The following is a 72,089-nucleotide window of genomic DNA, read 5'->3' as shown; positions in this document are numbered from 1 at the left end:
TAATTTTGCATCAAGTTTGCATCTAGTTCCAAAAATGGATGTTTTGTTTTCTAGTTGTAGATGCTAGAGATGGACTTTTTGGTGAGCCTACCGACAAACTAGACTAACCCACTCCGGGTTAGGTGTTGGGTTTTGACCACCATTTTAAAGGGGTTGGGTTGAAATTCTAGATACCGACCTCCTTTTTTTTTTTTCTTTAAAGAGACAATTAGTGGCAAAATCAAGGTTATTCATTTATTCTGGATTCGGAGAGGCTATAAGAAATTCTAAACATACATGTCTATTAGGTTGATGTAAATATACAAATATATATAGGGACAGTTTCATAGCATCATAAAAAAATATAAGTTTTGACACAAATCTTAGACCATTAGATCTTACACTTTTAATAGTCGAAATGTAAGTGAAAGATCTTAGGTACGAATCTCGTAGATGAAGAATTTGATATCAAATTAGGTTGTCCATTAAGTGACTTAGCCGAAATCCCCTCTCCTCTTAATGTAAAATATATCGTTGTACTAAAAAAAAAAGTTGAAATGTAATTTTTTTTTTTTGAACAAACGGTAGTATCTACACTAATAGGTTGGGGAAGTGGGCTAAGTCTTACAATAGGCTTGCCATAATAATATTATTCAAATACTCATTTGGTGAGAATTGAACTTAAGACATTTCACTTCCAAGTGAAGAAAAATACAACTATACTGTAATAATAAGTGGCAGGTGAAATGTAATCATAGAGCATCTCCAAAGAAAGTCAAAAAGTCTGCATCAACATAAAAATAAAAGAAGATAGCATTAATTGAAATGTCAATTCCTATATGGCATGATGTGGATTGAAAGTAAAGGTTGTTGCTGTCAAATTCAGCAACAACTTCAAATATATTTTAAGTAACTAATAAACGTTTTTAATCATTTTTCTTATTATTTTTTGTTCTAAAATACATGTTACAATTATGAAAAGTACGTATAATTTATATTTTGTTGCAGTCCTATTAGATTAGGAACGTGATTGTCTAAATTCTAACATATCTAGGATATCCTTATGGGATTCTACCATATCTCTTAGACTATATATTATCCTATTAGATTGTAATCCTAAAAGGGTAAAGAATTAACCTTCCTTACTACTATAAATAAAGGTACAATGGTATGAAATAGAACACACCTCAGAATTACATATCTAACTTCTCTTTCTGTTGCCACTAGCCCCTCTCCCTCTCTGTCCTTTATACAGTTCAATCAAATAGGCCTACAATACGTTATCAGCAAGCTTTTGACACTGCGCTAAAGAGAATTTATTCTTCAATCAGGGAAGTATTACGTTTTAATCATTGTTTTTATGATTAATTTATTATTTTGTTGAATTGATCTACATGCTATTTATTCAATTTAATTTTTCTTTATTGAACATGATACAACACATTAGAGATGTAATTCCAGCTTTCAGAGAAGGATCTTCTACAAATTCAAGGACTAAGTTGTTTTCTGCTAATTAGGTTCTTTTAAAATAAATTAAGATATTTGAAACGACTATGAAGCATGAAAACATTCCCCATGATACATGAACTCCCTATATTTATATTTTCCTTTCAATTATATATATTGTATATATGTTCATATATTTTGTCAATATACGCAATATGCAGTTATGCTATGTGAAATTTGTGAGTCAAAGAATTGAAATAAATTAGAAGCAATTAGGGTTTTCCAAACCCTAGAATTCGAAAAAAAAAAAAAAAAAAAAATATGGGATTTTAAGCCAAAACTGTGAGCCATGCTGCGCCTAGCTGACCTAAAGCCAAGCCAAGCTGTGCACCAAACTAAACCACAAACAGCAGCCTTCTTTTGGACTTTGCTATGTACGAACCCAAAGCCCACATGTTCGGTTTCTGCCATCTGACAAGCCAACTGTTGAATGGACTCGGCCCTCGCTCAAACTGCAAGGCATCGGCTTGCTGTTCTCATATTGGACTAGGTTGCCTGAGTCCTTGGTGTTGGGCTTCATGCTCGCGGCCTTTGACCCAAAAGCCAGCGTATGCTAGGCTTTTGCTCACCCCACTTCCAGCAGCTTTTATGTTGCTGGGCTCTTCCTAACACAATGCCCGCGTCCCAAACTGCAAGCCTGCAGCTTGTTTTGCACGCTGGGCTGCACATCTACTTCTCCCATGCCCACTACCAGCCAATATGTGCTGGGCCTTGTTCTCTCTCGACCTGCTGCCACATGCAGCCATGACCCGAGCCCAAAGGCCTGCAATTTTTGCTGCAGGGCCGTGACTTTGCAGCGAGCCGAAACGTGCTGGGCTGCGTACTTTTTTTGTCCCGATGCCATACTTTGGCATCCCCCACTTCTTAACCATACCCAAATATTTTTGCGACGTTTTTGGTTAATGTTAATTAAGCTATAATTTACTTGTCACTTGGTCCGTTGCCAATTAAAGCTAATAAGACCCGCATGTCATTATTTTTGCTTCTCCGATCAACCCCTAGTGGTCCCAATCTATTGAATTAATTAAAAGGGACCAGCTGTCCATTAATTTGACAAGACTTTTCGACATTAACGATTCAATAAATTATCTTCTTCTTTTTTTAACCATTGACTCACTTAAGTAGTCCTGAAGCACTCATACTTGAGTTCTTGAAGCAACCCAAATCCACTACACTTAGTTGTATATTGTATTCTGTGTTTTTACAGGTACCTCATTTTATGAACCGGAAGTTCATAACTAAACTCAAACCAGTAGTTTCGAATTTAGTGCCTTTGAAACCCGAAGTTTTCATAAAACAACACACCCATGAAAAATCGATTTTTTCATGTAAACCATGTCTTAGAACCCGAATATTCTAACTTTGATGCTTATGGATATTTTATTTTCATAGCGCCAATCACAATCTTGTTCCCTCTATTCAGTGGATTGTCGAACCGTAACAAATTCGATTTCACTGATTTGGACGTTTCTTGACTGAAACCACTTTATATGGGGTACAAGACGTGAATCTCCACTTGACTATCAAGAAGTTGAGAAATCATTGTAGCCAACAATGGCATGGAATAGCTGAATAAGCCTCTGTCATGATCTTTACTCAAAGACTTATGCCTGAAGAATTACAAAGGGAAATACCTCCCGAACAAGGATTCCATGGCTCTTTGGCTCCCTTCTATGGACCGTTTAATCATGAAAGACATTGCTTCACCATGATTGCGTCCATAAATGAGTACGATTATGAAGTTTATAAATTCGATCGAATTTTGACTAGAACATATTTTTCTCGTCCTTCCATGTTTCTAACTTGCTTCTGAAGCAGCAATGTAGAAAGCGGAAGTTTACCAAATTCTCGGATCTGATTACTACCGCAAATGTGAGAGAAAGGTATAGACTCAGCTTTGGCTAGAGTTTACCGATTGGTATAAACCCAGTTCAGCTGGAGTTTACTGAATGGTTCGACTCAGTTTGATCAAAGCCTACCGAATGATGATGCCCTGCTTCGGTAGGGATGCACCGAAGAGCATACTCTGCTTCAATAGAGATGCACCGAACGGTATTTCTCTGCTTCGGCAAAGGCCTACCAAACAGACCCCTCCGGCTTCAACTTGAGCCTATCGAACCTAATTTTGGGTTTGTCTCTCTCAGTGATTTAAATATCGATATTATCTGTGATATTTTGCCGATAATATTGTGTTTTTGAGAGGGTGATATTTTCACACTTATCCACTTAATTATCGTCAATATATTGATATTTTGCCGATATTATCGTGGAGACGATATTTTCAGCATTTTAATGCATATATTTGGGCAATTTATCGCGATATTATCGATAATATCGTGAGATAAAACCCAAAAATACTTGAAAAATGCTGAAAAGCCTCAATCTTGAGCATAAAGGGATTCGAACCTCTCCCTTTGTCAACCACGCACCTGAGCCTTATCCAACTCGCTACAGATGTGTTTGTGATTACATATTCAGCCTGTAATATTTATATGGTCGTTAAGGTGTTTGCAAGGCTTGCAAGCTAATATTTATTATCTAGGATAAATTTCTATATTTAAAAAAACACCAAGGGGTTTCGAACCCCTCCCATTTTACTCCTTCAACACCTTGACCATTATATCACTTACGTTTTTGTGAAAATATGTTAATATATATATATGGTTTTGTTTTGAATTCTTTTTGCAAAAAACAAATTTGCATATGACAATGAATCTTTGACAATTTCTTTTCAAGTATCTACTTTTGAATTACTCACCACGTTCACTCACCTAACTAATTAGTTGTAGTCATATTTCTATATATATGGTTAGGTAGTTCTATTTCTATATATACAAATAAAATCAAATGGTCCCATGTTGTCCCTTATTCTCAACATCTCTCAAACAAAACATAATGCTCATGTTATTCTCAACATCTATCAACCTCAATTTCCCCCCAAGTTAAAAAAAACTGAACTATAGTAAGTTATTCTCATTCATTATTGTTATTTAATTTGCATGTTTGTTATTATCTATTCCAAACTTTTGGTGGTATTATATTTTAAATTGTGTCAATTAATTACTTAGTCAATGGCATGTGGTTTTTAATTTTTCTATTTTTTATTTTGGTCACTTACATTTTATTACATTTGTGTAATTATTATTTTATTGTTGGTCCATGCAGATTCTATTTGGCCTTTACACAAAGGGTTCCATATTTAAGTTAAGTTTACAAACTTATATTTATATTATTATAATTTATACAACAACAAAAAAATTTGTGTGGACCCATGCATGTGATCTAAGAACCAAATAATACTTGCATGTTAATTTTTTGAAGTAATTAAGTAATGTTGTATAATTATTCCCTAGGATAACTTTAATATGTTTAATGTTATTTATTATTTTATTATCAAATTGGATTATTATTCATTAATATTAGGTTTTATTATTCCATATTATTTTTATAATTATTTAAATTCTTACAATCATTTTCTTTACTTCCTATTAAATTCTTTGGTAGAATAACTTTATTATTTAGGTTCTCTTATATAACCATCACTACTATATTTTTTGGCCAAAAAATAATTGCCTAATTTCCATGAAAAATAAATATAGGTACATTTAAGATGTCTAGTGGAGTTACTAAACGTGATCCAGCTTGGGAACATGGAGACCCAATAGACGAAAACAAACATGGCACAATTTGCAAATATTGTGGTTGGATAATGAAGAGTGGCGGAGTGACATGACTTAAGTACCATCTTAGTGGATTAGATCCAGGAAATAATGTCCAACGATGCAATAATGTCCCCCCCCCCCCCCCCCCCCCAGAAGTGAAGGCATTCATCACCACATTATTAAAAAATAAAAAACACCAGAAGGAAAAGAAAACACATGGAATGGAAAATATTCGAGCTGGGCTACGAGGAGAAGTCATTGGCCAAGTGGTTAACAGTGATGATGATGACGATGAGGACGAATGTGATGATGACATGGGACCTGAAGAACGACGCAATTTCAAACAGGCATTACGTGCCTCCAAACAGTCAGCATGGGCAAGAGAACACCTTCATAAAATTCCTAATAGAGCACAAGGTTCCGGGACAAGTGGTGGTGCACAAATGAGACGGGGAGCAAGTGTTAGAGAATCACAACCAACACCACTAATAGCCCCAAGTTTATATAAGTCATCCAAAGCACGTCAAAAGAGTGTTTGGAGTTATTTCACTGGAGGTAATGTGAAAGAGGGAATGGGGCGTCTAATTAGCATGTTCTTTATCTATGAAAATGTCCCTGCTGAGAAGGCATCATCACATCATTTCAAAAATATGGTATTGGGATGTCAACAGGTCGGTGTTGGAGTACAACCTCCCACTCCCTATGAGGTAAGAAACAAATATTTGGAAATGGAGTATAAAGACATTGGCGAGTATGCTAACAAGTTGAGGTCAAAGTGGGAAACTAATGGTTGCGAATCATGTGTGACGGATGGACTGGCCCGACTAGATTGTCTATCATAAACTTCATGGTATACTCTAAGGGAAAGACAATTTTTTGAATTCCGTTGATGCTTCATAGCATATAAAGAACTACAGGTATATTTACAAATTATTGAGGGATGTAATCATAGAGGTGGGAGAGCATAATGTTGTCCAAGTCATGACCAACAACGGTTCTGCATTTCTCAAAGCTAGAAAAAAGTTAATGAAGCATCATAATGTGTTTTGGACATCATGTGCAACACATTGTATTGATCTCATGTTGAGGCAATGGGGAAGAGAGAATATTGCTACTGTCGTAAAAAGAGCTAGAACGATCACAAATTATATTTACAATCACGGTTGGTTGTTGGCAAAGATGCGTGAATTTTGCAAAGGAGAAATTATTCGTCCAGCTACCACTCGATTCGCCATCAACTATATTTCATTAGACAGCCTACTTAAGAAGAAAGCAGGGTTGAAGCAACTATTCATTAGTGACGATTGGGCCAACCACAATTTCAGCCGCTCAAAAGCAGGTCGTATGGTGGAAAGTATAGTTCTTAATCATGCTTTTTGGACTCAATCAGAACGTGTGTGCCAAGTGTTTGAACCTCTTTACAAAGTTTTACGGATTGTTGACACAAAAGTGTATCCTACTATAGGGACAATATATGAGTTGATGCATGTAGGGAATGAGGACTTGGAAAGAAAACATGGTGCAAGGTGGGTCATAAAGATAATTGATGACCGGTGGTATAAAACATTATACCACGATTTGCATGCAGTAGGTATAAATTATGTCATAATTTGCAATTCATTTCTTTAGTTGCATAAGTATTATTTCTCTTATTAGAGTATGTGTTTCTTTGAATAGCATATTATTTGAATCCTCAATACCAATACAGACCCGGTGTTGGAGATGATGGTACCCTTATACGTGTTGTACATAATGTATGCTCTAAATTAGACCTTCCATCACCAACAGTTGGCCAATTTGGAAATGAGGTACACAATTACTTAAATTATAATAATTACATTGTTGGATTAAACTAACACGATTTATTGAATTCAGCTAACATGGTTTAAAGATGCAAGAACTTTTGGAGAACCAACATCAGTTGTTGCTCGAACAAAAATGTCTCCTAGTGAGTGTAAACATATTTCACTGTCAGTTTATAATATAATTTGTTGGAGTTATTAGGCTTATCAACATTGTTTTTCATTATAGCTGAATGGTGGATCATGTATGGGACTGACGCACCAACTGTGAGAAAGTTAGCAATTAAAGTATTATCACAAACAGCTTCCTCATCTGCTTGTGAAAGAAGTTGGAGTACATTTGCACTCATACACACAAAGCAAAGAAATAGGTTGGCTCATAGTAGGTTGGAAAAATTAGTTTATTGCTACAACAACATGAAGCTTCAAATTCGAGATAAGGAAGCAGAAATAGATCATGTCGACCATGGTGACCCACTAGATGTATTTGATATTGTTGCTGAAGATGATGATACAGAGGGTAACCAACTTTATCAATGGATTAGACATCTTCATTTAGATGATGATGAAGGCAACCCAGCTCTAAGAGTTGCTGAAAAAGCATGTAATGAAGAGATAAATGTAGAAAGAGTATTAAAGGAGGAGGTGGGATCTAGCAGCACTGACTCTTTGGAAGAACTTTTGCGCCCAAGACCAAGAAACACTGGAATTCCACCTTCTTCCAATCCTACACAACCACAAGACCCTGCTGATACTAATGATAGCTCTAGTACAAGATCAAAAGACTCACCTACCACCAGAGGTGGGAATGATGAATGATATAGTGGAACTGGAGGTAGTGGTGGATATGGAAACTATGTTGGACCACCTCCCAGATTTATGAGCCCCTTCACTGGTGAGGCAAACTTCACGCATGCAACACAAGATGAGGACCATGGCAGTAGGTGGGCAGGACCAGGAATTGGTGTCATAGGGAAGGACTATACTCATAGAGAAAAAGGCAAGGGGACTTTGTCAAGTCAAGAAGATGACTCGTTATCTATAACTTCGGACTCTGTTGGAATGGGAAGTAGTAACTATGGTTATACTCATAACCAACCATTTCCTTACCCTTCATATCCCATTCCTGTTGGGATGGAATCAAGCGACTTATGGAAAGAATCCAAGACTCAATCTTCAAATGATTTTGCTTATGGACAACATCAACCAATCTTGGATCCATATGGGTGGTATGTTAACAATTACATGCAAAACTATTTTGGGGATTTATCATTTGATGACTACTCTTCACAATACACTTACTCTACACATAGAGATGATAAAGATATTGAAAATTTTAAACCTCATAGGAACTCTATGTGGTACTAAGTCACTCATGTATCTTACCATGCAATGTATAAAGTGTAAAATATTGTACTAATTCATTATATATAAATGATTATGGTGTGTTTAAACTTCTTTCATTTACTACATATTTTCTACACTGACAATGTTTGCCAGCTCGCTATATAATCAACTTAAATCAGTTAAATCTATCATGCGATGCATTTACTTCCAATTTTTTGTGATAAACTAATTGATAATTGACTAAATAAACATCCTGCAAAGTTTCAATAAAAATTTCCAAGTTTTTCTTACAATTTCCATGGGTTTTATTCAATTTTTATCGATATCGATAATATCCCGATGTTTCCATCGAAATTTCTATGTTTTTGGACTACTGATATTTCTGATATCATCGATATTTTAGACCTTGGTCTCTCTCACAATCCAATTTCAAGTTTGTTTTTACAACGCATGATAGAATCAGGGCCTGCCAAGGTATGGCATCATGCCCGAAGCGTGATCCTTGGCACCTAAGACCTAAAACTTCAAGAATAAATGATAGTATTCCTAAACCTTAACCCTGCAGAATCTACTTTCGTCTTGATGGAATAGATCATTGGTTATGCACCTGTTCGTGCCCTTATCGATGTTGTTAAGGAGTACCATTCTAGTAGTCAATATGTGAGACTAATTTTGCTTCATTGAACACCGTTGGAAGAGCATAATTTTGACATGAATGGCCTTGTTGGCCGAATCCACCCTAGTAAATTTGGTTTACTTTGTGAACATTTTTCCATGTTCTTGGATTTAAGTTTGGTGTATGTTTTAGTTATGGATAATCTTATTGATATTGTCTTTGAATACAAGTTAATTGAATCATGTTTCTTGTATACATATGACCAAATTCAATTAAACACGTGATTATGTAGGAATGTGGGAAAGTTAGTTGTCTGGATGAATGTGATACTACGCACACTAACTTTATACCTAAATCACATCTCTAGCAACGACTTCAGGTCTATCCAACCTGATTAAGAGCATTGACACGCTCCTCATTGTATGAATGGTATGAAATTACCATATTATATACCTTATATTCTCCCCGTTTCGGAAGATCGTCATTGAGTTTTAAAGGATGTTCCAGATGACAATGATCACGAATGAAACCACTGAAGAAAATAGAGTGAAATATCTTTGCACCACTTCCAAAAATGAGCCTGAAGCTTTGATTTAGGGCCAATGGGCTGTCTCCCAACTGGAAACACGCCACATGTGGCCAGCCTGGAGCCTGGCGATTGAGCAGTTTACTTGCTTTAGCATGGTCATATGGGACATTTAGGTCGAACAATGATGCTATGATGCATCTCCTTACTTGAAGTAAGGATTTTGTGCCTACAAGCACAATTTGCCAAGCCTGCTCGTTGGAGAAATTGATTTTCTACATCATCCCTCGCAAAGATACAAAGTGACCCTCTTTTCACAGTGGATTCAAGGGAATATATGTGGACTAATCTAACCAAAATGCGGACCATATAAATACTTATGGTTTTGGTTGATGAATCGATAAACTGGCCACATGTTTATCCACACACACATTGCTGCTAAACCTTCTGGCCAATTTTAAGGGTTCACCACCCTATTTATTCCCTAAAGTCTGGGCGACTGGATAATGCCGAAGAGTTTATATCGACGGTTTTCGATAAAGTATTACATGTTTTTTGGGTTTATAATTGAACATCAAATTCCCATGTTCACCCCCAAATAGCTTTGCTTAGTGATCATAAAGCGCAATTTAAATGATCACCCGGACCTTGGTGAATGTACCAAGCTTTTTTCGGTTTCTGCCTAAGGCTATGCAATCTTGTACGCAGTTATGTTGGTCTGCCTTGATGCCCATTGCCACCCAACCTATTCAACATTACAATTGGTTACTGGGTATGAACCTGACGCTTCATATTTACTCGATTTAGGTGTGCATTCCATGTGCCGAGTTGGGCCGCCACAACGTACCAACATGGGTCCTCAAAGAAAGATGTGAATCTTTGTTGATTACGATTCTTCTTCACATTAACTCTCTTAGAGCCCTTGCATAAGATCTCTTTACCTCTCATTTACGGGTTGCCATTTCAATGAGGCAGTCTTTCAGCCGTTAAAGGGAGATAAGAACATCATTATGTCTCATCTTGATCCCCGTACCGCACAAGTGTGATAAGCAAGTGCGATGAATTCTAGCTTTCAGAATGTTGCTCCAGACGCATTCCTTTGATCTAGCTAAAGTGACGAGATCATATACCAAGTGCAAACATGTTTGCAAGGATAGACGTACTTAACAGACGTCGAGTCAACATCCCTGGAGGGTGTGCCGCCGCTATTGGATGATCTAATACACCAACGGATAACCAATCAATCTATCTTGGCCTGAAACATAACAGATCACTCGGTTCATAGGATTCACTTCCCTATAAGAAGAAAACATGGCACAACAATGAATCCATATTAATTGTTGTCTCAAATCATTTCCATCTCATGATGTTAATCCAGATTACTCATAAGACTTGAAGTTCTTGGTCCAACATACTAGTTTGGATAAGTTAATGGAATTGAAATGAGATTATTATCGATGATGTCTTCACTTATATGGTAGTTACTGACATAAATGAAAAGCGATGATATCGAACTGTGTTTCGTTGATTAGTGACAACGTAGAACAAATCATCCGTAATTTCTACACTGCCCAAGGTAACCCTATGGGAAAAGAAGTATAATGAGATTAATGAAATAGTGCGATATGATACACGCCTTACGGCGTAAAGTTTCTCTTAAACGCCCTATGATTGATAGCAACATTATGAAATGTGGTTAGTGTTTCTCCATGGGGATATTGATACAGATATTTACATGTAAGTTCCTGAAGAATTACATAGACTGGTTCAAATAGTTCTAAACCATGGAACACCCTCTCAACTAGTTTGAGGCGTTCACTTATGGATTGAAACAATCTGACGAATGTGGTATACTCATCTAAGTGATCATTTGATCAGTCAAGGATATGAATGAATGCCTTTGCGTGTTAAACTATGAAGTCTTATTCCGAATTGCTAGATTTACAGTTTATGTCGTTGACATGAATCTCACTAAAACTCTAGAAGAGCTTGAGAAAACTGCCTCGTACCTGAAGATGGAATTTGAGATGAATGATCTTGGGAAAACTCATCTTGACCTGAAGTTGAAGCATTATTCTAATGGTACTTTGGTCTACCAATCGAACTACACCCCAAAGATGTTACCTTTGAGTATACCTGTGATCGTCCATATGTTATATGCAAATGAGACCCTTGAAGAGGTTATGGAATCCGAAATTCCATATCTAAGTTCAACTTTGCGCTTCGTTGTACTAAGCTTATTGTATTAGATAGGTATCTCCTTCACTGTTGATCTATTGGTAAAGATGCAGCACCGTGCCTATACGCAACCACTACATTGGTATTAAAGACGTACCCTGAAGGTACTACGGATTTGGGCAAATCCCAACGCATCTCGAGCAGATCCCACCCCCCTGATCCTCGAAATGATGCTTGGGTTGTTTGTCATGCTGACGCAAGTTACTTATCAAACATGCACAAGGCAAAATTCCCAAATGGTTATATCTTAAGGGATTGTTGGAAATGTGCCCTAAAACTAATCATATGATGATAGTTTACGGACATTTCACATGTTAAACTAATCTAGTTTAATATAAAGGGCAAAGATTATTGTTTTAAGCTGTCTCATATAAATGTTATATGCTTAAACGATAAGTCCAAGGAATATGTAATTGGGAGAATGTGATCTAAAGAAGTTAGATTCATGAAACCATTCTCTTTTGTATACATATCCTAAACGTTCTTGATCATAGGATTGCCAATTGGGTATTGACAGTCTGTTAAGATCAGTACGTGCTATGTTAGAGTAATTATATTTTTATTTAAATGTTTAAATATATATATATATATATATATATATATATATATATATTTGTGTTTTGCTTGATCACCAATATTCAAACCGTTTTGTCTTTTTCATTTTGAATTTGCTTTACGTTTTGACTAATATTTATGTTAATAAATATTCAAATGTTTTGACTAATAATTGTGCTGAAATATTCAAACGTTTTGATTAATATTTATGTTAATAATCTGTAAAACAACCTCTATGCATAGAAAAATACAATCATCAGATGTACTATATATATATTCAAACAGTTTTGTCCTTATATATGTTATTACTTTATGTTTTTGGTTTTCCATTTTGTCCTGCCTTCGAGCCCTCATTAATCTCTCAAATTCTCAACGTTTTTTTTTTATTCTATAGTATATATAGCAGTCCTTGGAATCAAAGAAGGAGGGAGGGAAAAAAAAAATTATATATATATATATATGTTATGATATATAGTTTTGGTAAGCAACATATTGAGAGGGTGTGAGTTCGAAGGTTCTTCCATTGCGCAAGGAAGAACCTTATCAGAAGAAGGTTCTGGGCTGTTTTATCCTGGGGAAGACGTGGTGTTTGTGAACTGCTTGCACACTTTGGGCAGAGCCGCGAAACGTCTTAAAGAGAGCGACTTAGTCCGCGACTCATCCCAAGAATCATTCACCACTCAAGTCTTCTACATTTTTCGGGTAACTTCGTTCCTTTCTATTTCAGTTTACAACAATTTTAAGACGGTATCAATCTACCATGGAATCTGAAAACAACATCACACTGGACCTTAACAAGCCTTCCAAGTTTGAGGGTTTCCACTTTAAGCGTTGGAGGCAGAAGATGTTTTTTCTCACCACAAAAAAATTGGCTTCATTTTGCACCACTATCAAACCAACTCTCCCTGAAGAGCCCACTATTACACAAACCAAAGGTTCACAAACTTGGATTGAAAATGATTTTCTTGCTAAGAATTATATTCTTAATGGATTGTCTGATGACCTTTATGATTACTACTCTGATTATGGCATTGCTAAAGATTTATGGGAGGCACTGCAGAAAAAATATGACATTGAGGAAGCTGGGGCTAAGAAGTTTGCTGTTAGTCGTTATTTGAAATATCAGATGGTTGATGATAAATCTGTTGAAGCACAATCTCATGAATTACAGAAAATTGCTCATGAAATTATTTCTGAAGGCATGGTTTTAGATGATCAATTTCAGGTTGCTGTCATCATTGATAAATTGCCACCAACCTGGAAAAATTTCAAGAACTCACTCCGCCACAAGACGAAAGAGTTCTCCCTGGAAAGCTTGATCACTCGACTTCGCATTGAGGAAAAGGCCATGAAACAAGAATTGAAGGAGGAAATTCTAGTCGTGTCAAGCAACCAGAAGGCTACTAACTTCAACCGGAACCAGACTGTAGCTGTGCTGGAGCCAAATGGGAAGAACATGAAGATTCAGAATAAAAATCACAACAAGCGCCTCAACAACAACACAAACAAGGTTCATAATCAAAATCCCTCTCATCCTCATAATAGGTACCAACATACTCATGTGCTGCTTCTTATTCGAGACAGTTTGAATGCTATAACTATCACAAGTTGGGCCATCTTGCTCGGAATTGCAGAAATAAGAAAAGCCCTGCTCCACAGGCAAATCTTGTTGAAGAGCAACTGATTGCAATGATATCAGAAATCAACTTTGTTGATGGATTAGAGGGGTGGTGGGTGGACACTGGCGTTTCTCACCATGTTTGCTATGATTGTTGCCTTTTCAAGACCTATTCTGTGGTTGAGGGAAGGAAGGTGTTGTTGGGTGATTCATACTCAACTGATGTTGCTGGTACTGGAGAGGTGGAGCTGAGGTTCACCTCTGGAAAAACCATGATACTGAAAGATGTGATGCATGCTTCAACGATAAGGAAAAATTTGGTCTCTAGCTTTCTTCTCAACAAGGCTGGATTTACTCAAACCATTGGAGCAGATATGTATACTCTTACTAAAAATGGGGTTTTTGTGGGAAAGGGATATGCTACTGATGGAATGTTTAAATTGAATGTTGATGCTATTAAAAAGTAATAATTGAGTCACTTGATGCTGATTTTTATGAGAATAAATTTCCTTTAATATTCGAAATAGTGGGGGTTCTAATTCTTCTAAAATTTATGAACCTATTGCTAGATACCCCTTTATGGGAAGAAATTGATTCCAGCAGTTTTGATCCATTGTGATAGTACAACGTAATCTCTTATGGAGCTGTAAGAGTGGATCATATATGGTCTGAAGAAAACTTGGCTGATCCTTTGACGAAAGGACTAGCATGAGAAAAGGTTTGGAAAACCTTGAAAGGGATAGGACTAAAGCCCGTAGAAATTGATTCATTTGTGATAGCAACCCAACCTATAGACTGGAGATCCCAAGAAATAGGTTCTAAGGGTAATAACAAGTCACAAGTGATATGAGTGAAGTCTTGCTAATTTTAATTTGGAATATTATTCCATGTCCATCCCTAAGAAGCATGACATCCTGAAGCAGTTTAAGGTTGAGATTTTTTCTCTCTTAGTAAGGTCTATACTCTATGTTGAGTGGGATATCTAGCTACAGGAATATCCTTGATAGTCTTACCTATGTGAATGTGGAAGTGAGGCCACTTCCTATGAAATCTTGGGTAACTTTCTAGAGCGTTCACTATACTGGGATACAAGCACATGGTCGTAATGTGGCTTTTTGAACTTCATAATAAAGTTATGTGTGTGGTGTTGTCAGAGATAAAGTTCAAAACTATAAGTTACTCTAGTATAATCTGGATCACTAACACTATGTATAGGTTCAAGTTGAGAAACACCTTTACTTATGCATAGCCTTATGATATGTTGCTTGATTTACAGTTTTTAAACAAAAACAAGTGGGGGATTGTTGGAGTAATTATGTTTTTATTTAAATGTTTAAATATATATATATATATATATATATATATATATATATATATATTTGTGTTTTGCTTAATCACCAATATTATATACACAACAGCCAATTTATTTTGGCCTTATCAATTAGATAAGGAGTTATCTCCTCTTAAATATGAAACATGGGATTCCTTTTCTATATCGAGAAGAAGATCAGGTTATTAAGCATATTCAAACCGTTTTGTTTTTTTCATTTTGAATTTGCTTTACGTTTTGACTAATATTTATGTTAATAAATATTCAAACGTTTTGACTAATTTTATGTTAATAATCTGTAAAACAGCCCCTATGCATAGAAAAGTACAATCATCAGATGTACTATATATATATATTCAAATCATTTCGTCCTTATATATGCTATTACTTTATGTTTTTGGTTTTCCGTTTTGTCCTGCCTTCAAGCCCTCATTAATCTCTCAAATTCTCAACGTTTTTTTATTCTATAGTATATATAGCAGTCCTTGGAATCAATGAAGGAGGGAGCAAAAACAATGTGTGTGTGTATATATATATATATATATATATATATATATATATATATATATATATGTTCTGATATATAGTTTTGGTAAGCAACATATTGAGAGGGTGTGAGTTCGAAGGTTCTTCCATTGTGCAAGGAAGAACCTTATCAGAAGAAGGTTCTGGGCTGTTTTATCCTGGGGACGACGTGGTATTTGTGAACTGCTTGCACACTTTGGGCAAAGCCGCAAAACGTCTTAAAGAGAGCAACTTAGCGCCTTAAAAAGAGCGACTTAGTCCGCGACTTATTTCCTTTCTATTTCAGTTTACAACATGTTATATCTTCTCTTAGGGAGAGTGACTGGTCTCGAGTCATTTGTGTGATTGACACCAAGACAAGCATGTAGGTGCTCAATAGAGAATGAGTGCACTGAACACGATCAACAAGAAGTTCTCATATTCATGTCACATGAGAACTCATGGTTGGGATAATGCAAAGTAGTCATTTGACCTGAGGCATCATAATTGTCTTGTGGTTAGGTCCTTGATCTTTGACTATGTCAAAGTCACACCGTCAAAGGGTGTCCACGACATAGTTGGGGTTAAGCCATTTAGCCATGGAGGCAAGTGAATGTGCAACAAGGGATCTCTAACCTTCAAATCGTTTGAGGGAGAATACTCTATTATATGATTAAGAATCTATGGCCAGAGTATGAATGAGATTTAGGAAGTCATTCCAAATCACATTCAAGGTAATCATATAAGTAAGAGAATCACATTAGATAGTAGACATGAATAAACTATCAAACCAAACAATGTGGTCAAGAGTATTGTATTAAATAAAGATCGTATTGCATTGTAATCCTAAACTGAATAGGTTCTCCACCTCTTCTGATTAGCTTGGGTAGCCATGACATACTACTAGGTGTCACTCATTGTTTGTGAAAGCCCTAAAGGTGTATAATCATTAAAGGGAGAATTGAAAGTAAGTTTCAATTCACAATCGATTTGAAGAGTTCTAATCGCCCACTGCCTTGCTAAAAGGAACCTAATGCATCATACACCGAGTAAGGTAGAGATTGAAGAAACAACGAAGATGAGTACGGATAATTAAATGGTTTAATTATTTATGGCTAGGATTAATTAATCAAACGAATATGTTCGTTATAGACCTCGGGTTAGTTTTGGGCCAAAAGGCCCAATGGGATTTGAATGTCAAGCCCATTATCTCAAGTTGTATGACAACTTGAAACACAAAGGGCCTCAAAGCCCAAAGAACCCAATATGGCCGGCCATAAGAGTGAAGGGTAGTAAACTTGGCTTAATTGCAAGTTTGCCACTTCATTGTGAGGTGGTATAAAGGCAACTTTATAGCCATTTCATCCTTAGGGTTTCTTTTGGAGAAAAAGGTGAGAACACAAGCTCTCATTTTCTCTCTAGGAGGCCGGCCACCTTGGAGAAATTACTAGCATCTATTTCACCCAAGGTCGCTCATCTCTTCATCAATGCTTTCCTTGGTGTGGAGACTTAGAGGTTCTCTATTTTGGGAACTTGGAGAATCCATTCTACCATCCTCCTTTAAGAAATCCATGGAGCCAAGAAGAAAGGAATGAAGGCCCTCTCTCTTAGGTGATTAGCCTTTACTTATGCAAAGATGAATTAACAAAGGTATAAGATTTCTCAACTCACTTTGTTTTGAGTTGAGTCTTGGTTCACCATAACTACTAGGCTTTGAATTTCATGGGTTAAGTTTTGTTTTTGAGTGCATACAAGCATGATTCCGCCTTTTAATTGTTAATATCATGCATAGATGTTGCTCAAATGAACTTGTTTTCACAAATATTTCCTTAAGGGATATCGCAATATCTTGGAGGTCCACGATTTGACCTTAGTTGCGAAATCTTCAAAACATTCCAACATTCACCTCACTTCACTATGCCACAAGTGAGACATGGTTAGGAGTTCTTGTTGAGCATATTCGAAGTACTTGTTGTTTTCATCCATCGTTAAGTCCTAACAACGATCCATGAAGACTATGCCACATGTATCCACCTGACCAAGACATGATACATCAATGGAGTCAACGCCAAGACATATTGCATCTACATCTACATCAACAAAGCATTAGGAGATTGAAGTCACGCAAGCCGATCCCAGATAACCTAGCCAACCTCTACACGACGTCACTGCCTAAGTCAACCTTCCAAAAGCTTGTCCGAGGAATTCGTATGCCTAAATATTCATATGCAATGCTTGTAGTTCCCATTTTGAAGTTTTGTCAAACTTAAGGGGAGTATCCAGAAGTATACTCACTTAATCTTAATGTACTCTTTTTTCCTATGATTAGGAGCATTTTTCCTACTGGATTTTTGCTACCTAACTAGGTTTTAACGAGGCACCCATCCTAGGCTGATCATACCTTTGTGAGCTCTTCTACTTGCATCCAGAAGATGTATAGTTTTGACTTAATGTCACTTCTCACTTTTCTCCTTAGCCTATGGGTTTTCTCCTACCTTGGGGTTTTACCATAGCGAGGTTTTGTGAGTTTTACCTTTTATGCTTTCTTCCGTTGATTTGAGACTTGCATTCGCTCATTGTGCCGACGACTTCATCAACTGATCTACTTCATCGCTAAAGACCTGATACGCCATTTGTTTGAGTATTTACACACTCAAGGAGGAGTGTTGCAGTTCTATTAGATTAGGAATGTAATTTTGTATATACTAACATATCTATGATATCCTTTTGGGATTCTACCATATCTCTTAGATTAGATATTATCCTAGTGGAGTAGAACACACCTCAGAATTACATATCTCTCTTCTCTCTCTGTTGCCGCCGGCCCCTCTCCCTCTATGTCCTTTATATAATTTAGTCAAATAGGCCTTCAAAAAATTTAACATATTGGGTAGAGAACAAAATTAAAAAAAAAAAAAAAAAATCAAAGTGCCACATAAGCTTTAAATATAAATTTTTATGTTTAAAATTTGACATCTCATCTAAAGATGTTCTTATGAGTGCAATTTATTGTATAATCCAAATAATTATGTATTGAAAAGAAAATCATCCACATCTGAAACCATAAACAGTTGGAATAAAGGTTTAGGTTTTTTTTGTAGAACGGTATTCGTTCATTTTCTTCCTTACAAGTCAATGTGTTAATGGTTTTGGATTTATATATATATATATATATATATATATATATATATATATATATATATATATATATATATATTTTTTTTTTTTTTTTTTTTTTTATATTTTTTTTTTTTTGCAAGAATAATTTATGAATGATATTCTGAAAAATTAGACTATCCAGAAGTTAAAATACATTACAGAGGAAGCCTCACAAAAACTTATGTAAAAAAATGTTGTCACGAATCTACTCTTATATATATTATATATATAATCTACCCTCATATATATTTGTCACTCATACTTCCCTTAAAAATAAGAAAGAAACCAACTAAGCCTAGTAAATTACAAAAAATCCACTTAAAAAATTGAATCTGACGGCTTCCATGTTTTCTCCTCTCACTGAATTGACGTCTCTCTCTCCTTCGCTCTACTGCAATTTTCACCCATACTGGCTGGATTTCTCAAAAATAGAAGTCCAATAAATTACAAATTTTAATCCAAAACGAAATTCACCATCTTCCACTAATGTGAGATTTTTTTTTTTCTTCTTCTCTCCACTTCTCTCCACCTCTATTGTTCTCTGTTGATCTCTCTTGGTGGTTCGACTGTGGTGGTCTCCGCCGATCTCTCTAGGAATCAAATTAAAGTGAAGAAAAAGTGTTCATCTCTCTAGGTTGCAAGGGATGATGTTAAGCCCAATTCCAATTGGATAGTCATCTTCACTTGCTTCTTGTTAAGTGACTTGAAGGCCGAGCAATTTTGGAGCATTGACGTTGAGGCCCGAGACTTGTCCTGTCCGAAATCACTCCTACTACAAAGGTGGTTGGTCTAGATAAGATGGGTTCACATTTCGGATTAAAACTTCATTTTTGTTTGGTTATTTTTGACTGTTGATCCCAACTCATGTTCGAAAATGCTTTTGGAATGGTGATGGGTTAAAAGAAAACCCTTGTTACTAATTTATGGAAATGAACTTACCAATGCTTAACGTTTTTTAGACAAGTACTTACAAGTGCCTAGCGATTCTAACATATATACTTTTGAGATATTTCTTAATTTTACTTCAATTTTTCCGAATTACAATAAATTATTTGATATATATACCTGTTTGGGCCCGAAATATTATTGCTGGGCCGAGCAGCAGGATGTGCTCGGCCCAAGGAGATGATAAATACTATGGGCCGAATAATAAGGCCCGGGCCAGCTGGCAGGGTCGGCCAGATCCCATCAGAGGTAATCCGGATAAATAGAAAGGTCGAGGAAACCTGATGCAATTAGGATTCTCGACCAGCAAGGAATGAAGTCCCGAAAAGAAGGAAAATTCAGAATCCCAGTAGGAGTAGGATTGTTCGAGGAAGAGGCGAATTGGGAAAAGGACTCCCGATCCAAATCGGAGTCAGATTCAAGGAATGGGGGACTATAAATACAAGAAATCATGCAACAGAAAAGGACCTTCAACTCAGCATACAATTGCCCTGCGCAAAACCTCTCAATCACCTTGAGATTTTTCCTTTTCTTTTTCCTGCCGACACACCTTCAGTTTGGATAAACAGCACTGTGGAAGCAACCGGCGAGCACCTTCAGTTTGGATAAACAGCACTGCTGCCGCAGGATCAGCCGACCAAGAGGCATCTTCAGTTTGGATAAACAGCACTGCGTCGAGGCCGACCGATTATCTATCCAAGTCTCGGTCGAGGAAGGTTTTCGAACCTTTGTTGGCAGAGGTCACCTTACTAAGCTTTCTCGGCATAGTTAGGTGTTACGAATTACATTGCTCGGCGTACGGGTTGCCGAGTGGTTTTATGATTGGATACTCACAGGTGAGTTTCAGGGTTCGGCATTCCGACGGCCGAACTACGTTTACCATCAAGACATATATCACGTTCGAGTACCTGTGCCCATACACCTTGGTCTCGATTCGACGTGCTTATACTCTCACGAATATAATCACAGTGACCGAATCGGGCTCCGACGATTATTGAACTCCGCAGAATTGGCAGCCTTGTCTTCAGGCTGTAGAACTCAGAGACCGAGAGCGTTCCTTCCTCGGTCGCAATCGCAAGATACAGAAGTCAACGACGCGCTCCAAGCGATATCAACAAATTGTACTCCTCGGCCGAGCTCGGCCGACGAGTTGGCACGCCCCGCATTCAACCGAAGGACGTAGTTAGCTTACTAGTTGCTCGGCCTGCGCGCCACGTAGGTCTTGTAATTATTAGGGTCAACATTTTGGCACGCCCAGTGGGACCATTTGTGCTAAACCTTCGGAGTTCATGACCATTGAGACACGGTCTACGAAGCAGAAAACAACCATGGGAAAGTCAACGACTGACTTGCCAGTGCAAGGCCTTGGGCAGGATTTGCACTCTACAAAAAATCCGATCATAATTGCGCCGCCCGAGGCCACAAGTGTAACACGCCGAGAGAATGAGGTCTGTCTCGGCGGGCAACCTTACAACCCCGCAGTCCCGAATCAAACAGCTGGGATGTTCATGGAAGGGATTGTGGAAGATTGTGATGACGATGGTGGGGAAGGTTCCGATCCACCAACTAGGACATTCCTTCGGAGACGACTAGATGAACAATATCGTCAGGTCGAGCAGTCGATTGGTCAGAAGATGAATGATTTGCTAGACGCAATACGTAGTAACAGCGATACACAGACCAGAATGCTTGAACTACTGGTTAGTAAAGCCTTCGAAGATGGCCAGGTCGGCCAGCCTCGGCAGCTCCCGACGAATTTGCCCATCCCAGCCGAGAGAGGGTCCGCTCGGCCACAACCAGTCCTCTTGGAAAGAAGAGGACCAGGAAATAGAGCCGAGGGACCAAGCCAGGGAGAAGAAGCCGCTTCCGTAAACATCACCGAAGTCCAGAGAATGATTGACTCGGCCCTGAAGAAAGGGCCGAAGTTTCCAAAGTTTATCCATCCATACCCAGCTTATGTAGAAAGGTTTGAATACCCACGAGGATTTAAGATCCCCGATTTCAGCCTCTTCGCCGGAGAATCATCTTTATCCTCACTAGAACATGTGGCTCGGTTCACAGCGCAGTGTGGGGACGTCAATAGCGATTTCTACAAACTACGGTTGTTTAACTTTTCACTGACAGGCTCAGCTTTCGCCTGGTACATTAATCTTCCACCCAACTCCGTGCAAAGTTGGGAAGAGTTGGTCGAAAAGTTCCATGAACAATTTTATCGGCCAGGGATGGAGATGTCCGTATCGTCGTTGGCCAGGATGGCTCAAGCATCTGACGAATCTCCAATGGAATACCTAACAAGGTTTAAGTCGGCCAGGAATTGGTGCCGAGTACCACTCCCGGAGGTGGAGTTCGTCAGGATCGCCCTTAACGGATTAGACGTGGAGTACAAAAAGAAGTTTCTGGGGGCAAATATTCGAGATATGTACGAACTTGCTCAACACGTCGAACAATATGAGTATCTGCTCCGAGAAGAAAAGATATCCAAGTCACCATCCCGGGGGACGTTGTATAAGAACCCCACGGTGAGCTATGCATCGGCCGAAAGTGAAGACCCTCAGTATGTTAGTGTGGATGCGGCCGAGATAATAATAGACAAACCCTATGTTTGCAAGGCCTTGGCGCAAGTAAATACCAAAGACGCCAAAACCCGTTTGGCCACCGAGGAAACGAGTAAGTCATCAAAAGTATACACTTTTGATATCACCAAGGCTGATGCAATTTTCGATCAATTATTGGCAGCAAAAATCATCAAGCTTCGGCCGGGACATACTATCCCTAAGGCCGATGAATTAAAAGGAAAGATATACTGCAAATATCATAATTCTAATAAGCATGCAACCAATAATTGTGTTGTGTTCCGGGACACAATTCAAAGTTGGATCGAAAAAGGAAAGTTGAAATTTCCGGAAAAGATGGCGGTCGATGTTAATCCTTTCCCTTCCACAACGATTGGTATGGTGGATGCTCACCTTCCCAGAAACAAAGGGAAGGCCGAATATGTCCCGGTGCAGCATATCCGTAAAGGGAATGGTCAAACAAGACTAAAGCTTGATATATTTTCAAATGCACCACCAACGGAACAATCGGTGCGACCCGCCGATGAGCCGATGACGAGGTCAAATTCCGACGAAACTTGTGGATCGAAGGTTTTATGTGACCATTGTAAAACAACAGTTGAACCTGGGAAGAAATCTTCAACCCCACCAACGGCCCCTACGGCGTCATCAAAGGGATTAGGTCCACGACGTCAAGTGTTCGACCGACTCGGCCCACAAGTAAAGCCGAAAGAACAGACCTCGGTCAGGCGGCGTCTTGACTTCGCCGCACCCTTCTATAATGAGGATTATTATTCGCGCAATGCCAACCGTTCGGGCTCGCCAGTTGATCGCAAAACTTTCAAACCACCAAGGACATCGGATCAACGCTGGTACAGTTACAATTCTCCGACAGGTTTGTATACGGCGCTGTCCAAATCCCAAAAACGTCGTCGTCAACGGATAGATTGCATGGCTCGGCGACGAGAAGCGCAGGCCAGCCCGGCCAACAAATGGCAACCAAAAAAGGTCGTGGAAGATAGTAGCGAACGGCCAACCCCGACTATCATGACCGAGTTAGCCGAAGGCAAGAAAGTAGCGGATGCTGATTTCGAAACCACCATTGAGGAGGCTGAGAAACGTATTAAGATCCTTCTCCGGCCAGGGGAAACGAGAGCTCGTCTAGAGTACTTTACACAAGAGGCCGAAAGGAAACTTTCTCCGTTACCACCGCGCGAGCCGTTTATCAAAATACGGCGCAACTTACACCCTCCATTCCTCGGTGCATCCATGGAATACATGCGAGAATTTCATAAGAAATACTCCGCAAATGATTTGTACGGACTCCCCAAGGCATGTCAGGAAGCCCTCGACTTAGCGCTGACTTGTCCTGATGCCGAGCAAATTATCCAGAAAACTTCTGATCCAGCCATTAAAGCTCGGTTTCAACATATACGGGAGGCTCGGGTCCTGGGTTTTGAGGTCGATCCTTATACAGATATCGACACCGCCGAATTACCCTTCTCGCTTGAAGACCTCCAGCATTTACGTTATCATTTCGAAGTTTTCTCGGCTGTATCGCTTTTCGGCCTCACGGCCGACGAGGAACAACGGATAGCACGGTTGGATACGTATCTAGACACGAGGAACGCCCGTATTGCCTATGAAGAACGAGCCCGTGTAACCAAGGATCAACATGAATCTTCGGCAGTCAACATTGTCGAAGGAAATCGCCCACCCACATTCGATTTGGTTCCTACTTCTCAGATACCGGCTCTTACCGAGGAACTCAAAAGTTTAATTCAGGATGTTCCGCCAACTACTACTGAGGCTAGTTCTGCAGACGACGATGACCACGAGCCAATGGGTCCCTCGGTCCTCGAACATATGGAGATCAGTATGGTCCACGTCCTACCAGCCGAATTCCAGCCAGGTACCCACCAGTCGAATTTCTTGGACGGGGACGTAGTTACCGAGGAAGCAACGCAAGTAGACTTCGTCGCAAACGACGACGATAGAGAAAACCGAAGCGGGGACAACCTTACGGCAGCTTTGGCCGAGCTATTTCCCCGCTCCCCTTCGGTTAATCTCCAACACCTGAAGCCGTTGTATGTCACGGCTCATATCGAAGGATTCCCCATTTCTAAGGTGTTCGTCGACTGCGGTGCCACAGTCAACATTATGCCAATCTCCGTCATGAAGGCTTTACGCCGTTCTGATAGTGAACTCATTCCGTCAGGGATTACTATGAGCAGCTTCGTCGGTGACAAGTCTCAGACCAAAGGCGTACTTCCGTTGGAAGTTAGCATTGCCGGTCGTCAACATATGACAGCTTTCTTTGTCATTGATTCCAAGACCGATTATAACGCATTACTTGGTCGCGACTGGATCCACCAAACCAGTTGCATTCCGTCATCACTCTACCAGGTCCTCATCTTTTGGGATGGCAAATCGGTCGTGGTCCACCCAGCCGATAACCAGCCATTTGAAACCAACATGATTCAGGCTCGCTATTACGATGATCACGTCGGCTACATCACCCTCCAAGGCCTTAACGAGGATGGGCGGCCGACGAGAATTTCGGTACAGAAAGTAATTGAGGTCGGCGCCGAGACTGTCCAACAGGATTCGGCGAGACTTGGCTTGGCAGATCTAGTCACCAACGCCGATGATTGAGCACACCACGCAAGAAAGGCGTCAGGCCGCGGTTTCATCTACAATGGAACGTCTGCTGGCCCATTGGTACGCCATTACCAAGCAACCGCATTCGGGCGTCAATTTAATCGAATTTCTGGCCGAAGCAGATAACGGCCCCGTTCTTTCTTTCGATAAAGTTCAGGCTGCGCCGGCCGAACTCGAAGACCATCGGCCTCAAGTCAAGGACCCGTTGGAGGAAGTTAACGTAGGCACGGCCGAGGATCCCCGAACATTGTTTATTAGCGCGTTACTCCCACCGTCCATGAAGGTCGAACTACGGAAGTTACTCCACGAATTTAAAGATTGCTTTGCGTGGAGCTATCATGAAATGCCCGGCCTCGACCGAAACCTTGTAGAGCATGAGCTACGCATCAAGGAGGGGTGTAAACCTTTTCGACAGCCTCCTCGACGATTTTCGAACGAAGTACAGCTCGGCATTAAGGAAGAATTAGTTCGGCTTTTGAAAGCCGGATTTATTAGGACCGCACGGTATGTCGAATGGTTGGCCAATATCGTCCCCGTGTTAAAGAAAAGCGGTGCCCTTCGCATTTGCATCGATTTCCGTAATCTAAATCTGGCTACTCCCAAGGACGAGTATACAATGCCGATTTCAGATTTATTAATTGATGCCGCAGCTAATCATGAACTGCTCTCTTTTATGGACGGTCATGCGGGTTATAACCAGATTTTCATCGCCGAAGCTGACGTCCACAAGACGGCTTTCCGATGCCCGGGGGCACTTGGTACTTATGAATGGGTCGTCATGCCTTTCGGCCTCAAGAATGCCGGCGCCACATACCAACGAGCCATGAATATGATCTTCCACGACTTAATCGGTACAATCGTCGAAGTTTATATCGATGATGTGGTCGTGAAATCCAAACGTCGTCAAACACATCTGGACGACCTGAGGCAAGCGTTCCTTCGCATGCGCAAGAACAAGCTCAAGATGAACCCGGCCAAGTGTGCTTTCGGTGTTTCGGCCGGTAATTTCCTAGGATTTTTAGTGCACCACCGCGGTATCGAAGTCGACGAAAATAAAGCTCGCGCCATCATTAGCGCCCCACCACCAACGACAAAGAAGCAGCTCCAGTCGTTACTCGGGCAGATAAATTTCCTCCGTCGCTTCATCGCCAATTCGGCGGGTAAGATGAAGGCATTCTCTACGCTCTTGAAACTTAAGGATACCGACAAATTTGAATGGCGCGAAGAACATCAAATGGCATTTACACAAATCAAGGTGGCTCTTTCAACCCCACCCGTGCTCGTTCCACCATGTCGCAACAAACCCTTGAAATTATACATTTCGGCAGCTACTGAATCCATTGGTTGTCTCCTCGCTCAAGACAACAATGGAGGGCGTGAACAAGCGATCTTTTATCTTAGCCGAAATCTGAATTCACCAGAGCTCAATTACTCCCCTGTCGAAAAACTGTGCTTAGCTTTGTTTTTTGCTGCGTCCAAGCTTCGGCATTACATGCTCCCATCAGTAACGCAGGTCATCGCCCAAACAGACGTAATTCGGTACATGCTCACTCGGCCTATTGTCAAAGGCCGCATCGGGAAATGGACGCTCGCGTTATCCGAGTTCAGTCTTCAGTATGTACCCCAAAAGGCCGTCAAGGGGCAAGCTCTCGCCGATTTCTTGGCCCAACACCCTTCTCCTTATGGTTCTGAGGGAGACAACGTCGATATCGGTTTCATCACCACGCGTGATAGTCATTGGACTATGCATTTTGATGGTTCCAGCACTTCGACCTCGGCGGGTGTGGGAATTGCAATTCAATCGCCTGACCACTGCCGATGGTATTTTTCCCTCAAGTTGGATTTCAGCTGCACCAATAATCAGGCCGAATATGAAGCCCTCATTATCGGCCTCCACGTTTTACACGATCTACGGGCCTCCCGCGTTCTCGTCCTCGGTGATTCCGAACTGGTGATTAACCAGATAAACGGCCTGTTTCGTTGCATGAGTTGTACTTTAGCGCCCTATCACATGGTCGCCACCTACCTGGCCGAGTCGTTCGAACGGATCACATTTGAACACATTTCACGCATCCACAACACAGACGCCGACGAACTCGCCCAGATCGCCTCCGGAGCACAACTCAAGGGGGGCAAGCTAGGCCGAATTGCAGTCACAAGTCTGCGCTCATACCCAGCCTTGATTAATCGGCAAACTCTCCAGCGCGCACACGTAATACGCACAAGGGTAATGTCTCTCCCATCCTTACTAGAACGAGGAGATCCCGTGGAAATATGTGCTGTCGAAGTAGAACCAGATGATTGGAGAAGGACGATGTTACGATACCTCGATAACCCCAATGGGAAACATGACCGAAGAACGAAGGTCCACGCCACGAATTACGTGTCGTACCAAAATGAGTTATACCGCAAGGGCGAGGACGGGTTACTACTATTGTGCCTCGGCCCACAAGAGGCCACCCAAGTAATGGCCGAGGTACATGAAGGAATTTGTGGGGCACATCAGTCCGGACGAAAGATGCGTTGGTTGCTCCGACGACACGGTTATTTCTGGCCCAATATATTAAAAGATTGTATCGAATATGCACGGAGATGCGTCCCATGCCAAATTCATGGACCTGTACAGAGAGCCCCGGCCGAATTACTACACTCGGTCACTAAACCTTGGCCGTTCAGGGGTTGGGCAATGGACGTAATTGGCAAAATCACGCCATCATCAGGGGCAGCGAAACACGCGTGGATAATGGTAGCAACTGACTATTTCACCAAGTGGGTCGAGGCAAGGTCATACGCCGAATTAACTGCTAAAGAAGTATGCAACTTCGTAGAAGAGAATATTGTGACCAGATTCGGCGTGCCAGAAACGATCATAACTGATAATGGCACTATATTTACGGCCGATAGGTTTAGGGAATACGCGGCAAGTTTGAATATCCGACTGGAGCAATCTACGCCGTATTACCCACAGGCAAACGGGCAGGCCGAGGCAAGCAATAAAGTGTTGATCGGCATCCTTGAAAAAATGGTAAAAGAGAAACCAGGGTTGTGGCATTTGAAGTTAAATGAAGCATTATGGGCATACCGAACTTCACCCCGGTCGGCTACTGGAACCACTCCCTACGCGTTGACTTATGGACACGACGCTATGTTACCAGTCGAATTGAGTATAAGCTCGTTGCGAGTAATTGAGCAGAATGATTTGTGCAGTATTGAATATAGTCAAGCGATGCGACAAGAGTTAGAAGACTTGGAAGAAAGTCGAATCGACGCGGGTAACTTGTTGATAGCACAAAAGAAAATTGCCGAGCGAGCATATAATCAGCGTGTAAGACAAAAAACGTTCGGCGAGGGAGAGCTGGTTTGGCAAACTGTGTTGCCTGTTGGAATAAAAGACCCCAGATTTGGCAAATGGTCGCCAAATTGGGAAGGGCCATTCATCGTTCACAAAGTCCTCGGCAAGGGGGCATATCATCTAAGAGATCGGACGGGTTCAGTTCACAAATTACCGATTAATGGAAAGTTTTTAAAGAAGTACTATCCAATTACATGGGAAATGCAAGAGTAAGACCATTGTATTGAGAGCAAGACGACCATTGTATAGCAAAACGACCATTGTATTGATAACAGAAAATCATTACAAGTACAAATACAATGATGAACTCCTAAGGGGTCGAGGGGAGGTAAGTCTCAAGGGCAGCTTTCAGCTCCAGCCACTTCGCCTCGCTCAAAATTATCTCAGCCTGCCGCGTTTTCTTGTTGCACTGCAGTTGCTGGATACGTCGTGCGCCGGCAGCGAAGGCCGTCAGCCGAGCCTTGTTAGCCTCAAAATCCTTCTCAAGCTCGGAAGCAGCAGCCGACCTTTGACGTTGAAGGTCAGAAATCTGACGCTGGAGGTCAGAGATCTGGAGATCAAACTCGGTCAGCTTTGCTTTCTTTGCTTTGAAAGCCTCCATCTCTACTCGGCCAGCCTCATGCGCAACCTTGGCCACCTTCAAATCGTCCTCGGCCTGTAGGGCACGCTCAAAGATAAGAAAGTGTTGCCGAGTCCGCTCCAGGAGGTCGGTCAGGAAAGAGATGCCCTCCGGGCTAAGGTGACCACCGCTGGCAAGGTCATTAAGACACTCCCCAACAGAGTCAAGGCCCTTGCTCCGGAGAGCTTGGGAAGCAGTCAGAGATAGGACTTCGTGCAGCTTCACGAAGACTTCGGCGGGCGTGTCTTCTGCCGATTCGGCCGGAGCTGCAGAGGAGCCGACCTCCCCGGTCGTGCTTTGAAGCAGAGCGTCAAGTTCCACTTCCCACGATGGCTGTGCGCATAAAAGGAAAATGTGAGGGAAAGTAAGGCGTGATATGGTGCATAAAGAAAAAGGGGATTGTTTTAGACCTGCTGAGAGGAGACTTCGGCCATGCCCTCTGGGTCATTGCTCGAACCCAGGGAGCTTAATGGCCGAGCCCAGTGCCTTAGACCGCTACGCAATTCACGCGGCCGATGGAGTTTATCTACATTTGATGGCCACGACGGCGGCCAGGAAATATAGACAACGCCCCTCGGCGCGTAAAATTGCCGGTGAAATGAATGTTCAGGCACCTGACATTTAATATCGTTTCAAAAACAATGTCACAAAAACTCAAAACACAAAAGAAACAATACTTACAAAGGCCGAAGAGACTTCCTGTGGAGGAATGGGAAGGTCTTCGTCCTGCGGGTGGATCGGTGACTCAGCCGTGGCCTCAGGATCGACCATGGGTCTCTTGCCAAGTTCCGCCGCAGTAGGACGTGGTCGAGCGGTCACCTCGACTACAGGAGGAGGATGGACAGGAGAGTTGACTGGTCGACGGCGGCGTTGCAGCGGGACTTCGTCACTCTCGCTCTCGACATCCTGAACAAAAAGAGAACAGTTAGCATTACGATCAGAAACCTAAGGAAGCAAGTGAAAACAGAATTATACCTCCAAAACGACCGGTGGAGACAAGGGTGCCTCAGGTGCCGCGACCGACTCCGAAGCTAGAGCGGGTGCGGCGTCTGGATCTGCCGGGGAAACGGTTGGAGGATTCGAGGTTGGGGAGGCCGCGGCTGCCGGCACAGATGGAGAGCCGGCGGGAGCAGGCGTCCCAGTAGTATCACTGGGAACGACATGAATTTCCCGGTCGCCCTTCTTCGCCAATTTCTTGACACGTTTAGAAGGGCGAGGGGTCTCCTCCGCAGGCTCGGCCTCTCGGTGGGGGCGCTTGGAAGGCACCGATCGCTTGGTGACAAGGATTGCCTTCTTGGGCACTAGCTTCTTCGCCTTTGGCACCGCAGCGACTACTTCGACCGCCTTCGACCCACGACCCCCTGGAGCAAAGTAATTAATAACAGGGACGAAAGATAAAACAAAAGGAGGAAAGAAACGGAAATACTACCTTGGGCCGACTCCTTAGGGTGAGTCGAGGATGCTGATCTGGGCCGATCGCCGAAGATTTTCTTTACCAGATCTTCGGCCGGGGCGCCGAAGAAGTCTCCGGTATATTCCTCCCACCAATCCCCGAAGGTGTCAGTTCCGAAAGACTCAGGAACCGTCGGCCGAAGCCGAAATTTCTTGCACTTCTCCTGGAACTCCTGGTCTGACGTCTTGCATTCCCTTTCAGAGGAACCAGTAAGACGTCCCCGATTTAGGAGCGACCGAGAGGCGAGCAGGGGGACTGGACAGCCTTGAAGATAGCCGAGCTGCCGGGCGAGAAAATGAGGGTGATAAACCTCCCAGCTGGCTCGGCGAGCATCGCAACCAAGAGGAAGGTCGCGAGCCAAGACAAACGACCCCCAGCGCTGGCGGATGCCCGCATCCTCAGATTCGGCCCATGCTGCCGTAGGGAGTCTAAGCGAGGATGGGTACTCCTGGCGCCGACACACCAAGAACTCGTCATCCGAGAGGACGTCGAGGCTGAGGAAGTGTTTGAAAACCTCGGCTGCCCGGTGAGGTGGCGCTGGTCGAGAGGCCAGTTGAAGGCCGAGGGCGGCCGTTCGCTGGAAGGCAGGAACCTCCGGTCGAAGGGTGGAGAAGTAGACCTGCAACCAGAGTTGGAACACCCAGAGGGGTCCGTTCTGGTGCGGGTCGATCTTGCCAATGGTCGCCTCGGCCAGGCAGCGGTAGAGGTTGGCAAGGATGGCTGGACTGAGCGCCAGCAAGCGACCATTAGCCAGTGCCTGGGCCACCGGCATATTCTCCACCAGGCATTTATTTGACCTGGTACAACAGATGAATTTGTTGTACCAGTAGAAGAGGAAGGCCTCGTGCTCTCCCTTCCTAAGACCTTCTTCGCCTCGGCCGGCGAAGTGAAGAATGAGCGTGTTATAGTTGAAGAAATTCTTGTGCAGCTTCTGAACTTCTTCCCTTGAGGGCTCCCGGTCGTCCCGGCTTAGCGTCTCGACGGCCCTTTCGTCGAATAGTGCCTTCAGGTCGAGAGGAGAAGGGTATCCGGAAAGGGCAGCGTCAATAGGAAGGCCGGTCGGGGAAGTCCCAAGGATGGCCGAGACGTCAAGGATGGTAGGGCCGAGTGGGCCGAAAGGCAGGATCATGGTGTTGGTGGCCGAACACCATAGACTCAGGGCCGCCATAAGCAGCTCCTTATCCATGGCGACCTCCATGGTCGACAGGATGATGGCATCATAAATACCCAAAGCCTTCCATTCCTTGGAGAAGAATGTGCTCATCCGGTCGACCCAGGCAGCCCAAGCCGCAGTAGTCGACGGCCAGGCTCCCTGAGGCCGCGCCAGAGTCCATTTCGACCAGTCGAACCCCTGCAGCAGGGGTGTTAGGCACTGTTCCTTGAGCAGGTTAGTGACAGACGACGGCACTGTGTCTCTGAAAAGGGGACCCAGAATTTGGTGGGTCGTGGTCATGTCTTCTTCAAATCGTAGCGTCTTGACGGCGCTCCGGTCGACGAAATCTTTGCACTTGTTGATCTCATCCGAGAACTTTGAAATGAAGGAGGCCATTTGTGGAGAAGTGATGTTTCTGGAAAAAGAAGGTATTGCAGAAGAACTGGAAGGTTTGATTTGAACGAACAAGGATGAGGAATTTGAGATTTTAGAATTTCTGAAAGCGTAGAAGGCAAATGGCAGAAATATGGGTATTTATAGGCCTTTCAGGATGAATATCAAACGTCTGGGATTCAAAAGGCACTGGTTCAAATTGGGGGGAAATTTAACCGGGAAAGGCTCAATCATTTCGGATATTTTGGGAAACTGCGAAGAGGGGATCGAGGAGTCGAAAATCCAGGACGCACGATTGCGTGCGACGCCAGTTTTAAGGCATTAATAAGGATGAGACGTTTCAGTTAGCGCACGGTTTCGAGGCCCACGATTGAAAGTTTTAAGAGCGGCGGAGAATCGACACGTGGCCACGCTTTGGGGGCAGCAAGAAAAGTGCAATCATGCTTCATAAATGCACAGGAATAACGGTCATTAAGTTCAAAAAAGCAATAAACGTTTTCGCTTCTTCAAGGTCGAGGCCCGACCAAGAGCTAACAGTCGGCGACCTCAGAAGCGAGGGGGCAATGTTTGGGCCCGAAATATTATTGCTGGGCCGAGCAGCAGGATGTGCTCGGCCCAAGGAGATGATAAATACTATGGGCCGAATAATAAGGCCCGGGCCAGCTGGCAGGGTCGGCCAGATCCCATCAGAGGTAATCCGGATAAATAGAAAGGTCGAGGAAACCTGATGCAATTAGGATTCTCGACCAGCAAGGAATGAAGTCCCGAAAAGAAGGAAAATTCAGAATCCCAGTAGGAGTAGGATTGTTCGAGGAAGAGGCGAATTGGGAAAAGGACTCCCGATCCAAATCGGAGTCAGATTCAAGGAATGGGGGACTATAAATACAAGAAATCATGCAACAGAAAAGGACCTTCAACTCAGCATACAATTGCCCTGCGCAAAACCTCTCAATCACCTTGAGATTTTTCCTTTTCTTTTTCCTGCCGACACACCTTCAGTTTGGATAAACAGCACTGTGGAAGCAACCGGCGAGCACCTTCAGTTTGGATAAACAGCACTGCTGCCGCAGGATCAGCCGACCAAGAGGCATCTTCAGTTTGGATAAACAGCACTGCGTCGAGGCCGACCGATTATCTATCCAAGTCTCGGTCGAGGAAGGTTTTCGAACCTTTGTTGGCAGAGGTCACCTTACTAAGCTTTCTCGGCATAGTTAGGTGTTACGAATTACATTGCTCGGCGTACGGGTTGCCGAGTGGTTTTATGATTGGATACTCACAGGTGAGTTTCAGGGTTCGGCATTCCGACGGCCGAACTACGTTTACCATCAAGACATATATCACGTTCGAGTACCTGTGCCCATACACCTTGGTCTCGATTCGACGTGCTTATACTCTCACGAATATAATCACAGTGACCGAATCGGGCTCCGACGATTATTGAACTCCGCAGAATTGGCAGCCTTGTCTTCAGGCTGTAGAACTCAGAGACCGAGAGCGTTCCTTCCTCGGTCGCAATCGCAAGATACAGAAGTCAACGACGCGCTCCAAGCGATATCAACAAATTGTACTCCTCGGCCGAGCTCGGCCGACGAGTTGGCACGCCCCGCATTCAACCGAAGGACGTAGTTAGCTTACTAGTTGCTCGGCCTGCGCGCCACGTAGGTCTTGTAATTATTAGGGTCAACAATACCAAACAACCTCCGAAATGTGCATACTATACAAATTTACATAATTTATTTTTTTCAACAAAATACTTTGTAGCGTAACTATCACAACTTCATGAAAGTGTCCTAGTGACACGCACACGTCTCAAACGAGTGTTTTGCACGTGGAGGTCTGTGGGTCCCACATCGCCGGGAGCAAATATTTGCGTCCACGTACCCCAAACGCATTGTAGCTAACTCCCGTCGTTTTGTCCCGAATAACGTCTCCAGGATAACCCGGGTAAGCCCCCTTCCCAAATATACCCGTGCACGCGCTCACCGCCTCCAAAGGCGCGTCTTTTGATCCCTGAAAATATCCGTTTTCAAACGGGTTTGTCACGGCTCCCGCCAAAACCGTAGCCAAACTGATAACCATTCCGTCGATCCCCACATCGCCGTTTGGAGGAACTAACGGAGGCGTCTGCGGCCCGTAAATTGGCTGGTGAAATGGCCATGCGCACTGACCCGGACACTGGCTCGCCGGGTTACCCACCCAAGCGTAAGCCAGCTTGCCCGTCTTTCTCCCCTCAATTCCCGATCCGTGGGAGCCGCAGCGGCTGCTACAGAACCCGTCAACTGTCACGTCGGCACGGGTCAAAACGACGTTAATCGCTGCGTTTTGGCCTTTTGATGCTTTGGCTGCCAGAGCTACGAGTTTTTGATCTGTGAGTGCTTTTCCGAGAGAGTAAGTTTCGTCCAGGATTTGATTCCCTACGATGGGGGTAGAGGGGCCTCCTTTGTATCCTCCAGTAGTCTGCCACCACGACGAGACGGAGGGCTGTGCGGTGCGCTGGCCGGAGCTCAGAGACTGAACAAAGTCGACTAGTATAGACCGTTGGCTGGGGGAGAACTTGCCGTACCATACGATATTGACGGTGAGGTTCCCCTTAAGGAGTGGACCTTTGTGGTAATTGAGCACAAGCGGCTGTTGCTGCACTAAAGCTGAGAGCTTGCGCATGGTGGCTGTACAGGGGCTGAGGAAGGAAGAAATGGTAAATAAAAATGTGACCCAGATGGCCAAATGGGAAGTAAAAGCCATTGACGAGGAGGGTTTGAGCAGTTGTATTTGTTAAGTGACTTGGTAAGTGATGACTGTAAGGTGTCTGCGAATGCCTGAAAGAGATGGGGGAGTATTTATACAGAGGAAGGAGGGGACGTACGTGTGGTATGGGGGACAGTCAGGGACAGGTGGGTTGAGTGAGTGAGTGAGTGATGGGCGTGTTTTTAAATGCAGCCGCGTGGGTTTTGGGTTTTGACTTTTGGATTGGGATGAATTAAAAGGAAGCACTGCAGCACCTAGGGTTTCAGTTTTCGATGACATATACAGATCATAAGGTTTTGGCTTTGACTTTTGAGAGAGACAACACTTCTTCCCTGCACCTTCCTCTTCATGTGTATCCTCACCATTTGATGAAGTTCAAAGACTTGTAACGTATATTTAATTTATAAGCTACTGCACTAGATAACCTAGCATGCAATAATACTTTATATTATGCACATCCCACTTGTGATTATCAACAAGTTAATTAGTTAAATAACAAACGCCAATAGATTAGGTCCTTTAATAAGGTTTAAGTTTTCCTGTGGTTTGGCTGGTGTGGAACATAGATGGTGGTGGTGGGTATAGTGGTGATCTAAGATTCCTTCGCATGCTAATTCTTAATCACACAATTAGGGCTTCCTTCCTAATTATCCATCTTTAATTTACAACTTGGTAATCTGTTTGTTTCAGTAAAACTACCCAACTTTATTATAAGGTCAATTGGTTCTAAACTATGGCTTAGTGTTTATGCTCTTTTGTGTTGATGTTGATGCGATGAGAAAATCTCATTTCTATTCAAATTTCTTCAATTTTAATCTCATTTATTGTCAAATATGATTACTTAAGGTATATAATGGTATTAAGAGCTTCAATGTACTCAAAACCTGCTACTGAAGCGATGAGCCAATCCAAGAATAAAACTTGCAGTCCAACACTAGATCGGATCAAACTTCAAAAAAATTGAGTTAAAGTGAGATTTTCTCAACACATTATGTCTTAAAAAAGGCTCGATGGACTTCCTTTATATAGTCTACACATACAATGAACAGGTTGTAGTTATACTACTTAGAAGTTTCTTATTTGTGCTTACAACGTATGAAAACACCTTACGGACAAATAATAAAATATTGATTTTATATGTTTATTAGTTTGTTGATTCTTTTAACCTTATCTCATTATCCGAAGTCCTCCTTTTATCATACGTGGTGTTGCTATAGTGAATAGGTCATTCGTCTTCATCCAACTGCATCAGTGATCACCTTCCTCCTACCCCGTAGTGTAGATAAATTTAGAATAAATTCTATCGTTTGTCAAATAAACAAGTTGCGCTTTTAAAATGATTTTTGGCTCCGTCTTTGCTTGAGCAAGTTGGTGCTACATAAACCAGATTCATAAGATGTTAATATGTTCACCACTTTATGTGGCAATATTTATCAATCGTGGCAAGTTTAAGTCTGAATTTCACTAGTCTACTAATAAGTGATAAATCAGAAAGTAATTTTTGAAATTATAATTTCAAATATTTCTTATGTAGCAACACTTCGTATAAAAGATAACTAATTAAGCTGTTGAACTAATAGTAGCGTAGAGGTGAAGAACCTTGGGAACTAAAATGGGGTACTTATACAGTGTTTATATGAATGGCTATATCATGGGTCGGAAAGACGGAAAGTACTACACACCCGGCGATAGTGTTGAGTGGTGAGAGGTGGGTGGTCGGTGCTAAATTGTGACAATCTGAGCATTGGAAGGCACTAAATTAGTTCAGTTGTATTAGTTAATTATTCACGTGTGGATTCGAAGAACTTAAATAACATGGATATATTCTCACGTGATTTTTTCGTGCCAATAAAATATAGATATGTGGACAAAAATTTATAAATATTTTTATTTCATCAACACAAACGTTAATATAATTGTGTACTCATGCAATGTAAGTTATTTTCGTTGATGAGAGACTAGAGGGTGCATGAATTGTGCATATATGTGTTGTCCGGCATATGTGTGTGTGTATGTATGTATGTATAGCTCTGGGCCCTTTGGTTTTGGGGAGTGTGTCGGTAAGTGGATGGTCGGCTAGCTCACCGCCAAATATGCGGCATGTGGAGGTCATCAGATTTATGGAATTGGAGTGCAAATGCTTCAAGTTTGTATGGTGCTGGCTCCTTGGACAGCGTTGAGTGTGCTCAAAGGAATAATGGTTGCAGGGACATAAACCTACCTGCACACTATCATTGAGTGTGCTCTGATACCATATAGAATTCTGAATATTTTTTGTTTCATTGAATACATCAATAATTACATAAAGTTTGTTATATATACACATGTGGACTTTCTAGCAAATTACACTAATGCCCTTAACTAAACTAACAGTATACAAAATTCTCTAACAAACTATAACTCACTCCTAGCAACAACTTTGATGACTAATCTTTAGCTTCTTTACACATTGTAGAAGAGGAACATGTTGATGTATATAGTATTTCTAGTTTCTCAACGGTGCGAAAATTATTGTATGTTGCGGTTTTATTACGCGTTATGATATGTGCCAGTAATTAATATTATATGATATGATAACAATGATGTTACTAATCTAGTTGCACAAATTATGTATTCAAGTCAATGCCATAATGTTAGGGAGACCAAATTTTTTAAACCAAATGGTGTAGTTGTTAATGATTGGATTATCACTTAAACATTGGTTAATGTGCTTATTTCCTATCGATGACACATCATCTAGTTCGCAAATTTGGTTTAAAATTTTGGTCTCCCTAGCATTACCCTAAATCAATCCATACCCAAGGTTGTATAGATATAATATAATGCATGCCCTTTAAGGAAAGAGTTCTCCATATTTTTTTCAAAAAAATGGAGAGTAGTTGTGGGACCCACTCAACATCAAACTTCAACGATCCAAACCATCTATCTTGTAAATCTCGATTCATAGATTATCCTTACAAAAATTCAATTCAATCCAAAACCATTTGCCTATTTAATTATCACAATGAAATTTCATTGTTTCTTATAGAACAAAGTGTTGGTCAATTTCATTGAACTCAATTATTTCTGATTTGGCTAATATTTTGCAAAGATGATCGAAAAGGTGCAACTTAAAAAATAGACTATTCGGATCGTTGAAATTCGATGTGGTATGGGCAAACTAATCCCCATTTTTCTTTTAAATGGGGATCCCTTCCTTGAAAAACCTCATAACGTAATGCATTGTTCTTTCAAAAATTGTTTTTCTTTGAACTAATAAATTCGGTAGTAAAAGTGGAAATTTTGTCTAAGTTTGGTAATTTTGGACAATACTTGCCTTCGCATAACTCGGAACCCTTGTAAAGGAATCAAAATTTGGCATGCGTAGAGAAACTATCCTTTTATGGTTTTAATCAAATATTTTCATACATAATTTCATACTGTAATCTGCAGCTTATTTTCATGAAGAAATTACTGTCCACCTCTCTTGAGGGTGTAGATTAATTCTATATGTATTTTGCCATGTGTACCATTAGGATTGATTTATGTGACGTACCCCGCATAAGATAACATAACAAAATAAAACCATGACAAGGATTAAAAGAAGAACAAAATAATGTAGTTTTATTATTTTCCAATGTGATACAAAAGAATAAAAAAATATTTAAATACCAAAATACAGCTCCCTAATGTTTATATTGCCTCCAGTATTGTACATATACCCTAAAATTAATTCGTATTTCCTCTAAACCAAAGTAGAACAAGTGGAAGTCGAGGGGTCGTACAAAGCAGGAAGCAAGTACTTCTTCCCGTTAGATCCATGAGCATTGTAGCTAGCTCCAGTGGTGGGGTCCACCAGTAGGTCCCCAGCGTAACCAGGATAGGACCCTTGACCGTAGACCCCAGGGCAAGCAGAAGAAGCTTCCAAAGGAGCGTCCTTCGGACTCTGGAAGTAGCCGTTTCCGAAAGGGTTGGTCACGGTCCCCGCCAAAAGACTAGCCAGGTTGATCACCATGCCGTCCAGGCCCACGTCGTTGTTGGGGGTCACGAGGGGTGGGCTCTGGGGTCCATAGATAGGCTGGTGGAACGGCCACGCGCATTGCCCTGGGCATTGGGTCTCTGAGTTTCCGACCCAAATGTATGCAAACTTGTTGGTTTTTGATCCTCTGATTTGACTACCGCCGTTGGATGATCCGTGGGTCCCGCACGAGTTCATGCAAAACCCATCGACAAGGACATCAGACGATGTCAAAACGACATTGATCCCGTAGTTTTGGGCGCCCTTTGAGGCCAGCTGTTGGATCTGGCGGGAAGTGAGGGATTTTCCTAGAGAGTAATTCTCATCAAGAACTTGGGTTCCCAGAGACAGGGCGAGAGATGAAGTGGGCTTTTTCGAGAGGTGGTAGTATTTCTCTATGGACTTCCACCATGTGGCGACGGACGGTTGGTCGGAGGTGGGTTTGGATAGGGAGGTGAGGAAATCGGAAACGATTGCACGCTGGGAGGGGGTGAAGCGGCCGTACCAGATCAAGTTGACAGAGAGTTTTCCGGTGAGGAGAGGGCCGTTGTGGTACTGGAATTGCATTTGGTTTTGGTCGGAAGTTTCAGCAAGGTTCCTAGCTGCTGAGCTGAAATGAAACAGAGAAATAACAAGGACTAGTTTCAAAATTGCAAAAGCTGCCATGGTTTTTTTTTTTTTTTCCTCTAAAAAAGGGTGATCAAATTTGGTGCTTGGGATCTTAATGGAGCTGAAGATCTTGTGGAGTGGGATGGAAATGAAGTGAGGAGGTAGGCGTGAATATATAGGGCTGAAAAGTTGGGGAGGAAGAAAGTGCATGGAAGGAGGTGAAGGGTATTGACTGAAAACTTAAAGAAAGAAGGTAAAAGGGAAGAGAGCGAGAGGCCAGTAGGACAATGCGATGCGTATTTTAAAATTTTGGGTTCGTGGAAGGACAGGATCTGAAGACTTCTGATCAAGGACAGTGCTGAGCCAGCTATTAAATTAAGGACAAATAAAAAGATAGCACAATAATGTAGATGAAGAGGACAAGGTTTAGAGCTCACTGCTCTCACTGTCAGGGAGGAGGAGGAAAATACGCGTCCGTTTTTGTTTGCTTTATATATATATATATATATATATATATATTTTAATTTTTATGTATACCCTTGCTTCAAATGTATGGTGGACTTGATTTGGCGGAGGGTGTGACTAAATGCAAAAGTTCACTTCTATTAACGGGTGCAGCTGGTCAAAAATAGACCCGAAACCCCACCTTTTAAAATGAAAAAAAAAATGGAGAAATAAATAAAAATTATTTTTATATGTGTATTGGTTTGTTGATTCTTTAACCTTATCTCATTATATCCATTTATCGTAAGTGGTAGGTTATTTTGATGAATAGGTCATTTGTCTTAACTCACTGCATTTAGGTCATCTCCAACCGAAGGGTCCAGAGGGCCAGAGGGCCGAAAATAGTTCGAAAACCGTCTCCAACCAAGGGCTAGACCAGAGGGCTCTGGAATCTGAGAGGGCCCCATGGAATCGGAAAGGGCTGGAGGGCTGGCTGCAAGCAGCCAGCCAGACAGCTCGGAGCTAGCCAGAAATACAAGGAATCCTGTCGGTTATAACCGACAGGAATGCTTAAGAAAAAAAAAAAAATCAAATGCAACGGCTAGCTGACGTCAGCTAGCCGTTGCATTTGAATTTTTTTTTTTTTTATAGTTTTATTATTATTTTTTATTTACAAAATTTTTCCTATAACTTCTATTTTTAATATTTTTTTTTTAAATTCTATTTTTTCCTATAACTTTTATTTTACAAAATTTGTTTCATTTTTTTTTAAATTCCATTTTTTCCTATAATTTCTATTTCACATAGTTGCTTTATTTTAATTTTAAATTCTATTTTTATCCTATAACTTCTATTTCACAAAATTTGTTTCATATTTTTTTTAAATTATATTTTTTTTCCTATAACTTCCTAAGCTATTATACAACATTAAATTAAATTAAGTAACATGAAACAACATTAAACAATATGAAATAACATTAAATAACATTAACCAACATACAAATTATACAACATAAAAAAAAACATTTAACAACATGAAACTTAAACAACATTTTAAAAAACATTTAATAACATAAAACTTAAACGCCTACTACATGCTTCTTTTGGCCCAAAGATGTGCAACAAGATCATGTTGTAGGTACTTGTTTGTGGCACGAGAACATATCATTTTATAACGCCTCATGTACTCATTTATAGAGATACTACCAGTTCTTGGATTGAAAGGCAAATTAGGCCCATATATTTTTGCACGAGCCCTTCTTGACCTATTTGGATCTTCTTGGTCATCATCGAACTCTCCATCAATATACTCATCTCCAACGGCTAGCTGACGTCACTTAGCCCTTTTTTTGAATTTAAGTTGTAGTTTTTAAATAATAAATTATGTTTGGCCCTCGGTTGGAGACGGTTTTTTGTGGCAGGGCTAAAACGAGCCCTCTGGTCCTCTGGCCCACGGTTGGAGACAGAGGCAAATATGGCCTTGTACTGTTCATTAAAATATTATATATCTTGGAGAATCTTGGAGGGCCAGAGGGCTAAAACGAGCCCTCTGGCCAGCCATCGGTTGGAGATGGCCTTAGGTCCACCCTTCCCCTTCCCTTACCCTGTAGTTTAAATAAATTGAGTGTAGATTTTATCATTTGTCAAAATAAACTAGTCGCCTCTTTAAACTGATTTCTAGCTTCGTCATTGCTTGAGCAGGTTGGTGAATGATACATAAACCATATTTATCAGATGTTAATATATTCCCGACTTTATGTGGCAATATTTATCAATCTTAGTATAGTCCGAGTTTGAATTTCATTTTTTTTTCTTTTAATGTATTAAGACCTACTCAAACCCTTAGAGTAAAACTCAAATTTGAGGTTCTAAATTTACCCCAACTTGCTTCAACCCTTAGGAAAAATATGAGTTTTAACCCAAAATTCATTTCTGGGGTAAATTTAGGCCAGGATTTCCCAGGTTAGTGGGGTTGGCCCACTATATATGGGTATTTTTTAATTATATTTATAAATTCATTGAATCTAACAGTTAAGATTTAATATGATTAAATTCAACAGTAAAAAAAAGAATCTAGCTATCCAAATTTAAATACAATGGCTAAAGTAAATAATAAAAAATATATTAAAGAATCTAGCTATCCAAATTTAAATACAATGGCTAAAGTAAATAATAAAAAATATATTATGTGTTTCATATTATTTCAATGTTTCACAATTTCATGATGTCAATTTAGTGATTTTTTTAATATTTATCAAAATCTAAATATTTTTAGGTTAAAATGTTCATAAAATTAAATTAGGATAGTCTACATAATTTTTTTTTAATGTAGTCTACATAATTTTTTTTTAATGTTACTTTAAGGAAAAAAATTATTCAAAATTCATTTTTTAATAATATTGAGCTAAAAATGTAACCCATAAGGCTTGGAGGAGAAAAATTGTTTCTAAGTTAAAAATTCTAGGTTTTAACTCAATAATTGGAGACGGTTTAATAAGTGATGAATCAGAGAGTAAATTTTGATATTATCATTTCAAATATTTCTTATATAGCAACACTTTGTTGTATAAAAGATGACTAATAAGCTGTTAAACTAATAGTAGCGTAGATGTGAGCAACCTTGGGAACTAAAATGGGCTACGTATACAGTGTTTATATGAACAACTATATCATGAGTCGGAATGATGGAAAGTTCTACACACCCAGCAATAGTGTTGTGTTGTGAGAGGTGAGTTGTTGGGGCTAAATTGCGACAATCTGAGCTTTGTCAGGCACTAAACTGGGTCAGTTGAATTAGTTAATTATGGACGTGTGGATTCGAAGAAGAACTTAAATAACATAGGTATACGAGATTTTTCTTACCAATAAAATAAGGATATATGTACAAACATTTATACATACCTTTATCTCATCAACACAAAACATCAATATAACAGTGTACTCATGCAATGTAAGTCATTTTCGTTGATTAGAGACTAGAGGGTGCATGAGTTGTGCATATGTGTGCTGCCCAAGGGTGCATATGTAGATAAGAGACCTTTAGAGTAGTTCCATCAAGGCTTGATAACTCGGCACCCAGTCCCCCAAACTGCCCAGCACCCAGCTAAAATTGTTAGATCCGACATTGCCCAGGGGAGAAGATCCTCTATACCTTATATGTACATGCCCACCTCCAATTAGCACGAGGCCTTTTAGGAGCTCACTGGCTTCGGGTTCCATCAAAACTCTAAAGTTAAGCAAGTTCACGTGTGAGCAATCCCATGATGGGTGATCCACTAGAAAGTTCTCGTGTAAGTTCCCAAAAACAAAACCGTGAGGGTGTGGTCGAGGCCCAAAGTGGACAATATTGTGCTACGTCGGAGTCGAGCTTGGGTCGGAATATGACAATTTGGTATCAGAGCCAATCCTTGGCCGAATGTGTGTCAACGAGGACATCGGGCCCTTCAGGGGATGGATTGTTAGATCCCACATCGCTCAGGGGAGAGGATCATCTATGCCTTATATGTATATACCCACCTCCATTTAGCATGAGGCTTTTTGGGAGCTCACTAGCTTCGAGTTCCATCAGAACTCCGAAGTTAAGCTAGTTCGCGTGAGAGCAATCCCATGATGGGTGACCTACTGGGAAGTTCTCGTGTGAGTTCCCAAAAACAAAACCGTGAGGGCGTGGTCAAGGCCCAAAGCGGACAATATCGTGCTACGGCGGAGTCAAGCCCGGGATGTGGTGGAGCCTGGGTCGATGCCATGTGTTGATCTTGGATGTATGTCGGGATCGAGGCATGACACAAACCCTCAAGCTCAGCCTAAGCTATGCAAGAGACCGGCCCAGAATCGATAGACCCATGAGACGACCTACATGACGCCAACTGATGTCAGCCACTTTTTTTTTTTTGCCCCAGAGAGGGAGTTGTTGTGGAGGCTGAGGAGCGGAGCTGGTCGAGGCAGGAGAAGGTGTTGGGAAAGAATGAGCCATGGAGGGAGAAGGACGGGAAGACGAAGCGAACGATGAAAAGCTGTAGAGATGCAAAAATTTAAAATATTTGAAGGACATGAGGTGTGGAGATGCAATAGTCGAAGCTCGTTGAGGGTGTAGATGAGCTTGTTGTTGAGGTCGGCTTGGGATTTCGGTGTCGGAGAATGGGAGGAGGAGGTTTGGAGGCAGCAGTGGAAATGAAAGGGAAGTGCAGGGGTGGACGGCGGTGGGGACAAGGAAGAGGTGTGGAAGACGAGAAAATAAAAATATTTTAATATTTTAATAATATTATTACTATTTTTTTTATTTATAAAGTTAGAAATTAAAAATAAAATTATTTTTATTATTATTTTATAATAAAAAATAATAATATTTTAATAAAATTAACTAGGCTATTTTTTGTTAGGGATGGAGATGCATTTGGCCTATTACTGTTCATTGAGGTCTATAACTATTCACTGAGTGGATTAAATAGGCTGGGTGCTAATGCATTTTTTTAGAGGCAGAGTTGCTCTTAAGGGCATGAACTCTCTTTTTAGCCAAAATGGTTCCTAAGATTTGTATAACTCCTCACTTTGGTCCCTGATATTTGAAATCAATAGAAGTGATTCCTAAGATTGTTCACCATCAATCATTTTGAACATTGGGTGAAAAATTATGTTAAATAAGGATCAAAATTACCCTCAATTTAATAAACAGTAGGCCAAAATAATTTGACTAAAATTGAAGGTATTGTTGTCATTTTATTCTTATTTTATGGAGATTTTTCACGGAATGACCAAAATGATTGAGTTTGGACAAACTCAATAACCAATTATATCTATTTCAAATCTCAGGGACTAAAGTGAAGAGTTATGCAAATTTCAGAGATTATTTTGGCTAAAAGGCCTCTTTTTTTTATTTATTTTATTTTATTTTTAATTTTTTTTAATGGAGATTAGTTATGGGGTTCACACCATATCGAATTTCAACGATTCAAACCATTCTTTGATCATCCTTACAAAATCTTAGCCAAATTGAAAATATTTGAGACATCTAATAGAGTTCAAAAAAATTAATGAAAAATTTATTTTATAAGAAACAATGAAATATCATTGTGATAACAGAAATATAATAGGCAAATGATTTTGAATTGAATTGAATTTTTGAAGAATAATATATTAATCGAGACTTACAAAATTGAAAGTTTGGATCGTTGAAGTGTGACATAGAGTGTGTCCCACTCCTAGTCCATATTTTCTGAAAAATAAAAATAGAGATCCGTTTTCTTAGAGGGGATTGTCTGTCGATAATTGGATGTTCGGCCAGTTCACAGCCACATATGCGGCATGTGGAAGTCATCAGATTTAAGGAATTGGATTTGTATGGTCGGCTAGCTCCCTGGACAGTGTCGACCGTGCTCAGAGGAATAATGGTTTGCAAGGACATAAACCTACCAGCACACTGTCATGATAATAATTTTGACAAACAATAAGAGAGGAGAAGGGACATGCATACATTGTATAAGGGGAACTTGTTGATGTATACATTATTTCTAGCTTCTCAACTGTACGAAAATTATTGTATGTGACGGTTATATTACGCGTTATTATATATATGGCTAGTAATTAATATTATGTGATATGATAACAATAATGTTACTAATTTAGTTGCACAAATTATGTATTAAAGTCAATCTACACCCCTCATTTACCTTGAATTTTAACATAAAACTCAAACTATATAAGGTATAGTTCAAAAATTGTTTTTCTTTGAGCTAATAAATTCGGTAGTAAAAGTGGGAATTATGTCTAAGTTTGGTAATTTTGGACAATACTTGCCTTTGCACGTATAACTCGTAACCCTTTTAAACAAATCAAAATTTGGCATGCTTAGAGAAACTATCCTTTTATGGTTTTAATGAAATAATTTTGTACATAATATCATACTGTAATTTGTAGTTTATTTTCATGAAGAAATTATTGTCCACCTCTTTTGAGGTGTAGATTAACTTTATATGTATTTTGCCACGTTTGCCATTAGAATTAATTTTTGTGGTAGACTTTGGGACATACCCCAAGATAACTAAACATAACAAAACAATACCATGCAGATAAGGATTAAAAGAAAATTAATGAAAAATGTTTGAAAATTTTGAGTTTTAATGATAAGGATAAATAAAGAGTAAAGTGAAGAGTACCCAAATTAATTTTATAGTGTAAAAATGTAGTTTTATTATTTTTTAATGTGATACAAAAGAATTAAAAAATATTTAAATACCAAAATACAGCTCCCTAATGTTTATACTCCCTCTACTATTGTAAATATACCCTAATATTAATTCGTATTTCCTCTAAACCAAAGTAGAACAAGCGGAAGTCGAAGGGTCGTACAAAGCAGGAAGCAAGTACTTCTTCCCATTAGATCCATGAGCATTGTAGCTAGCTCCGGTTGTGGGGTCCACCAGTAGGTCCCCAGCGTAACCAGGATAGGACCCTTTGCCGTAGACCCCGGGGCAAGCGGAAGCAGCTTCCAAAGGAGCCTCCTTCGGACCCTGGAAGTAGCCATTTCCGAAGGGGTTGGTCACGGTCCCCGCCATAAGACTAGCCAGGTTGATCACCATGCCGTCCAGGCCCACGTCGTTGTTGGGGGCCACGAGAGGTGGGCTCTGGGGTCCATAGATGGGCTGGTGGAACGGCCACGCGCATTGCCCTGGGCATTGGGTCTCAGAGTTTCCGACCCAAATGTAAGTAAACTTGGTTTTTGATCCTCTGATTTGACTGCCGCCGTTGGATGATCCGTGGGTCCCGCACGAGTTCATGCAAAACCCATCGACAAGGACATCAGACGCTGTCAAAACGACATTGATCCCGTAGTTTTGGGCGCCCTTTGAGGCCAGCTGTTGGATCTGGCGGGAAGTGAGGGATTTTCCTAGAGAGTAATTCTCATCAAGAACTTGGGTTCCCAGAGACAGGGCGAGAGATGAAGTGGGCTTTTTCGAGAGGTGGTAGTATTTCTCTATGGACTTCCACCATGTGGCGACGGACGGTTGGTCGGAGGTGGGTTTGGATAGGGAGGTGAGAAAATCGGAAACGATTGCACGCTGGGAGGGGGTGAAGCGGCCGTACCAGATCAAGTTGACGGAGAATGTTCCGGTGAGAAGAGGGCCGTTGTGGTACTGGAATTGCATTTGGTTTTGGTCCGAAGTTTCAGCAAGGTTCCTAGCTGCTGAGCTGAAATGAAACAAAGAAAATACAAGGGCTAGTTTCAAAATTGCAAAAGCTGCCATGGTTTTTTTCTTTTTTTTTTCCTAAAAAAAATGTGATTAAATTTGGTTCTTGGGATCTTACTGGAGCTGAAGATCTTGTGGAGGGGGGAGTTAATATATGGGGCTGAAGAGTTGGGTAGGAAGAAAGTGCATGGAAGGAGGCGAAGGATATTGACTGAAAAGTAAAAAGAAAGATAGTAAAAGGGGCAGAGTGAGAGGCTAGCAGGACAACGCGTTGCGTATTTTAAAATTTTGGGTTCGTGGAAGGAAAGTATCTGGAGATTTATGATTAAGGACAGTGTTGAGCCAGCTAAGGAATTAAGGACAAATAAAAAGACATTACAATAATGTAGATGAAGAAGACAAAGTTTTGGGCTCACTCCTCTCGCTGTCAGGGTGGACGAGGACAAAAACGCGTCCGTTTTGTTTGCTTTTTATGTGTATACCCTTATTTCAAGGGTATGGTGGACTTTATGTGGCGGAGGGTGTGACTAAATTGTTAATGTTTTTTGTCCGGCAACTAAATGCAAAAAGTCGCGACAGCTATTAAACGGGTGCAGCTGGTCAAAAATGGATCCAAAACGACGTTAAGTCCCCACCTTTTAAAATTAAACAAATGGAGGGACAAAGAAACCGAATAAAGGAATATTATATGGTAATGTTTAGGGAGGAAATATGAATTTAGGAATACTATGGATACATTTTGTATTAAATAAGATTTTTCTTTTTTGTACAGAGATGAATATTCTTCCTACAATACTTTCCATCAAGTGAATGAAAGAATATCCCGATGGGATGGGAAATTTACTTCACAAGATATATACGTCAAACATATATACTTCTTAGGGCTTATCTCTCTTCTCATGCTAGAGAAGATTCATTACGAAGCCAAAATAGTTCTGAGACCTTCCGAAGGATAGAAAACACATTTGAGATGGTCATTAGGGGATGCTTTGATTGTCTTGTACCGAACCTAAGATTGTCCACCAAAAATGTTCGATGGAATGTCTATTCAATATATCTCGACATCGTGCGTCGATATAACTCGACAAGACTTATAAGCAAATGTACATATGTTTGCTCAACATTTGTTGACACAGGCTCTTTATTCAGGGGTTCTCATTTTGGGTAAAAATAGGGACTAGTTGCATGGCCCACTCTACGTTGAATTTCAAATATCTGAACTATTTAATTTGCAAGTCTCGATTCATAGCTAATTTTTGCAAAAATTTAATTTTGTTGGAAACTATTTACCTATTTAACTATCACGATGAAATTTATTTATTTATTTTATTAAACAAAGTGTTAGTTAATTTCTTTAAACTCAATTAAATGTCTTAAATATTTTCGATTGGCTAATATTTTGCAAAGATCTATGAAATCCAATTAAAAAAAATAAACGATTCAAATTATTGAAATTCGATACAATATGAGCTCTACAAGGAGTTTCGAATTTGAAAAAAATAATAATAATAAAAATTTTAAGGCCTCCTATTGTAGACATACGTAAAAATGATTATACATTCAGCTGTCCTATTGGACCATTTAAATCTAATCTATCAAATTAAAAGAGTGGAAAAAGAAAACTTGACAGTTGACAGTAAGAGCTCTCTTTTGTCGCACTCAATTCTCATCCTCATTGGCTGTCTTATTTGTCCTAATTCACTTAGCTGGCTCAGCACTGTCATCTCGTAAATCTAGATGCGGTCATAAAGCCACTGCACCACCACTCCTTCCGCAACCCAATCTCAACTTTCTTATCAACCTTCTCCTTTCAGTCCTCACATCTATATAAACACCCTCCCCACCCCACTCTCATTCCACACCCCTACATCTCATTCGCTCCCAACTTTTAACATAAAAAACCTTCCCAAATCTAAATCAATTTTTTCAGAAAAAAATGGGTTTGAATTCTAGTCAATGGCTTATGAAGCTGTTTGTTGTGGCCACCTTGTTCCAAGTTTCATTTGGTTCCAGCAGGTTGTTCCAAGTCTCATTGGCAACAAGGAAGCTGAGCGAGCTTGTCCAAGACCAAACCCAGCTCCTCAAATACCACAACGGCCCTCTCCTCTCCGGCAAAATTACCATCAACCTCATCTGGTACGGTAACTTCAAGCCGTCCCAGAAAGCCATTGTTTCCGATTTCATCTCCTCCTTGTCCTCCTCCTCCCCTTCCAAAAACCCCCAACCCTCCGTCGCCGCCTGGTGGAAGACCACCGAGAAATACTACCACCTCACCTCCAACAAAAAGTCCTCCAACTCCCTCTCCCTCTCTCTGGGGAGACAGATTCTCGACCAAGGCTACTCCGTCGGCAAATCCCTCACCACCAAACAGATTGTCGCATTGGCCGCAAAGGGCGACCAGAAAAACGCCATCAACGTTGTCCTGACATCCGCCGACGTGGTTGTCGATGGCTTCTGTATGAACCGGTGCGGGACCCACGGATCTGCCTCCGGCTCTTCCAAAACCGGACACACCAAGGGCAGCAAGAACTCAAAGTTCGCTTACATTTGGGTCGGAAACTCGGAAACCCAATGCCCGGGGCAGTGCGCGTGGCCATTCCACCAGCCCATCTATGGACCCCAGAGCCCACCCCTTGTAGCCCCCAACAACGACGTGGGCCTCGACGGCATGGTCATCAACCTCGCTAGCCTCCTGGCCGGGACAGCCACCAATCCATTCGGAAATGGATACTTCCAGGGCCCGGCCGAGGCACCACTAGAAGCTTCCTCGGCCTGCCCTGGGGTTTACGGGAAGGGAGCTTATCCTGGTTATGCCGGGGACTTGCTGCAGGACCCCACCACCGGAGCCAGCTACAATGCCAATGGTTCTAACGGAAGGAAGTACTTGCTTCCTGCACTGTATAATCCTGCAACTTCATCTTGTTCCACTTTGGTTTAGTGGCTGGATTAATGTATACGCAGCCTATGTAGGTGTTAGATAAATTCATTGATTAATTTGTTCAATTTATTTTTGGTTATGAGGGTTATAAATTAAAGACAGCAAATTATTTCGATTTGCATTCATAATTTCAATGAGCATTTTTTCAGACTTTTGAGTAAAATGATGTACCTCTCTTTATTCTTGTTCGAGCTGTGGCTTTCCAAACTTGAAAGCCCCAACGGGATTATTACTGGAATTAGGCGAAGTTAGAATTCTGAGTGAAGGGAGTCCTTTCACATATCTGTATACATTTGTAAAATTGAACTCGTAAAATGTCAACATATGGCTGAGAGAATAGAAACAGTAGGGTGGTTGCTTTTTTTTAATCAAAATTGCACCTCTTTTTTTTTTTTTTAAATCCCTCACCACCAAACTCACCGATTCATTAAACAACCACATAAATTTAAAATCAAAAAAGTCTAACCACATTGTTTGGGGTCGCGAGTGGATTTCATACACCTTTCACAGAAGTCAGGACAAGCTTGGGACTACCCTAGCCCCTTGTAGCTTCCCCTTGACTTTGTTAGTTGAATTAAAAAATAAGATAAATTACATTTTACTCTCTCAATCGATTTTAATTCCTTAAAATATTTTTAAAATATTTCAATTTTATACATTTACTTATTATTTTATTTTAATTTCATACATATGTTAAAAAATTTGTTAAGTAAACCGTTAAGTGATGACGTAATAAATATAGGGTCCGCATTTATGCTGACATAGATGTTACATTTGTGCCACATGAATAAAAACTTAATAAAATATTTAAAATATTAAAGTAATTATTTAAAAGTTAAAAAAAAAAAAAAAAAAACACAAATCCGCTTCTTCCCCAGATCCCCACCAGTGCCCACCCTCCCACCCCCCATCACCCACCCCTTCCCCCATTCCCCATCCCCTATCACTCGCAATGGCGTCTAACTGACATGAAGGGAAGGCAATGGCATCAGATTCAGCAGCTCGAACCCTGCAATTGAGGAAAGACTTGGTGACGAAGCGGTGGGTGATATTCTCACCTGCCAGAGCCAAGCGACCTTTCGACTTCAAATCCAAGTCCCCCATCAGCCCCAACTCCGACCAACAACAACAGTGCCCCTTCTGCATCGGCCACGAGCACGAGTGCACTCCCGAAGTCTTCCGGGTCCCACCAGATAACCCCGACTGGACAATCAGGGTCATCCAGAACCTCTACCCTGCCCTTAGCAGAGACATGGACGTCGTCTCTGCTCAAGACCTGTTACACCAGAACTCCGATTGGGTGACATGGGATGGGGGCGGGGTGGGTGTGGGAGGGAGGGCGGGCGGGGGTGGGGATTTGGGGAAGAAGGGGATCTTGTTTTTTTTTTTTTTTTTTTGTGAACTTTTTTTTAAATATTATTTTAGTATTTTAAATATTTTATTAAGTTTTTAGCCACATGGCACAAATGTGGCAACCACTTCGACATAAATGGGGACCCTATATTTTCCACGTTCTCACTTAATGGTTTACTTAACAAATTTTCTAACAGATGTATGAAATTGAAATGTTTTAAAGATGTTGTAAGGAATTGAAATCAACTTTAAATCTGAACGAGTAAAATGTAATTTACCTTAAAAAATAATGGGTTGATTGCTTACACCATAGGGTTTGGGAGTCATTTGCAAAATGAACAAAGAGGTTTTAATTTTGTTGTATTTTACACTACGTGGTTTCTAAATTGCACAAATTTAAATTCTTCATTAATTTTCACAATTTAATTAGACGTTAAGTATTAATGTGATAGAGACTTAACCTGCAATTAGCACTCATTGCCTCTGAATTTCAATGATTGATACCGTACTCTTTTACTATTTTACTCTTTTAATCATTTTATGAAATCGAGAGTCTTAACACACTTACAAATTTTTCAAGAATGGCATAACAAAGTGGGTGAAGTGCAATAATATAGCATACACTTTCCAGTTTCCATCCAGCCAGATAAAATGAGTGTATCCAGCAATCTATAAAGTGAAAGAAAATCTGCTTTAACATTTAACTTTTGTTCTTGTGCAGAGATCCCATGTTTTATATGTGCCGACTGCTAATGTAGGTAAACATTTTTAGATAAGGAGACCAAGAGCATCTTTAAAAGAAGCGTAAAATTTAAAACATCAAATTTTAATTTAATAGCTAACTTAGTAATTTGATATATTATCATTTTTTCCGATATGTCAAAATTTATAGTTTTATTTATGTTTTTTTAAACAAAAATAATAAAAGTTGGTTGTTAGTTTAAAAATAATAAAATAATACTTAAATATGTTAGCATTTAAGGTAAGGCAAGTGGGATGTCTTTGGAAATAGTAAAAATCAAATTTGAAGGCAGCTTCAAATTTGACATCTCTTTGTCCATGTCAGCTTAGCCTTATTTTTCATGTCATATTTGACATCTTGATTGGTGTAAATGATACGTCATTTATTACTGTTATATGCCTATCTGACATTTTTGACATCTTCTTTGGAGATGGTCTAAATCCATTAGGAAGTTTTTTTACATCGTAACTGTTCGAGTACTAAATTAGAGTCATACTGCAAAGAAAAATGCTCTGGGAACTCTCTTAAATGTGAGATTTTCCATACTTTCTGACAAAAAATGCTATGGGAACTCTCTTAAAGTTAAAGGTGAGATTTTCCATACTTTTTGACATCTCTTGTTTTTGGCACAATATTTATAATGTCAGCACGAGAATTAACGTTAAATTGTTAAATGCGAGGGAGTCCATGGAGAGTCTCACTCCCCTTAGTATTTCTCTTACACAAAAATCACTTTATTTTATAATAAATGTTAAGACCATCTCCAAAGGAGATGCCAAATATAAACATAAAATTTAATTTTGACAGCTCATGTGACACTTTGACATGTTTTAAAGTTTTGCCTCCACCCAATATGTCAATTATTAAAAAAATTTGAAAGTGCTATCAACTTTGGCAGCAAAAGGGACATATGTCATTTCATGTCACGCTACATCAGATTTGGCTTCTCAGTTGGAAAACATTATTGCTGTCCTTTCTTACTGTTATTGCTGATTTGGGACATTTTGACATCTTCTTTAGAGATACTCTAAGAAGACTTTCTCAAAAGTGAAACTCTTCATGGACTCTGTACCGTCTCATATTTTGACATAATGTTTTATAATGTTAGCATGATAATTGACGTTAAACTGTAAGGTAAAATATGGTCTATGGAGTGTTGCACTATTGAGAAAGTTTCCGTAACATTTTTCTTATTTTATTCCACGTATTAATACACACAAAAAATGCAATTGCAATAATTTGACATTCAATAATCAGTCATTTAGTATTATAGTTTAGTGGTATTCCTCTTCGCTTGTAAATCAGAGGACTTAGGTTCAATTCAAACCAAAAACGAATTTGAATTACATTGCTGCTAGCCTATTGTGAGGTTAAACCAATCTTATTTTCTTAGTGTAGATAGTATCATTTGTTTAGGGAAAAAAAAAAAGAAAAAAACGTTTCCAAAATCATGCTTTATCAACGTGTAAAATGAATTGGTTGATTTGAATGAGAAATTTTCAATGTGACAGAAATATGGCCGATATACTAAATATCTGAATACAATTAGTTAGAAGATATTTTAAAATTTTTTCAACCAATTGTATTATTACAATTAGTAAACTGAGCCTTGTGTTTTTCGCATAGAAAAATCTCTAAATGTGAACAAGTGGTATGCCACAAAGATTGTGGAACACAATTGCGAATTGCCTTAGCTATAAATTATTAGACACAGCTGGTAAAGCTCGATTCTTTATTTTATTTATCTTTTCCATGAATGGTAATGCTCGCTCGAGGTTTTCAGCTTTTCAAAAGCTCACCTAACATTAATCTAACTTTTTTCTTCTGCCAGAAATCATCAAATTCCCAATACAGTTCGTTATTTTTATTTAATTTAATGATGAAAAAATTATCAAAAACCAGTGTAAAAAAAAAAAAAAAAAAAAAAAAAAGTAAAAATCAGCTTGCTTTAGAAAATGGCAAAGCTCAAGCAGGCACAACATTTTCTGATGCAAATGGGAACAATTTGCATTTAATCCAATGGTGCTATTCAGACATTTCATTTATATTTTACACACATCTCTTAAATTTTGATGCCGGATCAAATGAATTGAAGAAAATCAAACGATTAAAATTACCAACAAATATGTGGAAGGTTAAAAAAAAATGTGGATAGCACAATCCTTATTATCCTCGCAACCAAAAGAAAATTGAACAAATCAATGAATATATTTAACTCCTGATTAGGCTTATACATTAGTCCCACTGATGTTTCAAATCAAAGTCGAACAAATCAATGAATATATCTAACTCCTAATTTGGCTTTGGATTTAGATCAGTCCTTGGCTTCGCTAATATGTTTAATTAAAGATTAAGCACCTAAAACCTCCCAACTTTCTTGTGTCATTCTAAATTTACCTCCATCATTTTAAACATTCCAATAAATACTCAACTTAATGAAAATGTAACAACAGTTAAGCTCCAGTTAATTTTCAGTTAAATAATACAGACATGAATATATTAAAAATATATAACTAAACAAATTCACAAATAAATTGAAGCTTAATGGGCGTGACATTTTTAATAGATTGGGTACTTTTTGAAAATTTAAAAAGATTGAGACTAATTTGGAATGACACTAAAAAATTATGGGGGTTTTAAGTACTCAAATTTTTTAAATAATATTTGTTTTTTTCCACTTAGTATTATTACTGTCTAGTAATAATCTTTTTTACTTATAAATTAAAGGTTTTATATTCAAATATCATGAATGATAAGTTCGATACCAATTATTCTCCATATTTTAGTATGAATATATCCTTATTAAAAATAAAACTCTTCTTTTTGGGGCGCATATCTAATGATTATTAAAGAGTAGATGTATAACATAGCATGATAAAATATGTGAGGATAAGATCACCTAATATACTCATGTTCATCATTACATGTCCTTGAAAATTAGACTTACCTCTTTGCTTCATTTTTCACACGTCACATGATGTGTTTGAAGGAAGATAAGAGTATTAACGCCGTTGTAAATTATCGATAATGTCACTATAAGAGACACTCAAACCGATGGACTTGGCATGTTTTTTAATTCTTACATGTTCAAATAGTTCATTATAATTATAGGATGATGTTATACACACAATTTTTTTACCTCTTATCTTTTTTTAATTTTTAATCGTCAAATTAAATTAATTGAAAAAAATCAAATAACAAATTATCAAACTACCCATAAAATGTGGAACTCGTTATTTTATCACATGTGCTAGTTAGTTGACACAAAAAAGGAAAAAAAGAAACCTTGTTAAAGATTTTTCATTTTAGCATTCAAGTTTTATCATGCAAAACGAAACCGTTGGTATGAAAAGTGGCATGGCAAAAGATGTTGAAGGGCAAACACACATTCATTCAAGCTCTACACTCCGACAAAACTAGTAAGCTCGTTCGAGGTTTTCAGCTTTTCAAAAGCTCACCTACTTTTCTCTGCCGGAAACCATCAATCTAATTAGATTAATTTAGATAGGTAAAAAGACAAGCACGCGTTATTCTTAATTTCTCACAAATTTAAGACATGTTAAAAATAGCATGTTAAAATATTAAAAAAGTGCGTAAAAATCAACTAGAACTGAAGGCACAAAATTTCTTATGCAAATCGAAGCAATTTGCTATTTTTATATCATTACAATCCGCATAACCAAAAGAAAATTTGAACAAATCAATGAATATATCTAACACCTAATTAGGCTTATACATTAGTCCTTCTCATGTTTCAAACCAAAGTAAAGCAAGATGAAGTTGCAGGATTATATAGTGCAGGAAGCAAGTACTTCCTTCCATTAGAACCATTGGCATTGTAGCTGGCACCGGTGGTGGGGTCCTGCAGCAAGTCCCCGGCATAACCAGGATAAGCTCCCTTCCCGTAAACCCCAGGGCTGGCAGAGGAAGCTTCTAGTGGTGCCTCGGCCGGGCCCTGGAAGTATCCACCTCCGAATGGGTTGGCGGCTGTCCCGGACAAAAACGCGTCCGTTTTGTTTGCTTTTTATGTGTATACCCTTATTTCAAGGGTATGGTGGACTTTATGTGGCGGAGGGTGTGACTAAATTGTTAATGTTTTTTGTCCGGCAACTAAATGCAAAAAGTCTCGACAGCTATTAAACGGGTGCAGCTGGTCAAAAATGGATCCAAAACGATGTTAAGTCCCCACCTTTTAAAATTAGACAAATGGAGGGACAAAGAAACCGAATAAAGGAATATTATATGGTAATGTTTAGGAAGGAAATATGAATTTAGGAATACTATGGATACATTTTGTATTAAATAAGATTTTTCTTTTTTGTACAGAGATGAATATTCTTCCTACAATACTTTCCATCAAGCGAATGCAAGAATATCCCGATGGGATGGGAAATTTACTTCACAAGATATATACGTCAAACATATATACTTCTCATGCTAGAGAAGATTCATTACGAAGCCAAAATAGTTCTGAGACCTTCCGAAGGATAGAAAACACATTTGAGATGGTCATTAGGGGATGCTTTGATTGTCTTGTACCGAACCTAAGATTGTTCACCAAAAATGTTCGATGGAATGTCTATTCAATATGTCTCGACATTGTACGTCGATATAACTCGGCAAGACTTACAAGCAAATGTACATATGTTTGCTCAACATTTGTTGACACAGCCCTTTATTCAGGGGTTCTCATTTTGGGTAAAAATAGGGACTAGTTGCATGGCCCATTTCATGTTGAACTTTAACTATCCGAACTATTTAATTTGCAAGTCTTGATTCATAGCTAATCTTTGCAAAAATTTAATTTTGTTGGAAACTATTTGCCTATTTAACTATCACGATGAAATTTTTTCTTTTTTTATGAAACAAAGTGTTAGTCAATTTCTTTAAACTTAATTAAATGTCTTAAATATTTTCGATTGGCTAATATTTTGCAAAAAATTATAAGATCCAACTTAAAAACATAGACAATTCAAATTGTTGAAGTTCGATACGGTATGAGCTCTACAAGTAGTTTCGAATTTGAAAAAAAAAATAATAATAAAAATTTAAAAGCCTCCTATTGTAGACATACGTAAAAGTGATTATACATTCATCCTATTTTCAACATGACAGCTTTCCTATGAAGAGTTCTCTTTTAAATCTAAAAGAGTGGAAAAAGAAAACTTGACAGTTGACAGTAAGAGCTCTCTTTTGTCGCACTCAATTCTCATCCTCATTGGCTGTCTTATTTGTCCTAACTCACTTAGCTGGCTCAACACTGTCATCTCGTAAATCTAGATGCGGTCATAGAGCCACTGCACCACCACTCCTTCCCCAATCTCAACTTTCTCCTTTCAGTCCTCACATCTATATAAACACCCTCCCCACCCCACCCTCATTCCACACCCCAACATCTCATTCCCTCCCAACTTTTAACATAAAAAACCTCCCAAATCTAAATCTATTTTTTCAGAAAAAAATGGGTTTGAGTTCTAGTCAATGGCTTATGAAGCTGTTTGTTGTGGCCACCTTGTTCCAAGTTTCATTTGGTTCCAGCAGGTTGTTCCAAGTCTCATTGGCAACAAGGAAGCTGAGCGAGCTTGTCCAAGACCAAACCCAGCTCCTCAAATACCACAACGGCCCTCTCCTCTCCGGCAAAATTACCATCAACCTCATCTGGTACGGTAACTTCAAGCCGTCCCAGAAAGCCATTGTTTCCGATTTCATCTCCTCCTTGTCCTCCTCCTCCCCTTCCAAAACCCCCCAACCCTCCGTCGCCGCCTGGTGGAAGACCACCGAGAAATACTACCACCTCACCTCCAACAAAAAGTCCTCCAACTCCCTCTCCCTCTCTCTGGGGAGACAGATTCTCGACCAAGGCTACTCCGTCGGCAAATCCCTCACCACCAAACAGATTGTCGCATTGGCCGCAAAGGGCGACCAGAAAAACGCCATCAACGTTGTCCTGACATCCGCCGACGTGGTTGTCGATGGCTTCTGTATGAACCGGTGCGGGACCCACGGATCTGCCTCCGGCTCTTCCAAAACCGGACACACAAAGGGCAGCAAGAACTCCAAGTTCGCTTACATTTGGGTCGGAAACTCGGAAACCCAATGCCCGGGGCAGTGCGCGTGGCCATTCCACCAGCCCATCTATGGACCCCAGAGCCCACCCCTTGTAGCCCCTAACAACGACGTGGGTCTCGACGGCATGGTCATCAACCTCGCTAGCCTCCTGGCCGGGACAGCTACCAATCCATTCGGAAATGGATACTTCCAGGGCCCGGCCGAGGCACCACTAGAAGCTTCCTCGGCCTGCCCTGGGGTTTACGGGAAGGGAGCTTATCCTGGTTATGCCGGGGACTTGCTGCAGGACCCCACCACCGGAGCCAGCTACAATGCCAATGGTTCTAACGGAAGGAAGTACTTGCTTCCTGCACTGTATAATCCTGCAACTTCATCTTGTTCCACTTTGGTTTAGTGGCTGGATTAATTAGTACTGATTAATGTTTACGCAGCCTATGTAGGTGTTAGATAAATTCATTGATTAATTTGTTCAATTTATTTTTGGTTATGAGGGTTATAAATTAAAGACAGCAAATTATTTCGATTTGCATTCATAATTTCAATGAGCATTTTTTCAGACTTTTGAGTAAAATGATGTACCTCTCTTTATTCTTGTTCGAGCTGTGGCTTTCCAAACTTGAAAGCCCCAACGGGATTATTACTGGAATTAGGCGAAGTTAGAATTCTGAGTGAAGGGAGTCCTTTCACAAATCTGTATACATTTGTAAAATTGAACTCGTAAAATGTCAACATATGGCTGAGAGAATAGAAACAGTAGGGTGGTTGCTTTTTTTTAATCAAAATTGCACCTCTCTTTTTTTATTAAAAATCCCTCACCACCAAACTCACCGATTCATTAAACAACCGCATAAATTTAAAATAAAAAAAGTCTAACCACATTGTTAGGGGTCGCGAGTGGATTTCATACACCTTTCACAGAAGTCAGGACAAGCTTGGGACTACCCTAGCCCCTTGTAGCTTCCCCCTTGACTTTGTTAGTTGAATTAAAAAATAGGATAAATTATATTTTACTCCTTTCAGGTTTGAAGTCGATTTTAATTCTTTAAAATATTTTTAAAACATTTCAATTTTATACATTTAATTGTCATTTTATTTCAATTTCATAATCTGTTAGAAAATCTGTTAAGTAAACTGTTAAGTGATGATGTGGCAAATATAAGATCTACATTTATGCTGACATAGTTATCACATTTATGCCACGTGGTTAAAAACTTAATAAAATATTTAAAATATTAAAATAATTATTTAAAGAAAAGTTTAAAAAAAAAAGATCCGCTTCTTCCCATGATCCCCACCGGTGCCCACCTTCCCACCCCCCATCACCCACCCCTTCCCCCATTCCCCATCCCCTATCACTCGCAATGGCATCTAACTGACATGAAGGGAAGGCAATGGCATCAGATTCAGCAGCTCGAACCCCGCAACTGAGGAAAGACTCGGTGATGAAGCGGTGGCTGATATTCTCACCCGCCAGAGCCAAGCGACCTTCCGACTTCAAATCCAAGTCCCCCATCAGCCCCAACTCCGACCAACAACAACAGGGCCCCTTCTGCATCGGCCACGAGCACGAGTGCGCTCCCGAAGTCTTCCGGCTCCCGCCAGATAACCCCGACTGGACAATCAGGGTCATCCAGAACCTCTACCCTGCCCTTACAGAGACATGGACGTCGTGTCTGCTCAAGACCTGTTACACCAGAACTCCGATTGGGTGATATGGGATGGGGGATGGGAGGGTGGGCGGGGGTGGGGATCTGTTTTTTTTTTTTTTTTTTTTTTTTTTTTTGAACTTTTCTTTAAATAATTATTTTAATATTTTATTAAGTTTTTAACCACGTGACACAAATATGACAGCCACTTCAGCACAAATGGGAATCCTATATTTTCCACGTTCTCACTTAACGGTTTACTTAACAGATTTTCTAACAGAGGTATGAAATTGAAATAAAATGATAAGTAAATATATGAAATTGAAATGTTTTAAAAATGTTGTAAAGAATTGAAATCAACTTCAAACCTGAGAGGGTAAAATGTAATTTACCCTAGAAAATAATGGGTTCATTGCTTACACCATAGGGTTTGGGTGTCATTTGCAAAATGAGAAAGAGGTTTTAATTTTGTTGTATTTTACACTACGTGATTTCTAAATTGCACAAATTTAAATTCTCCGTTAATTTCACAATTTAATTAGACGTTAAGTGTTAATGTGATATAAACTTAACCCACAATTAGCACTCATTGCCTATGAATTTCAATGAGTGATACCGTACTCTTTTACTATTTTACTCTTTTAATCATTTTATGAAATCGAGGGTCTTAACACACTTCAAAGCTTTTCAAGAATGGCATAACAAAGTTGGTGAAGTGGAATAATATAGCATACACTTTCCAGTTTCCATCCAGCCAAATAAAATGAGTATCCAGCATATAGACTATAGAGATTAGAGAGCAGCTTTATCCCCAATCTATAAAGTGAAAGAAAATCTGCTTTAACATTTAACTTTTGTTCTTGTGCAGAGATCCCATGTTTTATATGTGCCGACTACTAATGTATGTAAATATTTTTAGATAAGGAGACCAAGAGCATTTTTAAAAGAAACGTAAAATTTAAAACATTAAATTTTAATTTAATAGCTAACTTAGTAATTTGACATATTGTCCTTTCTTCCGATATGTCAAAATTTATAGTTTTATTTATGTTTTCTTAAACAAAAAAAAAAAAAAGTTGGTTGTTAGTTTAAAAATAATAAAATAATACTTAAATATGCTAACATTTAAGGTAAGGCAAGTGTGATGTCTTTGGAAATAGTAAAAATCAAATTTGAAGGCAGCTTTAAATTTGACATCTCTTTGTCCATGTCAGCTTAGCCTTATTTTCCATGTCATATTTGACATCTCGGTTGGAGTAAATGATACGTCATTTGTTACTGTTATATGTCTATCTGACATTTTTGACATCTCCTTTGGAGATGGTCTAAATTCATTAGCAAGTTTTTTGACATCGTAATTGTTCGAGTACTAAATTAGAGTCATACTGCAAAGAAAAATGCTATGGGAACTCTCATAAAGGTGAGATTTTCCATACTTTCTGACAAAAAATGCTATGGGAACTTTTTGGCACAATATTTATAATGTTAGCACGAGAATTAACGTTAAACTGTTAAATGTGAGGGAGTCCATGGAGAGTCTCACTCCCCTTAGTATTTCTCTTACACAAAACTCACTTTATTTATAATAAATGTTAAGACCATTTACAAAGGAGATGCCAAATATAAACATAAATTTAATTTTGACAGCTCATGTGACACTTTGACATGTTTTAAAGTTTTGCCTCCACCCAATTTGTCAAATAAAAAAAACTTTGAAAGTGCTGTCAACTTTGGCAGCAAAAGAGAAAGATGTCATTCCATGTCATGCTACATCAGATTTGGCTTCTCGATTGGAAAATATTACTGCTGTCTTTTCTTATTGTTATTGCTGATTTGGGACATTTTGACATCTTCTTTGAAGATACTCTAAGGAGACTTTCTCAAAAGTGAAACTCTTCATGGACTCTGTGCCGCCTCATTATTTGGCATACTATTTTATAATGTTAGCATGATAATTGACGTTAAACTGTAAGGTGAAATATAGTCTATGGAGTGTTGCACTTTTGAGAGAGTTTTCTTAACATTTTTCTTATTTTATTCCACGTATTAATACACACAAAAAATGCAATTGCAATAATTTGACATTCAATAATCAGCCATTTAGTATTACAGTTTAGTGGTATTCCTCTTCACTTGTAAATGAGAGGACTTAGGTTCAATTCAAACCAAAAGCGAATTTGAATCACATTGCTGCTAGCATATTGTGAGGTTAAACCAATCTCATTTTCTTAGTGTAGATAATATCGTTTGTTTAGGAAAAGAAAAAAGAAAAAAAAAAGAAAAAACGTTTCCAAAATCATGCTTTATCAACATGTAAAATGAATCGGTTGATATGAATGAGAAATTTTCATTGTGACAGAAATATGGCCGATATACTAAATATCTGAATACAATTAGTTAGAAGATATTTTTAAATTTTTTCAACCAATTATATTATTACAATTAGTAAACTGAGCCTTGTGTTTTTCGCATAGAAAAATCTCTAGATGTGAACGAGTGGTATGCCACAAAGATTGTGGAACACAATTGCCTTAGCTATAAATTATTAGACACAGCTGGTAAAGCTCGATTCTTTATTTTATTTATCTTTTCCATGAATGGTAATGCTCGCTCGAGGTTTTCAGCTTTTCAAAAGCTCACCTAACATTAATCTAACTTTTTTCTTTTGCCAGAAATCATCAAATTCCCAATACAGTTCGTTATTTTTATTTAATTTAATGATGAAAAAATTATCAAAAACCAGTGTAAAAAAAAAAAAAAAATGTAAAAATCAGCTTGCTTTAGAAAATGGCAAAGCTCAAGCAGGCACAACATTTTCTGATGCAAATGGGAACAATTTGCATTTAATCCAATGGTGCTATTCAGACATTTCATTTATATTTGACACGCATCTCTTAAATTTTGACGCCGGATCAAATGAATTGAAGAAAATCAAACGATTAAAATTACCAACAAATATGTGGAAGGTTAAAAAAAATGTGGATAGCACAATCCTTATTATCCTCACAACCAAAAGAAAATTGAACAAATCAATGAATATATATAACTCCTGATTAGGCTTATACATTTGTCCCACTGATGTTTCAAATCAAAGTCGAACAAATCAATGAATATATCTAACTCCTAATTTGGCTTTGGATTTAGATCAGTCCTTGGCTTCGCTAATATGTTTAAGGGTAAAGTACAAAAAATTATCTCAACTATTGGGGTCACGACAGTTTCATACCTCATCTTTTAAAATTGACAATGTCATACTGCATCTTACGAATTTGTGACAATGTCATACCTCCGTCAAATTTTCTGTTAGTTTTTCTGTTAAATGCTGACGTGGCAAAAGACGGGGACCACTTTCTATTAAAAAATTATTAAAAACTAAAAAAAAAATTTAATATTTTTTAAATATTAAAATAATAAATAAAAGTAAAATTAAAAAAAAAAGGGTAAAGTACAAAAAACTACCTCAATTATTGGGATCGCGATAGTTTCATACCTCATCTTTTAAAATTGACAATGTCATACCGCATCTTACGAATTTATGACAATGTCATACCTCTGTCAATTTTTCTGTTAAGTGCTAACGTGACTTGATTCGTGACCTACTTTCTATTAAAAAATTATAAAAAACTAAAAGACAATTAATTAATATTTTTTAAATATTAAAATAATAATAATAAAAAACAGAAAAAAAAAAAAAAAAAAAAAACCCCTCATTTCGTCCCTCCCCTCCCCCCTCCTCCCTCCTCTCTCCTCTCCCCATCTTCATCTTCATCTTCTTCCCCCACCTGCAAATCCCAACAAAAGAAAAAAAAAATCCAATTTGTCTTCCCCCCACACCCACACCCACATTCTTCTCCCTCCTGCAACCCAGAAAAAAAAAAAAACCTAGATCCCGTCGGCAGGAAGATGGGTGCGCAGAGAAGGTGGAGGATGGGTGCGGAAGAGGATGTGAAGAATGGATGAAAGTGGTGGATTTGGTGTTTGATGGGTTTTCAAAAGTTTTTTTTTTTTTCCTCTTCTTCTTCTTCCGCAGGGGAGTTGATGGTTTAAAAAAAAAAAAAAAAATTTCCTTCGTCCTTTTTTTCCTCTTCTTCTTCTTCCTCCTTCTCCTTCTCCCTTCTTCTTCTTCCGCGCCAACAGGGGGGATTTTTTTTTTTCCTTCCTCCTTTTTTTCCTCTTCTTCTTCTTCCTCCTCCTCCTCCTCCTCCTTCTCCTTCTTGTTCTTCTACAGGGGGTTGTTGGGTTTTCAAATTTTTTTTATTTTTTTGGGTTTGCAGGTGGGGGGAAGAAAATGAAGATGGGGAGAAGAGAGAGGAGGGGGGAGGGGGAGGGGAGGGACAAACTGATGGTTTTTTTTTTCTCTGCTTTTTATTATTATTTTAATATTTTAAAAAATATTAAATAATTATTTTTTAGTTTTTAATAATATTTTAATAGAAAGTATGCCCTGAATCAAGCCACGTCAGCACTTAACAGAAAAACTAACAGAAAAATTGACAGAGGTATGACATTGTCACAAATTTGTAAGATGCGATATGACATTGTCAATTTTAAAAGATGAGGTATGAAACTGTCGTGACCCCAATAGTTGAGGTAGTTTTTTGTACTTTACCCTTTTTTTTTTAAAATTTTCCTTTTATTTATTATTTTAATATTTAAAAAATGTTAAATATTTTTTTTAGTTTTTAATAATTTTTTAATAGAAATTGGTCCCCGTCTCTTGCCACGTCAGCATTTAACAGAAAAATTGACGGAGGTATGACATTGTCACAAATTCGTAAGATGCGGTATGACATTGTCAATTTTAAAAATGAGGTATGAAACTGTCGTGACCCCAATAATTGAGGTAGTTTTTTGTACTTTATCCTATGTTTAATTAAAGATTAAGCACCTAAAACCTCCCAACTTTCTTGTGTCATTCTAAATTGACCTCAATCATTTTAAACATTCCAATAAATACTCAACTTAATGAAAATGTAACAACAGTTAAGCTCGAGTTAATTTTCAGTTAAATAATACAGACATGAATATATTAAAAATATATAACTAAACAAATTCACAAATAAATTGAAGCTTAATGGACGTGACATTTTTAATAGATTGGGTACTTGTTTGAAAATTTAAAAAGGTTGAGACTAATTTGGAATGACACTAAAAAATTGTGGGGGTTTTAAGTACTCAAAATTTTTAAATAATATTTGTTTTTTTCCACTTAGTATTATTACTGTCTAGTAATAATCTTTTTTACTTATAAATTAAAGGTTTTATATTCGAATATCGTGAATGTTAAGTTCGATACCAATTATTCTCTATATTTTAGTATGCATATATCCTTATTAAAAATAAAACTCTTCTTTTTGGGGCGCATATCTAATGATTATTAAAGAGTAGATGTATAACATAGCATGATAAAATATGTGTGGATAAGATCACCTAAAATACTCATGTTCATCATTACATGTCCTTGAAAATTAGACTTACCTCTTTGCTTCATTTTTCACATGTCACATGATGTGTTGGAAGGAAGATAAGAGTATTAACGCCGTTGTAAATTATCAATAATGTCACTATAAGAGACACTCAAACCGATTGACTTGGCATGTTTTTTAATTCTTACATGTTCAAATAGTTCATTATAATTATAGGATGATGCTATACACACATCTTTTTTATCTCTCACTATTTTTTCAATTTTCAATCGTCGAATTAAATGAATTGAAAAAAATCAAATAACAAATTATCAAACTACGCATGAAATGTGGAACTCGCTCATTATTTTATCCCATGTGCTAGTTAGTTGACACAAAAAAAGAAAAAAAGCAACCTTGTTAAAGATTTTTCATTTTAGCATTCAAGTTTTATCATGCAAAACGAAACGGTTGATATGAAAATTGGTATGGCAAAAGATGTGGAAGGGCAAACACACATCCATTCTAGCTCTACACTCAGACACAACTAGTAAGCTCGTTCGAGGTTTTCAGCTTTTCAAAAGCTCACCGACCATTACTCCCAACTTTTTTCTCTGTCAGAAACCATCAATCTAATTAGATTAATTTAGATAGGTCAAAGACAAGCACACGTTCTTCTTAATTTCTCACAAATTTAATACACGTTAAAAAGAGCATGTTAAAATATTAAAAAAAGTGCGTAAAAATCAGCTAGAACTGAAGGCAGAATAATTTCTTATGCAAATCGAAGCAATTTGCTATTTTTATATCATTACAATCCGCATAACCAAAAGAAAATTTGAACAAATCAATGAATATATCTAACACCTAATTAGGCTTATACATTAGTCCTTCTCATGTTTCAAACCAAAGTAAAGCAAGATGAAGTTGCAGGATTATATAGTGCAGGAAGCAAGTACTTCCTTCCATTAGAACCATTGGCATTGTAGCTGGCACCGGTGGTGGGGTCCTGCAGCAAGTCCCCGGCATAACCAGGATAAGCTCCCTTCCCGTAAACCCCAGGGCAGGCCGAGGAAGCTTCTAGTGGCGCCTCGGCCGGGCCCTGGAAGTATCCATTTCCGAATGGGTTGGTGGCTGTCCCGGCCAGAAGGCTAGCCAGGTTGATGACCATGCCGTCGAGGCCCACGTCGTTGTTGGGGGCCACAAGGGGTGGGCTTTGGGGTCCATAGATGGGCTGGTGGAATGGCCACGCGCACTGCCCCGGGCATTGGGTCTCCGAGTTTCCAACCCAAATGAAAGCGAACTTATAGTTCTTGGCGCCCTTGATGTGTCCGGTTTTGGAAGAGCCGGAGGCAGACCCGTGGGTACCGCACCGGTTCATACAGAAGCCATCGACAGCCACGTCGGCGGATGTCAGGACAACGTTGATGGCATTCTTTTGGTCACCCTTTGCGGCCAATGCGACAATCTGTTTGGTGGTGAGGGATTTGCCGAGGGAGTAGCCTTGGTCGAGAATCTGTCTCCCCAGAGAGAGGGAGAGGGAGTTGGAGGACTTTTTGTTGGAGGTGAGGTGGTAGTATTTCTCGGTGGTCTTCCACCAGGCGGCGACGGAGGGTTGGGGGGTGTTGGAAGGGGAGGAGGAGGACAAGGAGGAGATGAAATCGGAAACAATGGCTTTCTGGGAGGGCTTAAAGTTACCGTACCAGATGAGGTTGATGGTAATTTTACCGGAGAGGAGAGGGCCGTTGTGGTATTTGAGGAGCTGGGTTTGGTCTTGGACAAGCTCGCTCAGCTTCCTTGTTGCCAACGAGACTTGGAACAACCTGCTGGAACCGAATGAAACTTGGAACAAGGTGGCCACAACAAACAGCTTCATAAGCCACTGACTAGAATTCAAACCCATGTTTTCTTTTCCTTTTTTTCTTTTCTCTAAAAAAATATTAGATTTTGGAGAGGTTTTTCAGATAGGAGCCGGGAGGGGTTGAGATATAGGTGTGGAATGAGAGGGGTGGGCAGGCTGTTTATATAGAGGTGAGGAGGAGGTTCAAATTTTTGGATTAAAAATTGAAAAAGTGCGGGGTCGTGGGGGTGGGGTATATTGAATGTGGGAAGGTGTTGAGAAAGAGAGACAGTAAATACAAATACAGAGTACTGTTTAGAGAGAGAGAGAGAAAGATGGCTTCTCATTCACGACTTGAGGGGTTTGGGCAGGCGGTAGGGATGGAAAAGTGACCGAATGCTAATAATCGCAAGCGCGTTTCTTTATTATCTCAAACCTGCTCACCTCACGCTTTCACCATGCTTTTGTTTCCACGCTCCAACAACGAATCGTACCCCTTTATTTGGGACAAATTTTAAAAACTTAAGACCTGTTTGGTATCTTATTTGAAATTTTTTATCATTTTTTAAAATATTTTTTAAAAATAATTTTTTTAAGATTAAAAAACTTGATTGGTTTGCGATTTAAAATTTTTAAATTTTACAACTTAAACTTGATTGGATTGGAGCAGACGAAAAAGGTGTAAAAAAAAAAAAAAAAAAAAAGAGGAGAAAGAAAGAAGAAAAGAGAGAGATATATTTGGAGTGAGAGGGGAGGAGGGGGAGAAAAAAAATGAGTGAGTTTAAGTTTAAAAACTCTAAAAACTCACTTTTTATGTTTTTAAAGAATAAATTATATTTTTGAGTTAATTTTAAGTTCAGTTTTTAAAAATAGTCATACCAAACAAGTTTTTAAAGCTTAAAACTTGAAAACTGTTTTTGAATTTAAAAAGTTGGATTCAAGTACACTACCAAACATGCCCTTACTGTTCTCTCATTTTTTTCCCTTAATCGAGCAAAAATACAAGTATATAACGAAAAAAAACCAATCCTCCTTTTTCAGTATATACTATATTGGTAGATGTTACTTCATTTGATATTGTCTTAATTATTTTGACATACTAAACAAAATTATATTGGTAGATGTTAGTTCATTTCAGAGAATTGCAAAATAATACACGATAACTTAACTATAATAAATTAATATTTGGATTTTTATTTATAAGAAGCGAATTTAAAACTTTACATTTATATTTAGAATAAACCATTATTTTAATGTAGTAATAGAAAGCTCACTACAACTATTTTAAAAAAAAAATGAATATTATTTAAATTAATGGGTGAGAAAGTAAGATAGGCTTTACAATAAACTAATAATAATGTAGCTTAAATTCGTTTTTGACAAGAATCAAACTTATTACCTCCTATTTACAAAAAAAAAAATTACTATTAAATTAAGAGAAGTATTATTAACATTCTAAAAATCTTATTATACACTGTATTTTTCTTTCTAAATATAAAAAGTTTAAAATGTAAAATGAAAATTTTGAAATGTTAATAATAATTCTTTAAATTAAAATCATAATAGTAAGTGGCAATCGCGATAATTAAAAAAACCAATAATAATCTAGTATTGGATTTCTGGCCGTGTATGGGGAGGCAGGGAGTGAGACAGTGAGAGTGGAGATCTGTCATTGCTCTTGGGGTAAAAAGGTAACGTGTCTTTACAGCCAACGCCTAAACCGGAAGAAACGTTAGTATGGGGGTAGGGCCCATCCCTTGTGAAAGTAAGTATAATCCTCTTTCCTACTACAAGACAAAAAACATTTACAGCCTAGCTACAGATTGCACAACCACCTAATTGACCATCACACCCTTGGTTAAACGGACTGACCCCGAATATTCGGTGGGTAGAATTGTAAACTCACTTTGAAGATAAACGTTACGTTGGGATTCCAGGCTGGACGCATACTTGAATGTCTATCGGGAAGCGCGGAGTCTGACCCAACTAGCAGTCAGCTGGAATCCGATGTGGGGCGAAACGTGACAACACGCGCCCTCCCAGTCTTACACGAAGCTCGTGAGGTGACCTGGGCGAAGGCTTATCTCGTCTTAGTAATAAGCATTTAAGTTGGTAATTAAGATGCGGTGTGAATTTAAAGCAGTGCCTTCGGGTTCCAGCTGGATCAAGCTAATTACACGTACTGGCCAATGACTGTCTAGAACCTGCTCGGGCTGATTCATAGAAGATAGTTTTTATGGTGACATGAACACGGTTCGGTACATCAAATTTCATAACAGTTTAAATTTATTTTTCAAGATTTTTAATAAATTGTATTATTATACTTAGTGTACGAGATCGCATAGTGAAAAATCTCTCGGTTTATAGGTGTACACAAAGAATTAAGTATCCCTTATATATAGAAATATTTGTAAGTGACTTGTACCTCAGCTGGTTAAAGAATTTGTTTTGCACCTAATTTTCTTTGTTTGATTCTTCCTCTATGTAGCTTAGATGAATTTATTGTATATTATTCCATCGTTTGTAAAAATACATATTAATAAAATATCTATTGATATATTTGTAAAATGGAATGTTGATAAACGAAATGAAAAGTGTGTACTATCCACACACCATTTTTTACTTTATACATAATCTCTTAATTTGCGATCGTTAGATCGACTAAATTAAAGAAGATCAAATGATAGAAATTAACAACGAATGTGTAAGAAGTAAAATGAGTTTTTGGATAGCACACCCCTAAGCAAATATCTTTGATATTTGTGAAAGGGTAATGCTAGCTAAACTAATAGGAAATAAGTACGTTGATTAACGCTTAAGTAATAATTCAATTATCAACAATATCAGTTGTGACATCCCACATCGCCCAGGGGAGTGATCCTTATATGCATATTCTCATCCCTACCTAGCACGAGGCCTTTTGGGAGCTCACTGGTTTCGGGTTCCGTAAGAACTCCGAAGTTAAGCGAGAAGGAGGCTTGAGCAATCCCATAATGGGTGATCCACTGGGAAGTTGCTCGTGAGTTCCCAAAAACAAAACCGTGAGGGAATGGTAAGCCCAAAGCGGACAATATCATGTTACGGTAGTGGAGCGGGTCCGGGAAGTGATCCGCCCCGGGCCGGGATGTGACATCAGTTGGTCTACAATATTTTGTTTAAAAATTTGAATACCTTTCTAAAATTTCAGAGATATTTTAATATATGGACAATTTCGTTAAAATTTTTGATACTTTTGTCTAATGTCTAACACATTTGAGATTTCTAGAGATAATTTCAATAAAGTCAATGCAATCTTTATCATAAGATTTTTTTATAGTTGCTAGTCAATTTCTTAGTAGTGTAATTTTGAAATTAAAAGGCAGCAAAAGCAATTCTCTCAACTACAATGTTTTTGCATTTTTTCTTTTAAAAAAACTTATGTCATATTGTCAATGTTTCATGCATTGTTATAAAGTACAAACAACAAGGAATATAACAGAGAAAATATAATTCAAATTCTCAGTACTGTCGTATCTAAGGTCAACTTTTCCCACCTTGCAAGAAAATTTTCATTAGGGTTTAGCGCTCCCTAAAAACATTTCATTAGATTTTAGGGGCTCCCAATTTTCCAGTGAAATTTCAGAAAGCATTGAAAAATTAGCTTAGGAGCTCCCTAAAAAAAATTTCCTCACTGATGCATTATTTGTTGATTTTGGAGTTTGTAGAAGCTTCGAAAGTAGCTTTGATGTTTCTTGGCGAGCTTCTCCTACTTTATATTTTAATTAATATTTAAATTGATATTAATATATTAGTCGATATTTCTTAAAAATTTTGCTACTTGTATAAAGCATGCGTGGTCGTTAGCTTCACAAGTAAGTCAATTTGTTCTGATACCGTGAAAAAAATTGAAGTTCCACCACTATCAACCAATTGGTAGTATTGAGATACGAGCCTTTGTAAAGTTTCTTATTAATTAACAAACCTAGCTCTAATAACCTTGTTTTATTTATTAAAAACTGGCGTAAAAAATGGTTTAAGCTAGCATATCAAAGTTTAAACAAATCTGAATCACGTTAAACTAGAATAAGCAGCTGGCTATCGTCATACTCCATAAGCTACAACCTAAATTCACGAGCTGCGAGTAATATATACCAAAAGAAAACATTACTTATCCAAAACCCTGATTGGTTTCACCTGTAAGGATGATGAAATGCAATGTTCTGAGTTTTGACAGTGCGTCCACCTACAATGCCCTAACATCCCGATTGACGCAAAAGCATAAAAATAAAAATAAATAAATCGTGTTCGATAGCGACGGGAAGAGATCTTCAGCACGAAATATTTGTTTCTCCCCTGCAACAGACAGATATATAACTGTATATTTACACTACCCATTAAAATGATTAATTAATTAATTTATGACACAGAAGGGTTCCATGAATGTAAACTGCAATGTTTATACATGGAGAGCTATTTTATATATATTGTTCACTACATATCTTTTTTCTGGATCCTCTTTGTCTGTCTTCTGAAGGACTCCATGTTGTAGTTGTCTACATGTTTAGCAAATTTTCTTTTCTGTAGAATAAAAGAGCTGTAATTACAATAAATTTGTTCTTTGACTGAACCATGAAGGATTAAACAATTGTAATTATGCTGGGTACTTGTTTTCTCAGTTTGAATGTGGTAACAGATCATATGAGCTATTCTTGGTTACATTATTGTGCATAACAGTTTTAGATTTATTTGTTCTCAAGATTATCATAGGGGATGGTATTCTGATTAAGTCTAAAGCATTAACGAGGAGTTTTGGTCTCTTACTCTAGGTATATCATGTTAAAAAAATATTAATTTTTAAAGTAATGCTACATTTACCGCATAGGTAAATAAACAAAACCTGTTTATGCATGTACCAGCCAGGTCTAAAAAACATATGGTTATAACTTATAAATGTTGGACACTTTATAAAGCTCCATTTGGATGGTGAAGTGTGAAGGAAAGATTTGGATTTGATCAAATGTAGTATAGCACTTTTGACATTCGTTTGTAATACAATTTAGACAACTGCTTAATTTAACTTCAACCTTGAAATCTATCTATACTTCTCGACTTAGAATAATGCCTTTAACCATGTGGGCACTATTTGAATAGGCGAACAACCTAACTCT

The 72,089-nt window shown here is 39.1% G+C and overlaps 7 protein-coding genes across 7 annotated transcripts; 3 read left to right on the top strand and 4 right to left on the bottom strand.

Moving 5' to 3' along the window:
- Positions 1–6,326: 6,326 nt before the first annotated feature.
- Positions 6,327–7,768, top strand: LOC137717137 (uncharacterized). Its single transcript, XM_068456441.1, has 4 exons — positions 6,327–6,673; positions 6,856–6,955; positions 7,023–7,095; positions 7,179–7,768. The coding sequence occupies exons 1-4, from the start codon at positions 6,327–6,329 to the stop codon at positions 7,766–7,768; spliced, it is 1,110 nt and encodes a 369-aa protein (XP_068312542.1).
- A 26,011-nt stretch (positions 7,769–33,779) lies between these two features.
- Positions 33,780–34,751, bottom strand: LOC137718854 (protein EXORDIUM-like 2). The gene has a single exon (XM_068458384.1). The coding sequence runs from the start codon at positions 34,710–34,712 to the stop codon at positions 33,780–33,782; it is 933 nt and encodes a 310-aa protein (XP_068314485.1). The 5' UTR covers positions 34,713–34,751.
- Positions 34,752–38,238: 3,487 nt separating this feature from the next.
- LOC137718423 (protein PHOSPHATE-INDUCED 1-like) lies at positions 38,239–39,476 on the bottom strand. The gene has a single exon (XM_068457971.1). It carries the CDS (start codon positions 39,376–39,378, stop codon positions 38,440–38,442), a length of 939 nt encoding a protein of 312 aa, XP_068314072.1. The 5' UTR covers positions 39,379–39,476; the 3' UTR covers positions 38,239–38,439.
- A 6,467-nt stretch (positions 39,477–45,943) lies between these two features.
- Positions 45,944–47,074, bottom strand: LOC137718402 (protein PHOSPHATE-INDUCED 1-like). The gene has a single exon (XM_068457942.1). The coding sequence runs from the start codon at positions 47,004–47,006 to the stop codon at positions 46,071–46,073; it is 936 nt and encodes a 311-aa protein (XP_068314043.1). The 5' UTR covers positions 47,007–47,074; the 3' UTR covers positions 45,944–46,070.
- Positions 47,075–48,824: 1,750 nt separating this feature from the next.
- Positions 48,825–49,894, top strand: LOC137718467 (protein PHOSPHATE-INDUCED 1-like). Its single transcript, XM_068458023.1, has one exon. The coding sequence runs from the start codon at positions 48,886–48,888 to the stop codon at positions 49,885–49,887; it is 1,002 nt and encodes a 333-aa protein (XP_068314124.1). The 5' UTR covers positions 48,825–48,885; the 3' UTR covers positions 49,888–49,894.
- Positions 49,895–57,353: 7,459 nt separating this feature from the next.
- LOC137718341 (protein PHOSPHATE-INDUCED 1-like) lies at positions 57,354–58,735 on the top strand. Its single transcript, XM_068457871.1, has one exon. The coding sequence runs from the start codon at positions 57,444–57,446 to the stop codon at positions 58,443–58,445; it is 1,002 nt and encodes a 333-aa protein (XP_068313972.1). The 5' UTR covers positions 57,354–57,443; the 3' UTR covers positions 58,446–58,735.
- Positions 58,736–65,853: 7,118 nt separating this feature from the next.
- LOC137717736 (protein PHOSPHATE-INDUCED 1-like) lies at positions 65,854–67,108 on the bottom strand. Its single transcript, XM_068457197.1, has one exon. It carries the CDS (start codon positions 67,003–67,005, stop codon positions 66,004–66,006), a length of 1,002 nt encoding a protein of 333 aa, XP_068313298.1. The 5' UTR covers positions 67,006–67,108; the 3' UTR covers positions 65,854–66,003.
- Between the last annotated feature and the right edge of the window lie 4,981 nt (positions 67,109–72,089).

Source organism: Pyrus communis, chromosome 15, assembly GCF_963583255.1.
Source record: "Pyrus communis chromosome 15, drPyrComm1.1, whole genome shotgun sequence".
In the NCBI taxonomy this organism is placed as follows: domain Eukaryota; kingdom Viridiplantae; phylum Streptophyta; class Magnoliopsida; order Rosales; family Rosaceae; genus Pyrus; species Pyrus communis.
This window is presented reverse-complemented; position numbering and strand designations above follow the sequence as displayed.

What these genes read in the sequence shown, in the direction of transcription:
- LOC137718402 (XM_068457942.1), bottom strand. Translation starts at nt 47,006, where the DNA reads ATGGCAGCTTTTGCAATTTTGAAACTAGCCCTTGTATTTTCTTTGTTT.
- LOC137717137 (XM_068456441.1), top strand. Translation starts at nt 6,327, where the DNA reads ATGCGTGAATTTTGCAAAGGAGAAATTATTCGTCCAGCTACCACTCGA. An exon ending in GAAAGAAAACATGGTGCAAG is followed by an intron (nt 6,674 to 6,855) that starts GTGGGTCATAAA and finishes ATACCAATACAG; the next exon opens with ACCCGGTGTTGGAGATGATG. An exon ending in TCGAACAAAAATGTCTCCTA is followed by an intron (nt 7,096 to 7,178) that starts GTGAGTGTAAAC and finishes TTTTCATTATAG; the next exon opens with CTGAATGGTGGATCATGTAT.
- LOC137718854 (XM_068458384.1), bottom strand. Translation starts at nt 34,712, where the DNA reads ATGGCTTTTACTTCCCATTTGGCCATCTGGGTCACATTTTTATTTACC.
- LOC137717736 (XM_068457197.1), bottom strand. Translation starts at nt 67,005, where the DNA reads ATGGGTTTGAATTCTAGTCAGTGGCTTATGAAGCTGTTTGTTGTGGCC.
- LOC137718423 (XM_068457971.1), bottom strand. Translation starts at nt 39,378, where the DNA reads ATGGCAGCTTTTGCAATTTTGAAACTAGTCCTTGTTATTTCTCTGTTT.
- LOC137718467 (XM_068458023.1), top strand. Translation starts at nt 48,886, where the DNA reads ATGGGTTTGAATTCTAGTCAATGGCTTATGAAGCTGTTTGTTGTGGCC.
- LOC137718341 (XM_068457871.1), top strand. Translation starts at nt 57,444, where the DNA reads ATGGGTTTGAGTTCTAGTCAATGGCTTATGAAGCTGTTTGTTGTGGCC.